The following is a 57,227-nucleotide window of genomic DNA, read 5'->3' as shown; positions in this document are numbered from 1 at the left end:
GAGCTCCACGCCAGCCCACTGAGCCAACCCACTGAGCCAACCCACTCAGTCTGTGCAGGTGTACTGACGCCTGGATAAACACACACACACACACACACACACACACACACACACGCTTGCATGCATAGCCACTAGACCAGGGGAGGCCCCCTGAGCAAGCAGATGTCCTAACGCTCCATTTCTCTGTGTTACCTTTCTTCTGGATTTCTCATGGTCATTTTCTTTTTATTCATTTTGATGTCCATTTTAATTCTTTAACTTTACTACATTCCTCTTCTACTTTCCTTTTACTTATTACTATTATAGATAGATTGATAGATAGATATACTTTATTGATCCCAGGCTCGGAAATTGCAGTGCAGCAGCAGCAATACACACAACAAGCTATACAAAAGTTGAAAATAACAATATAAAAAGTGGCAATATGAAATATATATACATGGCAATATAAAAAGTGTAAATACAACAAATAGACAGTGTAATGTTGCGCAAAAAAGTAGAAGTAGACTGTAAGGTGCCACTAGAATGTAAGGTGCAGTGAACCGACTGAGTAAAACATATAAAAAAAGTGCGTAACATATAAAGTGCGTATTGTAATTATTCTTGGTTTTCTACCAGACTTAAAATAGTGCAGATTGGTGAAGCCCAAAGAAACATGGCTAAATCACTTTTGTCACAGACCACAGAGTGCCACATTGTTATGTAATATTGTCTATTATATGATGTCAGATGCACATGAATAGAACATAAATAGAAGAATAAATGTATCTATCTAATCAGTACTTCATCCCTTACAACACTCTTCACCACTGTTCATTGCCGTAACATCCATGTAGCAGAATGCTAAGTGACCCTGCAGTACTTCTATGTCCTACTATTCAGTTGCCATCATTCACTGCAGGAATTCAGCAGTCTGTTAAAAAAAAAATCGAAGTCAAAATTACATTGAATAAATTCAAAGTCACAAAGGCATTGCATCATATGAGAAGCAGACCCTCGGAATGCGCTGCAGCACTGCAGAAAACACAGATATGAAAAAAGGATAAAAGGAAGGGGAACCAGAACATGTTTGGACTGTGTAACTTCATCAGGAAATACAAGATCAGGAGATCAGTTTATTATACTCAATCATAGTATACACTGTATATACAGTCCATTTCCTGTTAATTATGTCATGCAGACACTGAGTTATGAATTGATGAATTGGAATATGGAGATACATAAGAAAGTATAATAAAAACAAAAACATAAACAAAACAATACAAAAAAACAACAAAAAACAGGCACACACCATCTGATTTTAGTCTTTTTTCACTCCCTGATGAAGTTGAAGAAGACTTTGGCTTGTGCCAAAAAGACCTCCAGTCAAAAATGTGCTTTTCTTAATTTCACTTCATTTGATTGTTTGACCTTTACTCTGCAGAGCTTGAGAAGACATTCACTTACTGAAGGGGCAAAGTTTCTCTGTGTTGTCATAGAAGGAAAGCCATGACATGCACCGCGGCTCATCACGAGGGTTCGGGAATATTTCAAAAAAACGTTCGTTTGCAAATGTGAAGCTTGTGAAGCTCAGAGCAAGCGCTTCTCGTTTGTGTATGTGGCCCTATTGTGTTGGGCTCTGGGAACCATGTGGGACTGCAGGGGATAAAGAGTAGCTCCAGAGGTGAGCACTTTATTGTCTAGAAACCAGGGCTGTCTAACAGTATGAATTCTCCATCCTGCTTTCAAGGTTTCATCCTATTCTTGATTCTCAGTTTTCTCGCAGCCACATCACTTTTTGTATTTTATTGGTGTATTCACTTCTGTTCAGTTTTTCATTATTCCGTTCAAAATCCTTTGCAAAATACTTAAAAATCTGCTATAAATTATATTCTACAGTGAAGGAAAGGAAAGGCATACAATGTGAGTTTTTCATCTACTGATTACAGTGATGTCTGTATTGATTACAGTGATAACTCAACCAACAATAAAAGAGAATGCCATCCCCATCTCCCCACCTCCCACCCCCCATCCTGACTGTGCAGTAACAGGTTGTGTTTAGCTTCTCTGTTCCCTACTTCCTCGTCTGGCACGTTTGTTCTTTCAGTCCAGAGTCTAAAGTTCAGCCAGAGACAACAGGAAGGGAGCATCACATCGCTCATCGCCCTGCATTTCACAACATACACACACACACACACACACACACACACACAGACAAGATATTTTTCAGTACAGGCTTCCTTTCCACAGTAAGAATACTCGCCCCCTCAGTGTAGAAATTTTTTAGCGTGTGACTAAACGATGAATGGTGTTACAATAATTTGATGAGATTGGGTCAGATGATGCAAGGGAGAAATGTGTAATGATAATGCTCTTCTTGATGCCTTACAGCTTATTATGCCGTTTCACAAATGATCCCCCCAGACACCCACATCGTCTTTGAACTGCTCCCACCCTAGGGTGACACATTAGCAACCTATCTGGAGCTGGGGAGAGGTGCTCGTGTCTCAGGTGTTTAATAAGCATTACAGGGGGCATCAGGGAGAAGCTGGGAGCACTGACTCGAGCCCCTGACAACCTCCAGATAACTCCCATTCCATGTCTACTCCATCCCTCCTGTGATCCCTCCCCCCTATGTCCCTCACACCATCATCCTCATTCTTCCTCTTCTTCAAACTCTTATCTAACAGATCTCGGTAGCTTGCTCCAATCTTTTCCATCCACACTCCTCCCTCGATGCGCCTGTTTGTGCTCCACTCTGCCTGCCTTCCTTCGACACATGCCAGGACTCCTGGGGCACCAGTTACACAGCGAGGATTTCATTTGAAAGAGCTCCTCAGGACGTCATTATAAGGATCATCAACAGGCCTTATGGCCGATGTTACATTAGCGTTCCATCACACACAGAGCCTTCAAAGCACCTATTAACTAGTCAGCCCTCTCATCCCGCAAATCAGAATTTTTCTCTGAGATCAAGTAATGTCGTATTAATTTGTAAATGACCATTGTCATGTACAAATGTACTCAAGACCATGATGTTAATAATCATATGTCTGTAATTTGAAGTGTCTCTGGTTTTTATGACCTGCACTGCACAGATTCACTGACTGCTTGAAACAACAGGTAGTTGAATAGAAGGTTTGTCAGATTATGCTGAGATGAGACTGACAGTTTGATGGTATTTTGCAATCAGAACATGTTGCATTTGCTTTGCGTGCCACAGTGTGCACTTTATGTTATCACATAGCTTCTGCTTCAAGAATATGCACAATTGAGTTATTTTATACGTGCATCTTTTTCACCCCACGTTCATGGGATTTTCATTTTTGTTTCTTTATTCCTCAGACATCTGCTCATTTCCAAGAAAAATTCCACTTAGAGGTTCATCTGGTTGTGAAAAGATTTGTGTATTGACCATTCCAGTACTCAAAAAATGCAAAAACTGCAGTAAATATTTGGTTGTGTGTTCAACAGTTGTTCAGTTTTTTTAGAGCTGTTCTTATGGTGTGATTATTTGGTAGGTGGCTTAGTATTGTAGTAGGTGTCATGGTAACCACACACAAAAGGCTTTTGGAGCTTTACTGAGGATAGACATTGTGTAACACAGTCTTATTTCACCCCTATTCAACAAAAATTGGGGTGAAACTGATGTAAAACTCTCAATTACTGTATACTGGTGTGAGCTATGATAGGGCTTTTAAAATGTATTTGACGATATAATTTTTAGATAATCTATCAAAACGCATAAATATCATGTTTAAAGCAAGATTTAACCACCGTTCTGTAGCCAAATGGTTTTACAGTCTGCAATTATATCCCATTAGAATTTACACCATGGCCAGATCATCCCTCCACTCTATTATTCTATCCATCCATTTATTCAACCAACTCCTCTTCCCATTGGACACCTAGAGCCCCTCCTATCCAAGCAGCCACAAAATACACTTCTTAATTCACCCACATACATTCACCCAACCATCCCGCTATCCAGCCTATCCAACCTTATTAATCTCATCCTCCATCCCTTTCATTCCATCCTCTCGTCTCCACCCAACCATTTTATCCCCCATTCATTGCAAACAGAAGACATACAGTATCTGAGGTGAAACAGCATGAATATTAAGTGGGTAGCATTTGGATCAGTCTCACTGTACGACTGTCTTTTTCCCCTCTCTATCAGCTCTGGCTCTCTCAATCAAGCTTCTCCAGCAGCTTCATGATAAAGAGTGGTATGAGCTCCATCAGCCATGCAGATGAGTCCTGCTTCCTTTACCTTAATTAGAGCTCTCAGGGGACTGGCTGTGGGCGCTGAGCAGTATCAGCATCAGCCTCTCATACCACAGAGATCCCTTTCATCAAGTCGGAGAACACCAGGATGAAAATTGACATGGGCACAGTGGCTCAGGCACTATACAGAAGAGAATTTAAAAGCGGTTATTATCGGGACATGTTCCTGCCTGTTATTCAAGGCTGGTCACTTAAACAGCAGGCAGAAAAGTAGGATTTTATTGTAAGAATAGGAACTAAAAGCCAACCGTGAGGAGAGAAATAGTACGTCTATTATTCATACAAACTCATAAATATGAGCCAAGACAGCCTGTTAGACCTAAAAGTTGATTTATTGATTCAATCTGTAATTTCAATAATCAGCTGATAGCTTTGGATAGCTTTTTTGAAATCCTAAATACCCCAAATTAATTGATAACAGCATCTCAGCCATGAACATTTGCTGTTTTTTAGACTATAAAAGCAGATCGAATATCTTTGGGTTTTGACTACATCAAACTGAAAAAAAAACAGCGTTGATGCACAATTTTCTAACATATTAGAGAGATAATTATTAATCAGTTAATCGTAATAAAATAGTTTTTACTTATAATCAACTAACTACATTTTCTTGATGGATTATAAAAATTAGAATTGGTTGGCTTCCACCCAGTGTATTGATCAGTTAGTTACATATTGAAGATTTGTTACAGCTGCGACATTTGTTTGTAAACACAATACACACTGTAGTGACCAAAAGATTATATTTTTCATCTGCATTTATTTATTTATAACAGACATAATCAACATTTCAGTAAATGTGCCAGCTGACTAATTCTCTACTGCAGCTCTTTGGCAAGATGTTTCTAAACCTATAAAATGATAAAATTTACACAACAAAGATTGCAAGATGCCATCAATGTCTCATTTCACTGATTAATCCCTTGGTTCATTGAACACATCTCCTCCAATATTCAAAGAATGATCAAACATACACGTGTACACATATACAGTACATATGTATATTGATTAAGAAATAATCACATGTAAATGTATTCATAACTAACTAACTTAACAAGCTTCCATTATATCACTGTCAGTTGCGATAGTTTTTATTCACTGGATGATTATTATTTCGCAAAGTTATGCTAAATTCCTGTCAGAACATTAGCTGGTTAAATAGCATAAATTCAGTGCATTAACTTACAAAAGACCTCACTAGTGAATTTTCAAATCTTTTAGATTTAATAAAAATAAATTACAAGTTGAAATGTTTTTATTCAAATATCTTCAACCATATTTAAAGTCACCATCAAAATATTTTACATTCAAGTTTGATTATATGTGCAATCAGATTAATCATCATCAAAAAGAATAATAAGGATTTTTTTAAAAAAAAATCACTCGGCTAAAAAAAAAAGTGTTTAGTTGCAAACCGACCATAGTTGAAATAATTTGCCCGCACACTTTCCCTCTCTGTCCCCTTTAAACGGGGAGGTGCTCCGGTGCTCACCCCCAGCCCGGGGCTCTCCGCTGCGCTCCGGGAGGGGTAGAGAAGGAGTTCGGGCTGGCTGAGAGCGGACGCGTCGGAAATCTCCCCGGAGGGGCCCCGTGTAATTCGATGCATGCTGTTAAAGCTTAGAGTATATTGTCTTCCCTTTGCTTATGAAGCCTCCACCCACCGGCCCACCCTACATTTAGCGGATCATGTGACTCGGGGTAAGTCATTTGCAAGTACAACAGTTCTCTGTGCGCTCCCATTCATTTCCTGAGAACTGCCTGAGCTGAGCAGCTGAGAGGCAGAAGGGGAGGGAGCTGCTCACTCACATACACTCACACACATTATCACACACACACACACACACATACACTACACACTCACTCACACACACACACATACACACGTACAAACACGCAGAGTGAGAGGAGAGAAGAGGAGAGGAGAGGGAGAGGAGGAGAGGAGACAGAGAGGACTGTAGAAAGGAAAACAGTCTCCTAGTCTCCACGGCTCTGCAGCTTCTGACAAGGTCTGTGCATTTTTCTCGTCCTGTTCCTCCACTGGCTGCTGCTGTGTGTTTCATTTGTCACGTTGTTGGGCTTTGTGCTTGTGTTCAGTGCGTTCTCGTTCAGCTGTCATTTCTCTGTCAAGGCAGATGACAGCTCAGATCACCTATGGCATTGTGTTTGGTGTCTGTCAGTGGGGGGGTGGGGGGTGGACAAGAGGACCCTGCATGGTGCTGACTGGATATGAAACACCTAATTCCAATGTAAATTCATAATCTGTCATGACAAGTGAGAACAAAAGTGATTATACACTAACTGACCACAGGGCATGAGCAGCATCCTGACTTTACAGTGCCGGCACCAGTTGTGAAGTCTCTTATGTCTCACTTATTTACCTCTGAAGCAACTTCAAAGCGTATCAGTTTGTTGTAGAACAACACTGACTGAGTGTCTTGGTGGGGAATATAAGAGTGTGAAGTGAGACAGCACCGCACCAAACTCTCTCTCAACACTTCTCGCTGGAAAAAAAGTTTGCTGCTCGTCTGAGTTTTGTGCATGCCTTAAGACAGTTCTGTGTCTGTGTGCATTTGTGTGAACCTTTGTGGCATGTATGTGTGAGACAGACTCGTTTACCCACCATTTCCTCCTATACTAGCAGCTTAGAGACCGAAACGAGGCTGTTAGCAACGGGTTAAACATTAGGAGGCTCGGGTAGCGGAGGAAGGACACTGGGGTGTGCATTTGTGTGTGTGTGGGAGTGTTGCAGGGGTGGTGTCTTGGATGTCATCGGCAGCACTCTCACTACCAGGGTAATAGTCATTGGTATTGATGGGTGGCTGTCAGAGAGGCAGAGAGCCACCAGGTTGGAGAGAGTGGCCGGGGGCTGGCCCTTGGCTGTTATTTTCAATTACAGGGGACTGGGGCAGAGCTGACAGCAAAGGCATTTGTACATCCAGTAAGGGGGAGGAGGGTGTACGTTAGTGGGGGTGGGGGTGGGGGGTAGAGAGGACTGTGGTGTTACGGTGAGAAGAGGGGAGGGCGTGCAGCAAGAGAGAGCAGGAGGGAGGGAGAAGAGTGGGAGGGGGATGAGACTCTGGCCTCTGCTCTTGGGTTTGATGTGGAAACTGAGCACTGACCTCTGTGACTTTACCCCCGCGTTGTGGAGAGGCCCTGCCTTGGCTTTAACTGTGTGACAGCAGCATGGTGTTTGTATGTGTGTGTGTGTGTGTGTGTGTGTAAGTGGGGGTCTCATCCACAAAAAAAAGGATAGGGGGGAAGGTTGGGTCATGTGTATGTGGATGAGACCTCCTGCCGCTCACGGATGTTCAGCGAGTGAGATTAGTGCCCATTTAAACTCTCACTTAAATCCATTTACAAAGGGGCCTTCTCCCTGTGCATGAATAATCAGGCTGATATTACCACACTTGGAGAGAAGAATCATATTGGAAGAAGTATCTTATATTGGAGCTCTGAAACAGAAAAGATATCATCATAATTCTGCAGGTTGTTTTTATTGACAACAATATTCACAACAATATGATAAAATGCTGAATAGTTTAATTTAAATTGCTGCAACATTGGACCACAGTGCGTCAGCTAGTTTTCCACTGAACTGAACACTGCTTGATCCAGCAATGTACTGTACCTACCACTAAACTGAAGACAGTCTGAATCAGCGTTGAACATCAGGGCTACATCAACAGTGATGTCTGTTCACTTACCCATACTAAAATTAAGTTGGACAGTGATGCGATTGGTTAGTTTGGAAAAAACTGAATGATTTTTTCTTATTTTAAATTGTTTTAAGCCATCCTTTTGTAATGTTTTGATTGACATCTTCTAAACAAAACTTCATCATGAAGCGTTGTCATAGAGAGGAGGCCTGGTCAATAATTCAAACAAGTCCTCCAAATTAAACAACAAAACATATTGTTTGTCTATGCAGATTATATTGTTAGTCAGTGCCTAAACACTATGGTTAAGGTTTGTCTGGTTAGGTTTAGGGGAAGATCATGGTTTGGTTTAAAATGACAACTCAAGTTTAAAGTTAGTGGCCCTTCAACATCACAATTACCATAACAACCATTTGGTTGAGGTTAGGAAATGATTAAGGTCATGGTTAGATGATTGACTCTCCTCATACATGGACTGATTCTCCTCATACTCAAACAGGTGCTGCGGCTTGTATTTTTGCTGTATTGTCTTCTTTGATTGTTCATGCAGTACATACACTTAGCCATGTTGTTCAAATCCTGATTTTTCTATAACACAAACTATACAGGTATTACCATGAACAGTATGGTTAACACCCCTGGTTGTTTTACCCCACAGCTGCCTGATCAAACTGCTGCTGTCAGTCTAATTCCTTCAAGGGCTCAACCCCCCACCCAAGACACGGTCCAGGGGCTTATGATTGTGATCAGTGCAGGTCGGGGTGTGGGGGGAACTCAATTAAAAAGCCAGTCACCGTCGGATAGATTTTATCTGTCCATCAACACTGCTCTGCCCAGCGCATTTAATTGCTCGGCAGGATTCCCCCACTAAAGGCATCATCTGTCTGCCACAGATCACAACGCACAAATTGGGCGCGTGTTGACAGATTGAATCTTTCAGGAAGAAGTGACATGCTCTAGTATGTGCAGTCCAACAGGGTGTACACTCACTGTCTTATTCCAGGAGAAGTGAAATTCGCTGTATTACCCCTAATCAGTTGGGTTAACTGCTGACATATTGACTGGTGGCTGTATCATTGATCCAGGGGGGGGTGTTATGGAGTGTATCGCCATTGATTGCAGATAGACTGCAGTTCACTTTATGGCTGGATTCATTTGGGTCCTCGACAGTAAGCCAAGGCCAAAGAGAAATGAGGCAGATTATAGAGATGGGTTGTGCTCCAGGTGCATTGTGGGATATCCTGTGGCCCCTGATAATAGAGGTGGCATTGCGCAAAACCTGAATTATCAGTCACAGGAGACTTATGCCATACGCAAAGACCCTCAAACACATACACGATGACACACTCACCCACAGGATCCTACAATAGACTAGCATGTCAAGGACATACATATGCAATGTGAGAGACAGACTGCATCCAAATATATGGGTGACTTTGTATATTGATAGATATGGCTGTCCGCAAACTAAATCGACAGGACAAAAAGATCATCGATCAAGAGCCTAAAACATCCAAAACATCTGCTGTTTTGCTATTCTAATAGCATGACATGCATCAGTTGATGTGTCGAACTTCCTGTGTGTGAAATAAGACTAAAATTGATAGTGATAGCTGTGAGGTGAACTCCCCTTGCTGTCATTTCACCGTGTCAGAAGAAGACATGACAAAATGTTCTCCTGTTGCGATCTCTCTTGTGGATTCAACCTCTGACCCCAGTGTCCACCCCACGTTTGTTTACCAAAACTGAGTTAAGGGTGCACACAGAGTGCTAGAACATGTGTGTTTTGTGACTTTGTGTGTGTGTTTTAGAGAGAGAGAGAGAGAGCATGGAAAGTATTGTGCAACAGCCAGTGACTCTGGCTGATAGTTTGAATTGCAAACGCAAACTGAATGACCTACAATTTAACGTGTGGTTGCAGTTTGCCTCACCAGTGTAAGAGCTTATATTCTGATGCACAGAAAAACTATCATCAGACAACAAACACACTTAGTAGAGGTTGAATTTAAGACAAAGCCTAACCAGCACGTTGATCCAAGTTTTTTTTCTAGTAATGACACCACTGTCTCTAGAGCAGCACACTCGCTGCTTACTGGAAATGACTCATGTAGCAGAGCTTGCCCCCAGACTTAAGGTTACTTGACACGTTTCCATGGTTAAAATGGAAAGGTGTGTCACTGGAAGGCTTGTCTATATGTGCTAATGTTTCTCCTTTCAACCTAGTGTATATTTTACTTTTGCCAAATATGGTCAGTGAACATGGGGAAGGACAAAGGGAAGGAAGCCAAGAAAAGAGGATGGAAGAGCATTCAAAGTCAGCATTTTCTGAGTGTTTTGAAAACCCTTTTTTGAGCTGGTTTTACAGAAAGAGTTTCCCTGCAAAATCATCGGGGAGTTACATCTCTACATCCCCAATACAGATGGTTTCAGCAGACCTGTGTAAGGATGCTGCATAAACACTTTGAGTTTTGTTTCCATTTGTACTGTAGGTCAACTGTTAGGAAAGGAAATTATGCATACAACATGTGGAATCCATTTGGGGTGCCTGTGGCATTCCACAGCCTCTTTGCCTTCAACACAACCAAACGTAGGTTATACTATGGACCATAACTCCTCTCAATTAGCTGCTTCAACCAGGTATCAGCACGGCACAGCATCAATTGAGAAAGAGAGGAAAAATAATCGAAGTGAAGGTGTGAGTAGAGGAGTGATAGAGGTAAACACAGCTGGCTTTTATTGAGTGGTGCTGAAGAGCTGGCATTGGTCAAATCAAGAGGAAAAACTTGTAATCGTGTGCACATTTGATGTAACAAGTGTCAGTGTGCTGGAATGTTATGGTTGGTCTGTTGTTATGTGTTTGCATGTGCCATGCATCAGGGTGGATTTGGTTGCGTCAGCAGGAAGTGAGGTTAAATGGGGTAGGCACTTCGTAATGCTGCGTCAAGAGGGATCTGTGTGCTTCTGTGTTGTGTATGTGCCTGTGCCTATACACATATAGCTTTGTTTGTATTACGGTAGATAGCTAGTGAGAAAAAAAGGGCACAGTGAAAAAAATAAAAGAAAGTGTTGGAGCTGGTTATTATTTCTATGTGACTTGTTTACAGTAGATGCTGTAGATGAGTCAGTGTGTATTGTTACCTCTGCATACTTGCATTGTACAGTTATTGTAAAACATCTAGGTCGATCTTTGAGAGTGCATGTGAGTGCACATGTGCTGTGATGCATGCAGTAGACAAGCTATTGTGAGTAGTATGTACACAGTGCATATGTTGGGGGAAGGGGGATCGCTCATACACACATTAAGACATACATGTGTAACACAAGCGCTGACACACACACATACACGCCATCAGAGGAGCCTAGGGGGATATAAGGCAGTAGCCTAGTCTAAGAACACCCCCCCCATTTAGGGCAGGAGTGTACTGTACTGTCATCCCTTGGGGAGGGGAGGAAAAGCGAATGAGTGTGTGGGTGGTTGGTGGTGGTGGTAGTGATGGAAAGGATGCAGGTTACTGTGGGGATGCTAATCTAATGCAACCCCACCTTCCTGTTAGAAATTGGAGCATGGTTTTACTCTGACCTTTGGCTCCAGCACATAGAAAACTCGCATGATAGGAGCACTGATTGGCTGTCATGATCCACTTGCTTATACCTTCACATTATGTCCTCATGGGGTTTTGTTCTTAGCACAGACTGTCTACAATATTTGCTGTTTTCTATTTTGTAATGGTTTCCTTACTCTGCAGCTGACTAAGTATTGATAAGAAAATAATCACAAGGTTTTCCAGTAATTTATTTACTGTGAATTCTGTACAGGACTGTGTTCACGATGCATCTCTGTCATGTGAGATAATTAAGTGATGCAGTGTGGTCACCTCAACCTGGGACCTGTGAGCTTAGAGTAAATAAGAGACGAGAACAGTGTCACTGACTGCAATTTTTATTGATTCGCTGGAGCTAGCCTCTTTCTTTCGATCTGCCTCTCTCACGCGCACATACAGTATTACCAGTATTACCCTACAGTGTGTAAACTTCACCATTAGCATGCAAAGAATCTTCCTGAAAGGTTGTGCCAATTACTCCTCCTGGTTTGCTAGGCTCTACCTCCCCCTCCTTTGGTGCAACTGAGGTTTTTGTGTCAGGCTATTTTAGATGCACAGCCACTGACCCTACTGCATTTACTGAGGTGTGTTTGTGTGTGTGTGTGTGTGTGTGTGAGAAGGGTGTTCTAGAGAGGTCACCCGATTATGTTGAAGAACTAAATACGCATAGTGTATTGGCTCTTCAGGAGCTGTTTTGTGGCATCTGCTTGTGGTTTCTTGAACGCCAAACTCAATCCAGCCCTCACACAGAATATTTAACTTATTCTTTCTCATGATTACATCAAAATGATCTTCAATTGAACATAAACGGTCTGGAATGGTGTCACAAATTGCTTTGACTTCTAAGTGGAAGCTCGCTTGAGTAATGCCACCTCACTTTAGCACTGTCACGGTCACAGCTTATTTAGCTGGTTCTCTGCTGCATTTGAGGCACATGATGCAAGAGGATGTCAGACTCTTCTGTTTACCTCTCTGTGGAGCACTGTGGAGGAGTGTGTGTGTGTGTGTGTGTATTTGTGCGCGTGTTAGTTTGTGTGTGCACACTGTAGGTGTGAGTGGGTGGCTTGTTTGTGTTGAATGGGCATCTTTATTCTTCTTTCATGAGCACAGCAGCAATATTGAGAGACAGAGTTGTGTGTCTGTCTCTTAATCTAAGATAAATATGGTTCATTGTGGGTGCAGGCGGAGGTCACAAGGTTTGTGTGTGTGGCAACCAGATTGTATCAGAGCAGGGGCCCAGGAAGTCTGCTTTATAAGAAGTGCGTTTGACACACAGACAGAGACACAGACAACCCAGAAAGTGACCGACTCCTCTTTTCGCTTTGAGTGTTTCCTCTCAGAATAAGTCGCTTCTTCATTTCCCACAGTTTCACTGGTGGAGGTGGGGAGCTTTCACAAAGACAAAAAAGCTCCAAAAAAATGTTCAAATTCACAAAAGATTCCCCCTTCATTCTAACTGATATTTTAGACAGGTTGATTAAGAAATGCAAGGTATTGAATTTTTTTAAAGAGACATTATCTGGTTAAAGTATTATCACTGACACAACTTACATTTAACTGTCACCTGCTTGGTTTGCATAAGTATGTTTGGGCTGACTTTTTAATGACAACATGGGAGATTGGTTGTTCAGTGTGTTTAGTTGTGTTTCAGCATATTGTTTGAGCACCTTTTATTAAAACCTATATATATATATATATATATGTGTGTGTGTGTGTGTGTGTTTGTGCGTGCGTGTGTGTGTGTGTGTGTGTGCTAGTAAAGGCAGTGGACTTGAGATGCATCCGGCGACCTCATCCCCCTCATCCTGACAGGATTACTGACACAGGATCCCCCTGCCCCTGGCAGAAATAGCAAGGACCCAAGGGCAATCCACCAGAATATGGGAACTTCCATGGACCTCACTAGTGTGCAAATGTGTGTTGTTTGTGTGTTTTTTTGTGTGTGTGCATTTGTGTGTGTATCTGCATGGGTATAAATGGAGTTGTTTTCCTCCCAGGTGCTGAGCTCCTCGCTTAGCCAGGAACATACTCTCTCTCACAGACAGACAGACAGACTCACACAACCACACACACACACACACACACACACACACACACACAAGCAACCCCCCCCACCCCCACCCCCATATTACCTATCTGACTCATCAGTCACTGCTCCTGCTGTACAGAGAGAATTGACTGTATATTATATTGCATATTGTACATGAAGGAACATTTCTGTATGATTCTGTGTGAGACATGTGCAGGAACTTACATAATGAGGTCATTGTGCAGGGATAAAAAGTTGGCACTCCACATTGTTGCTGAGCCCATTTCCATGTACAAATACTGTATCCCCCCCCATAGCCAGACTCAGTTAACCTTTTGTTGAACCCATTCTTCTTTGTACAAAATGCGCTTATGATTAAATATCTTGCTGTTCCCCATAAAACAGATCTTTTAAAACTACAAAACCAAAGGTCTCTAATCTTTGAAGAGTCCCACAGTGTGTCTGTTTTCCTAAATTGGGTCAGAAATATACATTTTTGCACAGCAAGATTTTCTCAAAGTTGAGTTTCACCACAGTGGATCCTGATTTGTATTCAGATGCACATATCAGTCAGATCAATACTCACCCTTTGCCATCTCCGTTTAGCCTGTGCAAATTATTATCCATCTTTGTAGCAGTCTCAGCTTATTCTCTTTGTTTGTCTCATTTTTTTCCTGTACATGGCGTTTTTTGACAAGCATTTGGTTGATAATATTCTCCATCAGAGCCAGATTGAAGAGTGGTCATGCAAGGCATATTCCATTGAGTGATCAGTCTTAGAGTATTCTGTTGCTGATGGTAAGTTGATGAAATAAAATTATCCTTTGCTATGTGTTTATCATGTAGCCGAGTTTTGTGATGTCGAGAAACAGGACCTTCTGTGGATTTTGAATTATAGGCTTCATGTCTGAGTGCAATAGGAAGCCCACTCATTCATGTACGTCACATCAAATTCAACAAGAAGTGAAGGTTGTATAGTATCAGACAGATAGAGGATGACATTCAGTTAAAACTGATGGGACCTGATAAGCTCCCATGTTTTTCTTTATGTCCTACAGATGAAAACATCCAACATGTAAGAAGTGTATTCTTTCTAATAATAGCTGTGTTCATAAAGAATGCTAGGTTTTCCCTCTGTGGAACTGATTTAGTCCCAGAGGAAAAGGGCAGGGTGTTTTGAGGTGAAGTGCATCAGTTGAGTGCATCTCTAAGGGATTTTTAACCCTAAAGGGGAACTTTTTTTTTTCAAAGGGTAGTGCATATAAACTGTAATTTGATACCATTGTGCTTGTTGGGGTTTATTGAAGTCCACGCTTCTATGAGCAGCGAGGTAGCGGCACGCTGCTCTCTTGAGCCCCATTCAAAAATGTCCCAAAAGCATCCAAAAGACCTCACTTGCTGCTCCTGCCAAGGAAAATACGGCTTATGAAATGGAAATTCTGAGACCATTCACAGAGTGCCAGGAATGATTAAAAAAAAAAAAAAAGACTATGTCCATCTCAGTACATCTAGGAGTGAACACACATGCTCACTTTGCTCACACAGACACGCACACAAATCAAAAACATCAGTACTGTTTACCTGGTCTGTGCTGTTTGTAGTTAGAAAGTAACTAAAGGGGAACTCCACCAGTTTAATGCATGAACATCAGTTACCTCATCATGGCAAGTACTACTCAGCTTGTGAAAACAAGTGGTTTTGTGTCCTCTGGACCTCTGAAGGAAGCATTGTCAAGTCTGATAAAATAAACTTTGATGACAAATTTTTGACACAATATCTGAGGTACAGACAGAGACCATCAATGTGTCTGAACACAGAGAGAAAAACGCTATGGGAGCATTTTTGGAGTTTTTCCACTTCTTCCCTTTTAGAATATGTATATGTATACAAGCAGAAAAAATTTCACTTCATACTATTTGAAGATGATTATCACAACCTGATATTTAGACTATGTATGGATAACTGAATGTCTGAAGGGAATCTGTGCTAGTGTGTGGTATATATATATATATATATATATATATATATATATATATATATATATATATATATATATATATTTCATATATATATATATATATATAAATATATAAATATTATATAAACATATAAATATATATATATATATATATGAAAGTTTCTGAGTTTGTGGTGGGGGGGCAGCACTGAACTGTGTGGGTTGAAAGTTCTGTGAACCTTTGAACACACCAAGTGCTGTTATTTGCCTGGGTGCAGTTACTCTTTAAGCAGTAACTCTGCGGGGAACTGTTTGAATGGGCTTTCAAGACCAGAATGAGGCCAACAAGATGAAGTCATGAACATGACACAGCTTAACATGAAGCAGACTGAGGTTGAGATCTTAAAATCAGCTGCGACTCAGCTGTGGTTCTGTTGTGTCCACACTGCTAGCACCAAAGACGTAACGGGGCCTTTATTTTCCAAAGTCTGCAGTAGTATCACTCGGCCTTTACTACTAAAAGTTGCTCCTCTGTGTCTCAAAAGAGAGGAAGTGGAGGAGTGTGCTGGTGGTGAGCTAGCAGTTGTAGGCTGGTTATCAGGCCAACGTGCCACACTGGGGTGTCCAGGGGCACAGAGGGAAGTGAGTCGTGGTAGAGGCCAGCGGCACACAGCGCAGGAAAAACACAGGAAATGCTCTGCTCACATCACCTAAAGCTCTGTCCTTTTTGTGCATTTGCACATACAGCACAAGTTAATCATTTGTTTTTGATTTGCAACATTCTGAAATGTTTTTCCTTGCTGTCCCCCCTCTTTCTCTCCCTTCTTCTTTCTCTCTTCTTTTTGGTAGAGGACCGGGTGGGAGGGGGTCTGTTGGCATTCTTGCACCGTGTGCTTTGCGCTCAACCGGGCCTTGGCTCGGGTCCATATCCCCTCTCTACCCTCTCTCGCTTCTGTGACTCCCACCCCTCCTCCTCAGCACTAAACACCCTTCCCCCCTCCTCAACCTCTTCAACTCCCCTTGGTTGGTTCCCTAACCACTGCTCCTGCCAGCAACTCTGGGCTCTTCAACAAGCCCCCACCCTCACTCACTTCTCTTGCTATCACCTTCACGAACCTTCCCTCATGTACCTCCCATAATTCATAGCCGCTTTCCCCTCCCCTCACCCTTTTCCATCTCTCTTCCATCCCAGCCCGTGGCAGCAGGTCCAGCCTCTGTGACACAGATGCACCCAGTTGCTCTGGGCGCTCAACATGAGGACGAAGCATTGGCGAGGCCGTCTGTTGCACTGTGTTTCAGGGTGTGTGGTGTTCATGTGCATGTCTGCAACATGGGAAACAGAGTGAGAGAGAGAGAGAGAGAAAAGTGAGATTTTACACAAAGCCAGATGCGAAATCTAATTTCGAGAGTTGGTTTAAGCTTAAGTTTTACTTCAACATAAAGTGTGTTTCATTCCTGTGTGCTGGTAAACAGGGTCTGCCTTTGCACTCTCATGTGGAGAGAAGTCACAGCACGGCTGAGACGCATTTCATAAAGGATGCAGAGACCTGCTTTTGCTGACTGGTTTATAGGGTTGTTAGAATTTTTTACATTTTCCTTTTGAAATGCTTTGGGTTTATGTGGTGTGTGTGGGGCAGCACGGTGGTGCAGTGGTTAGCACTGTCATCTCACAGCAAGAGGGTTCCATGTTCGAATCCTGGGCCCTTCTGTGAAGAGTTTGCATGTTTCCCCTGTGCCTGTGTAGGTTTTCTCTGGGTACTCCGGCTTCCTCCCACAGTCCCAGAAACATGCACGTTAGGATAATTGGCCACTCTACATTGCCCCTACGTGTGAGTGTCAGCTGGGATAGGCTCCAGCCCCCCACGCCCCTGATGGATAAGTGGTATAGAAGATGGATGGATGGACAATGGCATGGATGATGTCCCTAGTGTTCAAGTTCAGAATTTGGTCTAAGAACCTCTGAGGCTTTCTAGGGAGGTTTGTCACCTTAAATTGATCCAGCTAGATTGTTCAGGGCTGGTTTGCCCGAGCTTTATCTTTCCACTCCAGCTAGTCGCTATCAGTCCCATCAGCACAGAGCTGATAGCCGTCAGTGAACCTGGAGACAGTGGACCTGAGGTCATAGATACGGCTATGTGGTGGGAGTTTCAGTCCATACAGTCCATACTTCGAAATGCATTAACAGAGACACAATTAAGCACAAAGAGAAAAGCAGAGAGGGCAGCAGACCGACACTGAAATATGTATATTTAGAATATTTTTCCTGCAAGCTCTGGCCTCAATCTTCACCTGCTCCCTTTATGTTTTTTTTTCTTTTTTTTTTATTCTAGAGATTTTGGTGGGGATGGGAGGGTGGGTAGCGGAGAGAAATGAGATGCCTCAACACTCCAGTGCCCTCCTCTCTCCATCCAACTCCCCCACACACCTGGGATGGCCATTTCATTTCAGAGTGCAGCAAATGGAAAGGTGATCTTAATCTACCCTGTTTCCCTCTAACCCCCTCCCGCTCTCCATCTCCCACACACAGAGAGCCTCATACCACTGATGGACAGCGCACTGCTGGTTGCTTAAGCCTGCCACCAGCAGACCAAATTTAGTGGTAGAGAATGCTGGATGCACACTGGTTTATTAACTTGTACAAATTCTCATAATTTCAAACTCAACCTTTGTTTATATTGTTACATTTGTGGTTATTGTAGTCCTGAAATACTGAGTTGCAGACACAATTCTTTCATGGGAGCAAAAGCAGATGACAGTTGACTTCGGTCGAAGTATTTCGACATGACCTCTTCAATACACAGCGCTGCTCTGTTAGCTCATTACTCAGTGTTAGGTCTCTCTCACTGCTGTTAGCTCTTTAATCATTACGGTCACAAGCAGAGGTATGCAATGGCTATTGATTTCCGATGAATAGCCTGCTGCAAGCCAGTTCATTAGAAAGGTGATCACAAACCGCTGGATTAACTGGACTCTCAGCACACTGGGAAAGGAAGGAATGCTCTGACTGCTATGAAACACTGAAAGGTGTTTTTATTTTTGTTTTTCGAGTAACAGGAAAGCACACATTTAGCATACAGCTCCAATAAGTTTATGTGTTGTAAACTTTTTATGAAGCTCACAACAGAACCTTCTGAAAATGTGATTATATCTGAAATAATATTCATGCTGGAGAAAATGCCAATATGATGGTCATCTTGAGGAAAACAAACCTCACTTTCTGCCTCTCTTGGTGCACTCCTCTCTCTTCTTCTCTTTAACACATGGCTTGAGGCTGGACTGAGGCTGCAACTCCACCCGCCCAGTCGTTACTATGGCAACGCTATCTGGGCCTACCAAGACCTGAAGCCGAAGGACATCCTGGACAACAATACAATAGCAGCACAGCCAGGGTACCTGAGGGACTTAGACCTGAGAGGCGAGATCTGGGGGGTTGCAGTTTGAGAGAGTAAATCCTCCCTCTTTCTCTACATCCCTCACACACAAACACAGTCAGGATTAGCTTTTTGCTTGAGAGTCCAAGAGGTAGTGGAACAATACGTGGCATTAAATGATTTTCCTGTTGCAGTTTTTATTGAAATTTGAAAAAAATTCGAGATGTTTTTGATAACTATCTTGAGTGGATTTTCTGGTGAGTAAAAAAATAAGTCTTGTTTATTGGACGGGGCACATGAAAATAGTGCTAGAATTGAGATGGTTAGTATAAATTACATGTGCATATGCCATATATGTCATTTGTGATCGGATGAGCTTTTTGTCTCTGCACCAGAGTGGTCATGATGGTTGCCGCGTTGCTTACTGCAAGGATTGGGCCACATATCCTGCTGCTGGTGCCAGCAGTGGAGAGTAATAGAGATGTTTAGAGTCTATTTGCCGTGCTTGCATTCCTCCATGTACTGCTGCTAAAATAATAAGAGGGAGGGTTACCTCAGGTCGGCCCCTGCTGAGGGATACGGAACATGCATTGTTGTCATTGGCTCCATCTGAGTATCCCTCTTAAAGCCACAGCACGGAGCTGAGGAGCTGGGCACTGCTGCCCACTTTGACACAGTGTTCAGCAGAAGGGTGAACGCATAGATGTACTAAGAATTGTGTTTGTGTGTGAAAGTGTCATTTTGTGGCATTAATAATCCATATATTATCATGAGTATAAAATAATATCTTTGTCAAATATGTCAAATTTTCACATTTCCTTCTTCAAGCATTAATTATTGCTTTATTGTATCAGTGGATAGACAAGAAACATTGCCTGGTTGTGCTGCTATTAAGTAACTGTATATCAAAGCAAGTATTTGTATCCCATTGAAGTGTTAAGAGGATTTTATTCAGCATCATGAAGTGTTATTAGGCCTGCAGCAGCCCACCAGGCAATTGAAAATCTTTATTATGGAGAAGAGGGAGTCATGCTGTGTACTGACTGAGTTTACGCAGTTTGTGTGCATCTTTTATCTGTCAGCTTCTGATGGTTTTGAAACATGATTCTGGTCTATTTAAAAAGTGTTTATTTCTCAGTGGGTGCACAACATTGTAGATGTCCATGTGTGAATAACTGAGTGTGGGACCTGCTTAGTCATTCTAAAACACCCGTCTTACACCTCCTCTGTATCCCTTCACAGGCAGCCTAAGAAACAGGATGTTAATGCTTGACGGAATGCCTGCAGTCCGAGTCAAAGCTGAGCCCCTGGAATCGGAACAAGGGGTAAGAGAGCAGTTGTTTTCCAGACAATTCCCTTTTTTTTCCTGCTTTCCTTTCCGTCTTTCCTCCTCCCAGCAATGGGCTGATAATCACTCCCAGGCCTAAGCAAGTGAGCGAGCGTGCGCGGGGGCTAAGAGGAGTGGTCGGAGAGCATGGTGGTAAGCAGGAAGAGGAGAACCGAGAAGAGGAGGAGAGCCACAGCTGGAGCAGGAATGCATTGGGGTGTTTTCGGGGAGGTGACCGGGGCCAGTAGAGAGCCTGTGCTGGCTGAGGGTGATTGGGCTGTTGTAGTCGCTGCTCTTGGGAGGAGGGTCACATGGGAAACTTTAAATCTTGTCCATCTTTATCTGTTCCTGCCCATTTACGTCTCTCATTTTCTTCCCATCCTCCCGTACCATTCTTTCTCACTAACACACAAGTAATCTCTCTGTCTTGCACACATACACAAATACACACAGATAAACTCAACGTCCTGCATTATACTCTACCTCTTTAAACACTGTCACAGCTCAGAAGAAGGTGTTTTAATCAAAAGGCCACATTACACCGTTCAGTCTCACTTTTGTTCAGTCAGACCAGACCAGACCAGACCAGGCATCCTTTCACATTTTTAGCAGCCTACCATAGGGGAGGGTGAGATGAGGGGTGTTTAGTTGGTTGTAGTCTGCAACCATGCAGCTAGGTGCCGCTAAATCATACACATTACACCTGTTTGTTTTTCCTGATGAAAGACCTTTGAATATATGACGAGAAATAATAAATTCTGGCTTTCAGTTTTGACTTTTTATGTTCTACTGTTTCTCCGGGTCCTCCAGCTTTCTCTCACAGTGTCTCTAGGTGTGAGTGTGTGTGATTGTCTATCTTTGTGTCAGCCCTGACCATGTTAGGAATAATGGAGTTATCTTGTGCAAGTTTTCAAGGCCCACACACTGTATCAGTGGTCTCTGGACCGACATACCTAGAAATGAAGTGGTCTTGTTATGGAGAAGCTGTTGCTAGGTTACAAGGGCTTTGTGTCGCTGCCACAGCTGTGTGTGCAGTGAGTGCAGACCACTTAATATTTGTAATCATGATGAATTAGTGTTCAGTTATTATTGATTTCCATTCATAATATGTTAATAATATCTCACCCCCTAATCTATCAGTAAGAGCACTATGGGAGAAGAGCGGAATCATTTCTGTTTACCTGAGAGCATTAGTCCACCAAGGATGAGAGAAATACTAGGTGCTGATAACCCATAAGGTTACCTTAAGTCTTGTTAAGAATTGTTGGGTGTGTAGATGCTTTGTATTGAGAAGAACTGATCCATCCATAGCAGATGGTTACTTTCTGGGTGTCCTGCTCTCAGCTGTGGTTCAAGGGTTTGAGAGCTGTGCTCCTGTGCTTTTACCTAAAACCTGGGGTTTGAAGTCATTCTTCATAAGTGTAGTGATGTCAGTCACAGACAGGATGTGAGCACCACAACCCACTTTGCTTTGAAGTGCATCGAGATCCAATCTCTCCCTAACAGACTGTGCTTCCTTTTCGACGGCAGACACAGACAGACAGTTTAGGCTGCTGCAGAAATGTGGTCTTCATTTGGGTGGCGGGGGGCCAACTGCTTGCTGGAAATGGTGTGCCTCGTTAGACGATTCGCCCACAAGGGGCTGGAAAATCTGCCCCGCTAACCAGTATCCCCTAATAAAGACAATGGCATGTGGACAGAGGCAGGCAGGTGGGTCGAACTTATCTTCATACGTTTTTCACTGGGTGAGTACGTGTAGGTTTTAGCTCATACTTGTGTTTGTATCTGTCAAAATGAAAGAGTGGGTGGCTAGAGTTTCCATTTGTGCTGGTTTAGATGTGTCTCAGAGTTCAACCCCAAGATGCAAATAACTTTCTGTTTTCACTTTTGTGAATATAACACTAAACACTCTGTTGTTTTGACCTTTTCACGCAAGTGTTACACTTTTTACACTGGAGCCACACGGGATTGGCCAATTTCTACCAGGCTGTCACTAACTGACTTTGTTAAATGTCATGATCATGATCACTCCTCCAACAAACAGAGAGGTTACTGTGGAAAAAAAAGAAAAGAAAAAAGAAATTTCAAATCAGCGCATAATATGTTTAAATGGATTTGAACTCATGTTGTTGATGGTTTGGACAGCCCCCATCACTTCACTTGATTGATAAACTAACTGTAAGTCAGTTGTATGTAACAGTTGTAGACAGCTGTACCGCTGGCATCGAGTCCAAAATGCTTCCGTGTCTTGTTTTGCCATCCGCTTTATCAAATGAGCCAGTTGAAGAATGTTATGTGTTTTTTTTTGTTTTTCCTTATACAAACACAGTTAATGTCTGTCCTTTGTAGTTAAGAGCCTCAGTATAATCATGTGTTGGTATTTGACTGCTAACCAAATAAAGACTATAACTGAAAGTCACATGGACAGAATAATACATGCAAATACATACATATATATATTTAACATCCAAATCTGGTTCCATTGTCTGGCTGGGGTAAGCAGGGATAGGTTGGTGGCAGCATGAGTTGCTGTATCTGTATGTACATTTTAGCATTGACATATGGCATGGTGCACCTGTATATGCCCCCATACCATCCATGGGTATGGGGGCATATACTGGTGGTATGGCGGAGGGGAGCCAAGTCATATTGGTGGTGATGGTAATGGTAGTATCCTTTGTCCAACCATATTGGTTTTAATGCTGTGCCACCATAGGGATAGAAAATGGCATTCAGTGTTGCTCCTTACATACAGAGATTTGTGAGGATTCTCTCAATATTTCAATGATATTACAGACTGCAGATAGTGAAATCCCTGAATTCCTTGCAGTTGTGCACTGAGAGACAATGTTGTTAAACTGTTGGACTATTTGCTGTTGCCATTTGTAAGTTTAATTTTAAGCAGTGAATCTTGCCCCATCCTTGCTTGTGAATGACTGAACCTTTTGTAGATGTCCCTATCATACCCAGCAATGAACCTGTCTACCTGTGGAATGTACCAAACATGTTTTTTGGGAAGTACACAGTTTTCCCATGCTTTTCCCCAATTAGTTTGAAACTTGATGCCGGCATGACATTAAGAATGAGTGTACATTTATAAAAAGCAATAAAGTTTATCATTTTGAACATTAAACATTTTGTCTTTGCACTATATTCAACTGAATATAGTTTGAAAAGCCTTTGCAAATCATTGCATTCTGCTATATGTAGGCTTTATAACAATATCCCAGTTTTTTCAGCCTCTAATTCAGAATTCGATTGCATGTACATATATGTGTATATTTACCAGAGTTTGGGACTAGAACAACATATCTGTTTTCTTAACCATTAAATATTACTGAACAGCACCCAGGCTACACTTGTGGTTGGCACATATATATTTTCCTCGGCTTCATCTTTTAATTCTTTCTTCTTTCAGTGGCAATTCTGCAGAACTTTAGTATCCAAGTAGACAGACTCTAAGAGCCCTTACTGAGAAAGACAAGATTTCTAAAACACTGAGATCAGCCTGAATGGGTCTAATGACTTCAAAGCCTCCAGGCAGTATAGCTCCAGGCACTCCGTGACACTCACGTACCATACAGAATATGCAAACACAGAGAGCCCACGTGCAAAAGCAGCTTGATGATTGCCTGAGGGTCTGTCAAGATAGACTACATGGAACTGATGAAGGAGTTGATGCAAGAGAAGCACAGAGGCCATTTGGCATCACAAAATTACATATAATCAATTAAGAGAGTTTTTTTTAAAAAAATGTTTCTCAAGGTAAAGTTGTGGAGCAACAATGAGCAGACATACAGCCATGAACAAAACCAAATAAGAAAACTTATCCCATAGCCCAGACAGGGATCTTTTGGTTGAGTGAGCTTTAAGACTCTGAGGCAGCACTTGATTTTATTAAATAAACATTTCAAGTTTATGTTTGTTCACAGCTGTAACTCCTATGGGTGTTCGCAAGATAATGTACGACACTGTAGTATTGGATAAAATGTCCTCATAGCTGCGTGCAACTGTATTACAAAGCATAAATTAAATGTTCGTTCACTTTTTACAGGTACCAAATGTAACAGACGCAGGGTCAGTGGTGACTGTGATTAACTGGATATTGTAAGAATAACAGTGAACATAATTAATTCTTTCTCTGCAAATTCAGTGTCAAATAATTGTGTTTTTATGAGTCTCCACCCATCAGAGTCATAACTTAGCAATCACTGCATGGACTTGACTCATAGCTTGTCCACATGACAACTCTACAACCGACGTTTGAAACATAAAAATTAAATATTGTGTTAATTTCGGAAGAGATTGCATCAGTAGATTGGTATCAGCTGCTCCATTCATTCTTTAGCATCAGTGGCCCATTCATTAGCTTTTTGGCTACCTGCTAACAATTCAAATCCATTCATCTTCTTACAGGTGTACAGAATAGTCATTACACCCTGATGACTTCCACTGCTGCTAAGACCCCAGCCTCCTCCTGTTGTGTTCAAGTTTTGACTTTGCTGTCTAATAATTTTCTGTGTCTTTATTAAAGGGAGTTAAGTTTTCCCAGCAAAACTCTCAGCACCTCTTAATATATATGTAACCTCTTAATATATATATAATATAACTTATTATTTTATATATATATATACTTATTATTTTATATATATAAATATATTATATTTTCTATATAATATTATAAATTATTATTTGCAATAAATGGTCAGTTCCTTGGCCTTGAGGGAAGTTCCACTGCGCTAGTGTACTATAAAGAAACTAAAGAAGTTCCATGAAAAAGGCGTGATGATATCCAAGATATCTATGTAAAATAAATGTCAAATGTCTTAAATGTTCAATAATCAATACCACCCCCCACCCCCCCACAAATGCATGATTACATACATAAAGTTGTGTAAAAACCCATTAAAAATGCTTGGTGGGTTGTTTGATGAATTGGACCATGGTGTGACCTGGCACCACTGACCCTGAGCTGAACCCCACCAAGGTTCAGAGGTCATCAGGGGGCATATTTCATGGGATAGGGTTTGTTTTCCAACTGAGGAGGAGTTACACAGGGAGAAGCACATTTTGATTCATGAGGTCATAACATTTCCTGTAGGCCAAAAACGAATATACAAGTCTGGGGTAAAAATAGTAGGCTACTACATACACATACAGAGGGCTCAGAAAAATTCATAAATCACCACAGACCCACTCTCAGCCAGCATTACATAAGGGGAAAGAAATGTGAGTCTCAAAAACAAAAGCAAGGATGAAAATTCACGGTGCAAAACATTTTTCATATTTGCTGCAGCTGTGATTGGAGCGCAGGCTGGCGTTTTCCCCTTCACTTTTCCTGTACGATTAGCAAAAATCCTGGATGTGCTCACTCCCCGATGGCCTTAACTGTGACTCAGCCTCTGAAAGGCTCCACTGTGAGGATCAACACTGCTTACCACACACTCTAGCACTCCTCCCACATCTAACATAGTCAGTCTAGATCTGCTACATAACATGTAACATGGCTCACTTGACATTATAACAAAAACTGTGATATCAAAGAAGGTCCAAAGCATGGGAGTTCGGAGAAACAAATAGCTAGTAGCAGGGTGAGTGTCGTTTTTCAACTGTGCATGTTCTTCATTATCTTTTCTGAGTAAACAGGTTCATGAAACTTGTGGAGACAGATGGAGCGGTTGTGTTACAGTCTGCTTGGTGTTAAGTGAAAGATGTGTTGAAGGATATTCTGAGCCACCAGCGTTGGCCTTAGGAGGCCCATCGCTGAGAGACAGAGGGAGACGGTCAGGAAATTGAGCCCATATGATGTTTTTCCACCGTCACAAAGGAGATTTAGGAGTGATATGGGGGGGGCAGCCAAGAGAGCTACAATTCTGTGGGAGTGATGGAAAACAGGAGGAAAAGAGTGAGCGAGCAACCCACGCCTTAGAGAAAAGAAAGAGAGAACGTATACGGTGAAAGCAGGCGAGTGTCTGTCTGTCTATCTTTACTCCTCTGTGTTTCATGTGTGAGTGACATCATGAAAACCAAGAGGACCTCACGGGAGGAGTTAAATGCTTGAATGAACATGAGGAAATGAACTGCTCCTTTCTCAATAAATGTCATTGCATATACTTATCTGACATATCACTTTCATGCAGCATCATTGTTCCCTGAGCTGAAAGCACACAAACAATCATCCTTGTCCATTAACAATCAATTACCATAAATAGATTAATTGTACACTGAGTATTTCTCTTGTTTTTTTCTTTTCTTGTTATGTGAGTGTTGCAGTCTCATTGTCTCTATATTTTAATGTATTAAAATGGCAAAAATGAATCAGTGGTGAAATGATCTAACATCAGCTCTTCTTTCATTCCCACAGTCACCCAAAGTGCGCCCTTATTCTGCGATGGACAGTGTTCCCTTCTTCCTTAGCAGAGTTAAAGCGGAACCTCCAGAAGACCTTCTCGCTCACGACCTGCACTTCCACACGCAGACCGAGCCCGTTGACCTGTCAATCAACAAACCCCGCCCCTCCTCTTCATCCACCACCCCAACCACCACCTCATCATCCTCCCCTCTCAGATCCGCCTTCTCCCCGTCTTCTTTATCGTCGTCATCCTCGTCCTCTTCTTCTTCCTCCTCTCCATCGGTTATCACCTCAGCCTCATCGGTGCTCACGCCAGGCCCTCTGGTTGCTCCCGGAGCCGGGGTAAGAGGTCAGCCGTATTTGCACATCCTGCACTCTGTGCCACCGCCTCCATCCAGCCCCCTGAGCCTGCAGGGAGCAGGGAAGCTGGCCAGCCATGTTCACCGCATCCCAGTTGTGGTACAGTCGCTGCCGCTCATGTACACCACTGCCGTTCGATCACCCTCCAGCCTCAACAATGCCATCATGCTACCTCTGCTGGACGAGGTCAAAAGCCATGGCAAAGGTGAGACCATGCTCCCTAAATTCACTCCGCATTCATATGGCTGACGTGAGCATTTTGGGACTTCTGTTAAAGCTCTTTTATCAACTCCATGAGAAGCGCCAAGAATGATCACAGCCGAGAGAGCTCAACGTACTGCAGCTTAACACACGCAAATGGACAAACTTAACATTTTCATCAGTTTGACACCACATGTGTTTTGTGTGTATTTGCAGTGCATTTCTGCATTTCTTTTCTAAATGCTGCTTGTGTGTTTTCAGACTGTTGAAAATGTTTTCTTAATCTGCTTGGGTGTATATATATTTATGTTGCCGTGTGTTGAGCTCTCTCAGCCCCCATAGCAATTTCAGATGTGCTACAACAGTTATTTAAGCACTGATTGAACTGTAAAGGAAATGGTGGTGAAAGTGCTGCTCCGTCATAATTATATTAGTTTCACAAAGCATCATAAGCTGAATATATTCAAATATCAACTGTCAACCATCACAATGCACCAACAATATTCTCACTAAGGAATGCTTAAAAGCCTCCCAAAACAATGAGCAACTCATAGACATTAATAGGAAGCATATCCAGAAATGGAATAAAAAATGATCCATGTCTCATTAAGTTGTTTCTGGGTCAGAAAACAAGCAATGCCAAAGACAGGTCCATGCTGCCATCAGGCTATTAAGGAGCAACTGCAACATCTGTGTGATGTGGCTTGAGATATCTCAATGACAAGCTGTCTGCCCAGATGCCCTACCGTCTACAGTCAAAGAACTTGCAGACACAACACTGTGAAAGCTGACGGTGTGTGTATGTTCTTTCAGAGACGGCCCCTCAGGCGGTAATGCTCCCCCTTCAAAGGGAGGATGAGGTTTACAGGTTCAAAGGCTCTTCCATCTTTAACTGACAGAGATTTTGCTTTGCTGTCTTGAATAGCCTCTGGAGCAGGTAACCAGGGCCACACCTGTTGTTACCTTTCTTTCTATCGAGAAGCAAATATCTGGGGCAGTTTGGGCATTAGACCTCGCTGGCCAGGACTAGACTGTGTTATTGGTTTTCTGTCTGGGTGTGGTTTTACAGCCAACCACGGGGCGTGAGCCTACAGTAGGTGCTTCTGTCCAACTGTGAGCCTCACACAGGGCAACTGTTGGTTGTAAAAGAGGTTGCTTCTTGTCACTCCCTCCAGGATGAACAGACACACTGAACTCACACCCATGCATGTCCTGTACGTGCAAACAAACACACAGAGATGTGTAATTAGAGCATGTCCTCAGACAGACACTTGGCCAGCTGGGTGGGGTGGTCCCCTTAGAGATGGGCGTTTTAGAGGAGAGGAAAGAAGGACGGACAGGAAAAACAACACTTGCATAAGAGGGTGTGGATGGATACTGAAGATGGGTGGCACACAAACACACATGTGCACGCACACACACATCAGTTCAACATCAGCTCTGCCCAGGCACCAAAGGAAATGGGGTGAATGAGTGTTTAATAGTGGGTGTAGTGCATACAGTCTCTTTTAATGAGACAGCAACCAGTAGATATTTAGATATTTATTGCCCTTAATGTGACTTAATGAGAAGAGTTGCATAGAAATTCCCATGGTCAAATTCAAATGAAAAAAGTGCTACAAGATATATTTTTGTTTGGAGTTTTACATTGGTTGAGGGCTGGAAAAATAAATTGTTTACATCAGGGAGTCACTTCCTGTCATTTGAAGTTTGATGTGAGAGTCAAGAGCCCACATGTACCTAGTTTGACTTGATCCAAACCCAACACCCATGTGCAATGATGCAAGTCTCAGTCATACTGAAGCTCTCAACATTGATACAAATACACACACACACACACTCTTCCACCACTCACCCTTGTGTACACACACAAACACACACAGGTTGGCCATCCTCTTTAAGAGAGGGCGGGTACCCTTCCTTTCACTGCTGTCTCCCTGTCTCTGGCAGGAGGTTGCCATGGAAACAGGGCTTGACTGGAAACAACAGGAGAGAAAGAAAGAAATCCGGTGCTCTGCCCACCTCTCCACCACTCCTCCTTTGTGTCCCTTGCTCAAAATACCCCTTTTCAACACGCAATGCATTTTGAACTAATTACACGTTTTCCATAGGGTAGGCGAGCTGGTGACCACTCTGTATGTCCTCATCTACATCAGCAGTTAGAAACCTTTAAAAGCAAAAGCTCCAACAGACTTTACAGTGTTATTTCTGCCCCACCACCACCACCTCCCCCCAGCCTCCAGTAATAACACCATGTCGGCTCCTAACTCTAGACCCTTATTATGGGCCATTATGACCACAGTCTCAGCTGAGAGGGCAGAGGGGGTGAAGTCCTGATAGCTCGTAAAAGCACCAGGCTTACTTTAACTGTTGCTGAACTTAGTGGAAAATGTATCACAAAATATTGTGTTTGTGATGATTATATTTCAAAAACTAGAGAGTTATTAATTATTGTAACATCTTAGCCATGTTTTCTTCTGTATTGTTTTCTACACTCCTATATAAATTAATTAGTGCTTCACCTTATTTGCAGCAACTTCTCTCTGACAAGTTGTCTTTGGGAGGTTTTAATTTTATTTTTTACATTCATCTTTTGAGTCATCCAGGGTGTATGCAGCCTGTGTCCGTGGAGACAGAGATGACAGAATGGCTGCAAGCTCTGGCAATATATCCAATGAGTAGTTCAGGGGAGAAGTTGTCACAACTTGTGGAGTAGATGTAACTTTGTCATGCGGCTCAGGAGACAGAGATCTCTGTACTCATTGGCTCAGAGGTTTATGGATAATATCATGCTGGCCAGTCAAATGTTGGACATGCTTTTCCTTGGTTACTGTGCAAAAAAAAAAAAAAAGAATCAGAGAAGACCCAAAGCCAGCTTGCTAATAATGAGGATGTTCTGTGAAAAGGATCCAGCAGCCAGTGGATGGACTTAAACTTTTGCGTTGTCTTCAGGCCTTTCATGTTTTGTCATTATCATGAATATGATTCTCTGTCAGTTGCACATGTAGGGGAACAGAGTGCTCAGCAGAGTCACACTCTTGCCCTCACATATACTTTTAACTTGGACATAGGCACACAGTCAAAAGCAAGTACACAAATGTTCTCCCGCTGACTGACTGACTGTGTCCCGTCCTCACAGCACACACAGACCCCAACGGCCTGTCACCAAGGCAGATCAAAAGTGACAGCGATGACGACGACCTGCCAAACGTGACCTTGGATAGTGTTAATGAGACTGGCTCCACTGCGCTGTCTATAGCCCGCGCCGTACAAGAGTGAGTATCATAATGTGCATGTATGTGGGAAATGTTGAATCTGTATTCTCCTCTATTGACCCCTACAGCTCTAAAATAATGTTTGGGAGATATGGTTTTGATACTTGCTGTTGGCTGCTGTTAAATTTAATGACAATTGCAGAAAAGATTTTTTCTTAAACTAACTTTTCTTCACTCACCTAAATAGTAAATAGTGACATAAACAATGCAGCTACTAATTCAAGTAAATGGTTGACCATGTAGTTAGTCAACAATCAAATATTTTATACTCCACCTAAGAAAACATAGGTGGAGTATAATAAGATACCTAAGATACCTAAGAATACATTTAAATGCAGATGTCTGTTTGGGGGCTTTAATCTTGAAGATGCATCTGTACCTACACTGTGTAGACAAAAGTACTGGGACACCTGATCATTACACCAACAGGGACTTTAATGACATTGCGTTCAAAACACATAGACAGCTTTGCAGTTAAAACAGCTTCCACTCTTCTGGGAAGGCTGTTTTTGTGGGAATATTTTCCCATTCATGCAGTAGTAGAGCATTTGTGAGGTCAGACACTGATGTTGGACCAAAAGGCCTGGCTCCCAATCTCCATTCCAGTTGATCCCAAAGGTGTGGGATGGGGTTGAGGTCAGAGGTCTGTGTGGGCCAGTCAGGTTCTTCCATGGCAAACTCCAGCTATGTATTTAGGACTTTGTTTTGTGCACTGGGGCACAGTCATGCTGGAATAGAAAAGGACCTTCCCCAAAGTGTTGCCACAAAGTTGGAAGACAGCATTGTCCAAAATGTCTTGGTATGCCGAAGCATTAAGTTTTCCGTTCACTGGAAGAAAAGTTCCCAGCCCAACTCCTGAAAAACAGTCCCCTTAAAGTGTCTGGATACTTTTGTCCAGATAGTATAGTTCCAGTCTGGGCTGCCAATAGTCACTTTTTCCCTTACAATTAGTCATTGTTTATGAAGCTGGTGAAGTTTGAATATGAAGGAAATGTCAAATTTTAAGGAAGGATGTCTGTTTAAGAAGGGACTATAAAAGTCAACAACATGAAAGTACTAAAACTTTTGTATAAATGATAAAAACTGCAAAAGTATAATTAAGTTAAGTAGAAAAATCAGAGTGCCGACATGCCATTACAGAGTCCGGAGTGCAGGGGGTTTGTGTGTTTTCCCTGGCATTGTTCACTGTTAGTCACAACAGATTAGTGCGTCATTTACATATAAACCCATCGTGAAACAGAGCACTGTGCATATTTGTGTGCTTTTGTAAGCGCTCTTGGACATTCGGATGTATCAGCGTGGGTGTGACTATATGTCTGGCTTCATACGCCTCGGACATACTTTATGCCCTGTTCGGCCTACAGACAACTTGTGCAGTGCCAGTCCATCTGTGTTGACTGAAAAAGCCTCCCTCTCCACTGGATGACAACTTACAGTATTCTGATCAGAAACGGCAAATCAGATGCAGGGAAACATTTGACCCTCCCCCCTGCCACCCATAAACCCAGAACAGTCATAACCAGCCGCCTGGCCAGACTCAAGTTAATGCCCGTAGGACTTTTATTTAGACTAACTGTGAGGAAAATATTCCAGGGCTCTGTGAGAATCCTGCTAATGATGGAGCGACATTAACAAGGCCAAGGCCAACAGTAACCCAGCCCCAATCCGTTGTGTGCTTGTGGTAACTGTTCAGCTTACGGTGCTGACATTGCGTCCAAGACATGACATTGTTTGCTTGTGCACTGACAATATCTAACTAAATAAGATATTGTAGTGATACTGAAAGAACTTCTTTGGGTGTGTTTAGTGGCCGAGGGTAAAGAAGACACAGACTCTCTCTCTCTGTTTTGCACACACACGCGCGCACACACACACACTGGAGGACTCAGGTTTCGATGCAGGTTATTGAAAGGGACAGGCGTGCCCCTGAGTGCCACACGTGGGCAATGGGTGGTCAGAGGAGAACAGGGGTTGGCAGGACCCAACCTTTCACTGCCCAAGCTTTCACTATGGAGAGAAATCACCAGCCAGGCTTAGCAATGCCCTGCCAGGGCCTGCCCACACACTCACTTCTCTGTGTGCAAAGTGGAGAGTGTGCTGCGTGGAAACTGTGCTCCTGTGTGCGCTCTGTGTATGTGACTGTGTGTGTGCAAAAAGTGTGTGTGCACGTCTCTAAGTATTAATCCTCTGGTGTTTGTGTGTGTGTGTTTGTACTGTATGCATGCACGTGTTTCTGCACAGTGGACAGAACAGCTGGTTCCAGAAGGAGGTCAGCCATTGTCAACAGGAACACAGACTTGCATGTTTGTCTGTGAAAAACAAAGCAGTCTGCAGTCTTCTTGAGTTACACGCCGGTTTGGCCACATAGAGGAAGAATGTGCATTCTGTATTGACACAACACATGCGCTCTGTGGACATCTGCACTGCAACAGAAGCCGACAGCACTTCTTTGAAATATATCAGCCCATTGTGTTGCTGTATTCCTTTTCAGTTCATTTAAACGCACGCACTGTGAGTGTGGAAAGAACTGCTTTACGTAATTTAGTAGCCACATTTACACAAGCAGCCATCCAGAGAGCATCAGAGAAGAGAAGTGTAAGGGCGGAGGATGGGAGTGCCTGCAGCCTCCAATCCAGGTATCCATATATGAATAAATGAGTGAAAGGAGAGTGTGAGCAGGAGTGTGTGTGTGTGTGTCATGTGCTTCTTGGGCAGCCTCCTCCATATTCATGCGTTTCCCTGGGGACGGGTGGATAGGCTATTGTGGGAGAGCACGAGTGAAAGAGAGGAAGACAGTTGGGGTGGGAAGGGAAAGTGTGTGTGTGTTTGTGTGTGTGTGTGTGTTGGGGTTTAAGGGCTTGTGTTGGAAGGGTTGTTTTTGCTGAAGTCTGGCTGGTCCCCAAGGACCTGGGGGCCACGGAGCAGAGCAGGTGGAGGGCGGGAAGGCGGGTGAGGCACAGGGTAGTATCCTCGGACAGGTACAGGAATGCCCAGTGGGCAGTCTTCCATTATGCACACACACACACACACACACACACACACACTGCTTTTCCTGTTTTCTTTATAAATCCACTATTACTGCAGGTCTGCTTGAGAACCTTAGCTCTTTTGCTGAGTTGAAATGCCTTGTTATGATCCTGCTTCCTATGAGAAGTTAGAAAAATTTGTATTGTATTTGCTTTGTGGGAAACACCTGTAACAGGTGACACACATACACACACTCCCTCAATATTTCTCTTCATCTCTTGTGTCGCTGTCATACTGGCATAGTGCAGCGGATGGGGGGGGGGGGGGGTTATAAAGAGGAAACAAAGGAACCAAAACAGAGGTCAGCCCTGTTTGAAATCATTCTCAGCTGTACTTCCTATTTCTGTCTGCTGCTTTGGGAGACACAAACAGACACATTCACACAGACATGATGCTGTGGTGACACAGAGTTCAAGGCAGTGCGAGTTTGTCCCCGGGCTCACATGAGAAAATACAACAAACTGACTCTCGCAAAACAGCCAGGATACATATTACTAGAAACATGTGGTTAAAGGCTTAAATATATTTTTTGTTTGTGCAAATAAATACACCCCAGTCACATCTTTGTGTTTATTGTTTTTTACTGATTTAACCACAGTTTTGTGCCATTAGTTGAATGAAATGGACGTTGCTGATTATGCTGCTTTAAACTCACCAGTTGAATAAGCACAGTGATCTGTTACTGAGGATTTACACATACGGTAAGCCTGCTGATAAAAATAGCAATTTAACGCTGATAGTAGAAGCAAAGCAGAATAGACTAGCAGTGGTGAAATCTTCTTGACCCACAGCTAAGCATGAAAACCCTTCACCTGTGGTGGTGGAGTTAGGCTGAACTTATTGTTTTTTTCCTTTGGACATGAGCACCAGCAACATTTTTAAAGCGACACTTGCATTTATGGTTGCAATAAACCATTACTTTCATGGCCAATTAAATTTCTTAATTATTAATTCTTATGTCAAAACTTAAACAAAACAAAAAGCAGCCCTTCTCAATCACAAAATTAAAAGTTAAATGCTTTATACTACCAAAATTTACCAAATTCACACGTTGGTAAAGCTGAAACCAGCAACTGTTTTTACCAATGTCTTAAATATAACTAGATTATCAAAGTTGGTGGTTAGTTTTCTGTTAAACAACCAGCTGTTGTTCAGAAATACTTACCCTATTTAATAATAAGACTTACTAACATTATTACGTGTTAATAAGTCTATATAAGTCTTAACAGCATCATAAACACTTTTATTGTTAGATTGTAAGAGTTTAGTTAGTTTACAGTTTATAGACGGTCTAAGAATGTTAGTAAGAGTTCTTTCTCACAAGGATCGCTAGCATGGGTTTTGAATTTATTAACTGTTAATCTTTGCTTCATTGGCGAGCGCTTATCTTTGTCACTCATATGCTAATTAAAGAGGTTGAGGACCCCCAGGGCGGCTGCTTGGATAAATGAATAAACACACAAACAAATAAATAAATAAAATTGCATCTTAAAGAATGCATCTGTTTATTTACTCGTTATTGTTATTGGTGAACATGTTATCTGGAAATCGCATTATCAAGTTTTTTTTTGTTGTACTGAGATCTTAAGCGAATGCATACAGCTTAGTGTTAGACACAGGAGTGTTGTTGTGTTGTGACCGGTGTGTATGTAAATACTGACGCTCAGTACTGTGCTGGTGTGCTGTAGCCTGTTCTGATTTGTAGCAGAGCAGTGTCACCTTTGGTGAAGTAGTACTAAAACAAGCTCAATAAAAGTGATTTTGTGAGGTGCCAGAGGTACGGACAAGTATGGAAGATCACTAATCACCAGCATGGTGAAATTTCCTTGAGGTCCCAAAAGAAAGAAATCTGTGGCTGAGCTGTTGAAACCAGCTGCGGAGGAACAGTTGTACCACATTAAATGTATTAATTTATTGTGAGTAATGAGTTGTCATTTGCTCTTTGTTTTAGAAGCTGTTGTACTCAGACCTTCCTAAATTATATCATAATCATGGAGTCACTTCATGGATGAAGTCAGAATGTAAACATCCGCCTCATCTGCTAGATGTCTGAGCTCAGAGTGTTTCCACTGTTCATCCTGCCTCTCCTCTTCACTTACCCTTCACCAACACACACACACACACACACACACACACACACACACACACACACACACACACACACCGACCGACAGTTAGAATTTTAAACGGCTCAGTAATCATTTTGAATGAAGACTTATTGCTTTCCTTCAGCTTTATGAACACACTTCCTCGTCTCAGTGTTCAGTTTTGAGATCACATTTCAGTGCAATTTTAGGTGAACTTATACAGAGAGAAGTTGGAGTCCATTTCATATCTGACCCATGTGCTCATTTCCTGTACAGCTTCAGATTGGCAGTAAGCCAAGAGCAACAGGTGATCTGTATGTACGCGTGTTTTTCTCTGTTTCTGTGTACTTGTGCCCTCAGTGTATGCGTGTGTCTTGATTGTGTGAGTATCTCTGAGTCTGCATTAGACAAATCTTAAAAACACAGGGAGACAGGAAGTAGGTTGCGTGTGGTGGGGACGGCTCATTGGAGGACCCGTCTAGCAGCCCCTGCTCCTCTTTCAAATCCACCTAACATGACAGAAGCCGTTCCTTTTCGCACTCTCACACCCCCCCAACTCACCCTCTCTTACCTGCTTCTTAATATCCACAACAGAGACTCTGAGACCTGAAAGAAAAGCAACTGCACTCTACCACTGCTGACAGCTAAATATATCCCACAGATCGTACTCCTCCCCTCTAGTAAACAGAGATGTTCTTGTTTTCTGTCTCTACTGTATTCTTTTCTTTCTTGCCCATTTGCTGTGTGTGTGCAGCAGTCATGTGTTTAGCGCTGTGTGAGAGGTGCTTGCTGTTTCACACTCGATAGTCACTTGTGAGACGTGTACTACTGACCATTTTCCACAAGCCTGCCCTCTTTTTGCTCCTTCCTGGATTTCTGTCTGGGCCGGTGTAAAGTGTTACGTTCAGAGAAGTAAAGCCTGAGAACGTTTAGATTGACCATAAATGGGATACTACACCGCACTCTGGATATTCACTCAAACATTTAATCTCCTTGCATGCAAAAGCACACACACACTTTGCTACAGGGCTTTGCTGTTGGAAGTGACAAATTATATCGATGGCAGAAATAACTCAGGAGTAATTAAACTCATTGTACAACATCGAAAAATTAAACTCTTCTCTTCCTCCACCTTTGCTTGATGTTAGTTTTACAGCAATAAGAATACCAGCCTTCTTACCTCATCTACTTCCTCACTTACTGGACTGTAGCGTTGCACTGCCACCTGCTGGCAGACCTACTGCTCTGCAGATCTCTAGATTAGATTAGATTATACATTAATCTATGTTTTATACTGTTTATGCAGTCAGTACGCATTTCATACAGGTTAACATACTTAACCAGCAAGCATAATGATGCAATAATTCTTGCACTATCAACAGTTTTCACATGCCAGTATGGATTTACCTTCCTAAACGGCAGTAACAGCACCTTCAAAGTGATCCTGTCAACTAGACTTCGCAAAGAGACAATAAATGTTTTTTCCAAAAACGCAACTGTAATTAGTTTTTTTTCCCGACATGTTTCTACAATATCTTATATGTTCTGCAGCTTTGTGCGGCTCCTTTATCTGTTGTGTGTGAGTGTAGTGTCCATCAATTGCACATTCAAAATACGCATACTGACTGTTTTCACTATACTTCATTTTGTCACATTTTAATTCTGATCACACTACATACTCAAAATCTGCTTCCTGTGCCTCACATTGTTGTGCAAAGTCATTGGTCAGAATCTAACAGTGCTTTTATGTCAAATCTTATTCTCCTGTTGCAGTTCCATGTCCCCTTTCAGTATTGACAGCATACGGCGCCCCCGGAGGTCAGAGTCACCAGATTCCAAAAAGCGAAGAATCCACAGATGTGACTTTCAGGGCTGCAATAAGGTGTACACCAAAAGTTCCCATTTAAAAGCACACCGGAGGACGCATACAGGTCAGTAGGTCTGAGCGTGTGTGTTTTCCTGCTGTGAGTAAATGCTGAGGCCCAGTAATGACATTTTACATGCTCACAAAAAGTCACAGTCTTATTTGCATTACTCAGCCTCATTCAAATATCCAACCCAGGTAGTAATGCGCTAATGTTGTATTGTAGAACAACAAAAAGTCACTTTGGAGTAACTGATCTGAAACAGGTCAGAGATTAATGCCAAATCTAGACTGAGGCGTAGCAATTTGTGTGACAACCCACAAAACAAGAAAGATGGTGAATGGACTGCTTTTCTAGTGTACGGATGCCCAGGTGCTTTACAACACACACACACACACACACACACACACACACACACACACACACACAGAGGCAAGCTGGGGTTCAGCATTTTGCCTGGGAGCACGGAGACATGTAGATGGAGGAGCTGATATGGGACAACCAAGCTGATTGGTAGGCAACCCGCTTAACCTCCCGAGCCACATATATAGTGTTTATTTACCTGCAGTTCATAACACATTAAAACACATGTATGCTTTATAAAAGCTGCTGAAAATATTTAATAGTCTGTAATGACTTTGACCAGTAATCATAAGGCATAATGTATTATTGTGATATGTTTGAAAAGCAAACCTGAAAATCATGTGACTTTGAGAGAATGTGGTTACGACTGTGAGGTTTTCTTGATGGCTCATTGTCTGTCTTATGAAACAGGTAACATCAGACCACGCACACACTGATGCATCACACTTCATACAGTCAAATAGGATACACATTCATGATTACGTGTTGATGTGTCACATCATGGTGATGATATAACTGTGGACCTCTTAGCACAAGCAGCACTGTACAGAGAAGCAAAACGAATGTGATTAAGTTTTCCTTGTCAAATATGAACTTCTTCTCGTGTTGTAGCTGACAGGATGCATTGTTGCATTTGGCTTAATTTAGGAACCTGCATACATGCCTACCCTCGTCTATAGTGAACTGACACATTGGCACAAAAATTATGTGCTTCTTTACATTATAAATTATTGTTTGTGTTGTTCTATTTTTTGGGAGGTGAAAAGCTCTTTAAATATGTGTGATATAATACAAAAAGTGTTTTTTGGTGCTTTTGTCATTAAATTTCAGTAGGGTCCCTCCGAGGGAAAACATTTGGGGACCCCTGGGCTAGCATCATCCACTGTTCAACAGAATGCAGTTGCAAAATTGGACATTTCTTCCCTGTTACTAGAGTGCCAGAGCACACAGTTATTTTGCCTTAAAGAACTACACCAGTGATATGGTGCAGGCCATTTACTCCAAATCATGTAGACTGCACAGTTCAGCCAATCATTTGGCAGACAATGCTGCTTTTTGAAATTTTCATTATATATACATGCATTCAAGCAGTGTGTGCTTGCAACTTGTAATAAGTGCAGACATTTCAAATCAGTCTGCACCTTAATGTCATTAATATGCAACAATAATGTAACACTGGCAAACATTAGTTCAGACTTGAAGTTTGCCCTGATGGATTACACAACTCAAGCAAGTTTCAAGAAGCTGCTAACTGGTTTTCATACTGTCTGTAAATGATTAATAAGCACTGGATGCCTTCAAAATATTCAGCAACAAAGAAAATCTGCAGTATGTTAAATGGCCAGCCTAAATGTGTGAGTGAAAAATTTCACACTAACTGGCAAACTGGTGCGGTCTTTAAGCAATGAACTCTGAAAGCTGGAATGCATATATACATTATATATCTCTAATATTGTTTTAATAAGATATTATAATATGCTATTAATCAGAGGAAGTTGCTGGCCTTTTGGGAAGCATATCATTTATAAATCATCGAGGCCAAAGTATGACCACCAGCTACAAAACCCTGAATATGTAAAGTATCCAGTGAGAACACTGAACAGGTAATATACTGACTGTGCACTGTGTTTTCTGTCTTCGTCTCCAGGGGAAAAGCCATACAAATGCACCTGGGACGGCTGCACGTGGAAGTTCGCCCGCTCTGATGAGCTGACGAGGCATTTCAGAAAGCACACAGGGGTGAAGCCCTTCAAGTGCGCAGACTGTGACCGCAGCTTCTCCAGATCTGACCACTTGGCCCTGCACCGACGGAGACACATGCTGGTGTGAATCAGATGGAGAGTGATAAAGAAAAAGAGAGAGAGAGAGAGAGAGAGAGGGAGAGAGAGAGAGCGAGAGAGAGAGAGAGAGAGAGAGAGAGAGAGAGAGAGAGAGAGAGATCAGAGGAACACACACACATACACACGCACGCACCCACACACACCCACAGGCAGCCAGGGGAGCGGGATCTCCTTATGAATGTTTTTCAGCTGGCCTGGACACACACACACACACACACACACACACACACACACACACACACACACACTCATCCATCGTATAGAGGGAAGATGGAGAGGTGCACAGAGCTTGTGGAGCACAAAACAGGGTCACTTCTGGATCCTCTTTGGGTTGGAAGGAATAGACGGCAGGATCTGTTATTGTCATTGTTTGGAGTATAATAGGGAACTGTCTTTTACAGCACTGTTTGTAAATGTTTCACTTTGATTTTTAAGATGAACTCGCACTCTTTGTTTGGACAAAAAGATATATAATGCAATCGCAGCTGTCTCTTTTCGGTATCTTTCTTTTCATTATTGTTCGAATGGCTGCTTTTCCAGCATTCATAATGTGAACGACCCATTGTGTGGAATGGATTTCCTGTGTGAGCAGAAAGAACTTGGACTGGATCACAGGAGAAGGACTTAGGAGTTACAAGCAGTGTTGTTGCGCTGTGCCTCCCTGTGAGTTTGATTTGTGACCAGCAGAGGGCGCTATTTCACCACAGATGCTCTCCCTTTGCCTGCTGGAGCCTGCTGTTCTATCTGAGGCATGCCATATAGAAGCTGAAATGGGGCTGGACTTTCAACTTTGTCACAGCCAAGCAAACAATAAATGACATTAACTAAAATAGCCACAACCTGAATGGATCAACCTCATCAACACAACACATTTGTTGTTTCAGATATTCATTGCTTTATTCAAAACAATGAAACCCGGACATCATATCATCACACCAGCAAAGGAACACACCGCTTGTGACCTGTTCACAGGGCTGGACAACCGCAAATTTCATCAGTGCTACTCTTTATGTTGAGCCTCTTGAAAGCATTTTCTTAAAAAAAAAAATCTTTGGTGGATTTTGTGCTGTGATTAGCAATCAGTAAAGTGCAATCTTAAAGGATAAATATACTTTCAGTATGACAACATTTTGTTTTATTGAATCTTGCTTTTTTTTTTTTTTAAATGCCTGCTTTTTGCTTATGTTTGAGTCAGAAAAATACAACCCCTCATGTACAGTGAACTTTGAAACAATCAGAGGAGATATCCAGTATGTGAAAAAGATTAGAGGCACCTTACAGACTCTGCTTTCATTCTGTCCTGATCCATTTGTTTTTATTATTCGGCTCTGTTTTCTCAGCTGGTTTTGGCAGTGGAAGGAACTTGCATTGTCGTTTTGCACAGCAGCACTTGACCATAAGCTGAAACTGACATTGGCTGCAGTGTTACAGGGATAGTGTGATGTACAATACAGATACTGAAGAGCAATACATTCTGAACAAAGCGATGAGAAGGACCGTCACCCTCCCCTTTGTTCTGTTTGCTGATGTCAATATCGAGGGGGAGAAGTTTCTAACGGGGCCAACTCCTCACTCTGTACCACGACTCCCTCTGTTGATTGGTTTGTAGCTCCAGCACAAGGCTCGAATCTGATGTGTCTCAGTTAGTGAGTTAGTCCGAGCCATTTTATTTAATTTTATGTGTCTCAAATACAGACAGCCACTTGAAATGTTCTCACCCTGCCCACACCACATATATGTATAAGATTATTCTCTGATGTACCTGAGGTTTGGCTACATAACATGCTGACAAATGGAGGAATCATAGGCGGCATACATTTATAGCTCATATAAAAATACATACATGTGTACACACATTATGTATGTACAGAAATACTGCGTTTCACATGCAGTTACTGACAGAAATAAGTTGTAAGTTCTTAGAGAGCAACACTTAACCTTAATCAGGAAAGTAACTTGCATTGAGCATGCGCCCTTTCAGTGAAGTAGCCAAATCCAGGAAGTCATTTCCACACATGCACCCCAATGTATGTGGCCCCCACCCCCTCCCCCACCCTCCCAATGTAATGGATAACGGTATTGTATGTCATCATTATTTATGTATATTGTTTGCGCACATGTCATTATGCCCAGTTGTATTATCATTTTGGCAAAAGCATATCAGCACCTTGTTTGTTTGTTGGTTTGATTTTCAAATGATTTTATTTCAGATGTCAGTTTATAAACAAATAATCATCTTCATATTTTATCATCCATATAATGTATGAGAACATTTTATTATTGAGGGGCACTTCATCATTTGCATATAACTTTTTTGCTTCTGTAAAAAGGATCTTTTGAAATGTTGTAATATATGTGATAGTGAAGATAAAACTTATTACAAAGTTCTACAGCCTGTATATACATTGGAAAAATAGGGCTTTTGATTAGTAGATGCAGGAAATACATTTATACATGTAAAGTCTTTTTAAGAGACTGTAATTTATCTAATTTGATATACAGTGAAATGGGGCTAATGGTATTCATCATGTAAATTATCATATGTGATGTTATGTAACAGTTTTTGGTTTGTGGTTTAATAAGTTCATGATCAAATCATTTTTATTCCCAAGGCTGAACCAGTGTTTGCTATAATCAACAAAATTATTTATATACATTGACCACATTAAGGTACTCAATTCCCTGTGTTGCTATTTTGCTATACCCGGACAAGAAATTATATCGATCAAGCACATATCAACAACACGTGTACTCTCGTATTCAGTGTAAGACATTGCATGCCTTAATACACCGGTTTTTGCTAAATTCAATTTGACTTGAATATGGTGTCTCCACAGGACAGGGTGTATTATACTTCCCTTCCACATCTCGTTCCTCATTTTAAAGCATAATTTTGTAACGGTAACCAGGGTCAAAGTTATGCAATAATAATGAATAGTGCCTCATATTGCAAACTTGTAATATCAACTGCTCTTGTTCAGAGTTTAGATTTCAATATGTGTGTTCAAATTAATAAATTTCAAATGGGAAACCATGAATTTTGGAGGGAAAAAAAAAAAAAAAGCACAGACAACATTATGCAAGGCGGACCTCTAATGTTTCACTTTCTTTTCGCACTGAGCCTTATGCCATTGTGTCAAACGCAGCATCCTCCCATAACACTTCACACAGGCTGTTTATAGCTCGCGTTATTACTTTGCTTGCAATAAGTCACTTCCTCTAAGGGGAACAGAGCTGAGTTACAAAGGGTCTCTGTGTTCCAGCTTCATCACATGAATACATCGTAGTGGCTCCGTGAAAGGCAACGAGGACTCGGACTCACAGGGAAATGTCCTGTGTCTGGGATTCTGGCTATAGAGTGACACCTTTGCTGATGAATACTGATCTTACACTTCTCTATCAGTTCAATATCTATTTTACTTTCTGTGTAACATCTGTTTTTGAGTTCCTGGTTTTGAAAATTTAAATAGTGAAGCCAATGCCTTCGTTTCAAGTTTGCTGATAATTACGTACAGTAATCGTTGTTCCTGTATTTATGTAAAGTGAGTGTAGTGTAAATATATTCAGATCTTTTCATTCTTACCGTAAAAAAAAAAAAAAGAAAAGAAAAGGAAAAAAAAATTGTGATATTGCTCAGCATCGCTTCAAAAGGGAGATTCTGCTCATGGAATTCCACGTCTGTAAAAGAAATTTTTAATTCTGATATTTTTCAAAACTTCAAGAACAGGTGTCCTTTTTTTTTCTGTTCCACTTTTCTTTTCTCCAAGAGTTGTTTAAGTATCCAGTCAGTGTTTTGCCTTTTTCTCTGTATTTTTCATATGGATGGAGCTGTGAAATTAAAATAAGTTCAAACATATACATGTATATCAATATGAATGGAGGCATGAAGGTTAATAAAGTTGCATTTTGTATGTAACACACTGCTATGGAGCTATGTACGACTGAGATGGATGGCATGTGGCATCGAAGTCACTTAGTCATCTGAGTACTGCACTCACATTCCCTGGCATTCAGAAACCTAACCTTGGTGTTACTGAAGGCGTCTGAGACTGTAGTTGATGTACATTACAGTTTCTCGTACACAGAGAACGTGATCACCACGAGAGGAAAATCATAGATTCATCTGCTTACTTCAGTTTACAGTGTGTGGATAGAAAAACTTGTTGATACCTGAAAATCCTTGCTCACATGTTTACACATCCAAGTAAAACACTGTATACCTCTGTGTAATACTGTGCCGCTTTGTTACCAGCGCACAGTGGTATGTTTTAAAATAACACGTAGTGAACACAGTTTCTGAGAACAGGTTGTGCTCAAAAGAAAGACACACAGTACATCCTGTGCTCAATTATAGCTGGATCTGGATGAATGTTTCTGTCAGCCAGCAAAGGATTCACATGATTACAATAGCAAGGTTTCAATTCCCACTCCACAGAGCATTTCGGTGTGCAGTATATCACATGCGTGATTTATTACTCACAGGAGCCTATGCTGTGTAGGCTTTCCTGCAGAAGCAAAGTCCAGTCAAAAGAAGCTGAAAGCACATAAGAGCGATATTATAACCGTCGTCACAGCGGAGTGCCACTGCACTCAGGACAAGCTCAGGCAGCTTCTCTGGTTTCTGCAGCTTCTCCTGGCATCTTTTGTCAAAGCCTCTGCGTTGACTCACGTCGAGGACACTTTCCAAGAACCTAAAAACAAAAGGACTCATCTTGTTCTGGTTTCATGACACAGAGCTGTTAACAAGAACAAGCGTGTTAAGGGTGTGCTCCTGAATAATTACTAAATACTGAAGCCAAATCAAGAACCAGAAAGAAACCTGAGCAGCAAAGACGAAGAGACGCTGCAGCTGTGAAGGAAGAATAACACTTGTGGTTTGGAATTTCAAATAGCAAAATCTGCATCTGTTAGATTGTGCAAAAGTTCAACATAAGTATCCATTTTGTTTTTGGTTCTTCCTTTTAAGTGATTTTAAGTATTCATTCTTAACCAGCTAGTATATTCAGCACATACTTTCGAATGAATCTGTTCACAACATTTTCAACTATGCAGTCAGCAAAGCTGAAAAAAATGCATGACACTGCAAAATCCGGTAACGCTAATGCACATCAAATACCATCCGGGATGACCTTTAACAAATGTTAAGTAATAGTGTAAAACAAAATATCTGTGCTACTGTTCTGAAAAGTATTTTGCAAACTGAAGATTAACAATACTGTAGTTCCAAACAATCCAGGAGCTTAATGCTCGTCAAAAAATGAAGGAATTTAATATGGAAACACACAGGATAATGAGAAGAGAAAAAGAGAAAAACTTCAAAAATATAATTATCTATCAATATTTTTTAAAAAATCAGGCTTTCATGAAGAGATATTGAACAGAAAACTTTTATTTATTCGCACTGTGTGGGACACTGAGCAGTTTACATTATAGCTTTGTAACATCTCTTCATGTCACAAAGCTATGACACGAAATACTGAAGCCTTTCATGTCAAAATATTATGTGTCTGTGTGTGTGTGTGTGTATATATATATATATATATATATATATATATATATATATATATATATATATACTGCAATAATAATTCACTGGCACAAACTCCATTGAGCTGTTGTCTTGGCTGGAGAAAGTGATGACAGTGTCGACTGTAACAATATTCTACGTGATTTGATCCTTCTTAGACTTTGCCAAAAAAATTTAAATAAAATAAACAGTTTCTGCAAAAAATCTTTATAAACCCCAAAATAAAGGACCGTATCATTTAACAGCAGATACAAAATATATACATCTTAAAAAATTATAGTGGCCTCAAAAATCAATTTTATTCAACCTGCCCAACTCAAATTCACTCAGACTTGGTCATAAATAATTTTCGGAGAATAAAGTATCAGATAAAAGAACATTGTCCCAACAGGGCAGATTTGTTTTTCATTCACTCAAAAGAAAAGAAAAGAAAAAAAAAGCAGTTGAAGGCACTTTCAAAAGGTGTTCACATACCTGGACAGTAGTCAAAGAGACAAAAGGCTTACACAGATGTTCAGACTAGCATCTCCTCAGTCTAAATCTTAAAAAAACATCTGAAGCTCACACACATCACTTTGAAACCACGTACAGATCATCAGTAACACGATGCTGTAATCCTGTCAGAAGATACCTAATGCTTAGACACAAAATGTGCTATCAAAACAAAGTCGGGATGAACAAGTCTCGATTTGTCCCCTGTAACAACTTCCAGAAGAAGGAAAATAAGTCTGACCTGCTGCTGAAATGTCTCATAGTCAAAGCTGCTGTAAATTTTCTTGGAGCACTTCTCTTAAACCACCCTCAGCGTGAAATGAGATATCGCAGTGTGACTGAAGTTAACGCAGGACGAAATAAGTTTATAACCTTTTTCTGTAATTAAATAAAAATGACACATCATGACAAGTCACTGAACACATTCTGTAATGACCACATCTACGTTACAATACAGCAGAGTAAAGAAAGAACATTCATAATGCTGTCCGAATGACTCCCATAGCCACTGTCTTCCTTTTATTTCAGTGTTATGAGCAAATAGAGGTTTTTTAATGAGTAAAGATATCCTCATTGGCAGAAATCTGGCAGTGCTGAAGTCATGCTGTAAACACTGCGCTCACCACATGGTTTAGTGCTCATCCTGATATTTCTTCCTCTTACTGGGTCTTTCAGTAGATCCACCGCTTGTTACTTTCTATATTACGTGCAGACACACACAAACACACTATGAGTCCTTTGACCATCAGGCTAAAACAACTTCCTAAAACAACTTTCTGACCTTCCACTTCCACTTACAGTATGGCAGTTTATTTAATTAAATAAATGACTTAACATTGTTGAAGTGATATGTACACTGAAAAACTTGAAAGTGAAAATATTGTTAAGCCTCTTTCAAGGCCCATTTTGTTGGACTTTGTAGTACAACAATATATAATAAAAGATTAAATACAATTTAATTATTACATTTAGCAAATTATTTTCGACTGACAACTTTGAAAATGTCCCTTAATATTGGGACGTACATGTGGAAATAAAATAAGGCAACAGTACTATTTGATCTTTTTACATTACAGAAAAATTTACTTGTGGGCCAGCACTGCTAAGAATGTCTCCATTGGAGAGTGAGCGGAATAATCCACAGTTTTCAGTTTGTTTACTCGCTGATATGTAAGTCCGTGTTTACTGGAAAATAAAAGGACTGACTTGACTTGCGGGAGCGGGGTTCTAGCTCTGGTGTCTCTTCATGTGTAGGGCCAAGTGATCAGAGCGGGAGAAACAGCGGTTGCACACACCACAGTGGAAAGGCTTCACCCCAGTGTGTTTCCTGAAATGGCGAGTCAGCTCATCAGAACGGGCGAAGCGCCACTCACATCCCTCCCAGGAGCACTGGTACGGCTTCTCTCCTTCAGCAGACCAAAGAAACAAATCAAACAAACAAACAAACAAACAAAAAAAAGTCAAATAAGCCTATGGCATACGACAGACAACACTGGAACTGGACGCATTTGCCTCAATAAATCACATTATTTATAATTATATTCCTCAAATTCCTGATGAAAGCTGTTACTTCTTCATGCGAGCACCTATGCTGGGAGCCATAAATCACAGGGTGTCCTGTCTTTCTCCCAGCCCTCTTTGGGAGAGCAGCAGGGTTTATGTGATTTACCAGCAGTGAGATGTGGACCAGGTCTGTCAGCAGACAGAACGCATCTGCATGCCAAGTAAAATAAGATGAGCAACTCAAAACATTTTACCTGTGTGGGTCCGTAGATGGGCTTTTAAATGAGAAGACTTGGTGTACACTTTCTTGCAACCTAAAGAAAAAGACAGCTGATTAACATCAAAATACTGTTGTCTCACTTGTATGTGGCCTGAGCACAGACACAAGGCTCACCTGGAACATCACAGTGGTGAATCCGTCGTCTCTCCAGATCAGGATTATTCCTTCTGTTGTTCTTAAATGGGGCAGACTGGGCCAGCACTGGGGACAGCGGGCCAACACGCGGTGTTGTCTGAACTGGCGTCAGGGTTGGACACTGGACCGGCACAGGACCTGGGCTTTGGACCAATCCTACGTTGGAATTCTGGTCTGAACTTTGGGTTGGAACTACACTAGAGGCCTGTCCCGGATCAACAGTATTGTGGGTCTGAAAATTTAACTTAGAGGCGATGCTGGCTTCGTAGGAGGGAGGTGGGGACAGATTGTGAAGGAGCTCCTTCACCCTGTCTGGACTTGAGGGCATGGAGTTCGGCGGAGAAGGTGGCAAATAGGTTGGCCTCTGCTGCAGGCCTACGTGTGGAAGACATTCATTTTGAGGACTGTTGGTTAGTTTGGCAGAATTCTGCGCCGGGCCAACATGGACGTTTCCTACTGGAAGACTTAGCGGGGCCATGGTAATGGAGTTCAACTGCGACCCATGAACGAGCTGCTCCAAGTCAGAGTTCAAAAGCTGAAACAGGGGAACATCCTGGAAATCTGGCACTTCTTGCTTGATGAAAAAGTTACCGTTCGAGGTATCGGCTGCACTGAAAACACCTGGATATTCTGGGAGTGTCGGTGGCACCGCGTTGGCCTGACAGGTGGTGTGCATCAGAGAGTGTGATGGCTCTGTTTTGATCTGTCTCACAGCCCTGCAGAGGCCGGGGTGCAGGTATGTGACGTCAGGAAGGAGCAGGCTCATGTTGACGCTGTAAGGCGAGGCAAAGTCTTCGGTGAAAGGCGGCTCTAGCATCAGAGCGCCGTCCCTGCACAACATTTTGGAATTTACTATTTCCTGTGGAGACAGGTAGCTGTCCATCTCTGATTTTCCCTGAGAGACACGTGAGAAGGAAATGATCAGGTCAGACAAGGTGAAGTTGTATCAGACAATGCAAGTGAAAAGGTATCAGAAATACACAAGCGTCAACTTGGTGATTCGGGCTCCCACATGATGGGTTATTGGAATAGAACTGTTGATGTTGCAAAAGCATCAAGATAGATGCACACGCAGCACTGAATATATCCCAGTAGGTTTCTACTGTTGTTGCTCTAATAAACTAATTCCAATGGCTGCTGCCAGATGAAAACCATGACCGGGACTACCAAACATTCTCCCCTGATACTTAAGCACCACACGACTGACAAAATAACTAAGACTACACTATTTTTTTTGTGGGGATGCATTTGTGGCCTGCATTTGTGTACACACCGCCACATCTAAGACTCCGCCACCCCCCCTCCCTCCTTTTACACGCAGCAGACGCCCTTCTGAAACGCTCCAGCCCGAGCTGTTTGGAAATACACGGCTGAAATTAGAACATCCAGTTGCTCTGCAGCGCTATGCATCTCTTCCTCGCAAGTTTCGGGAGCGGCTGCGACGTTTCACATCACAGCAGTGCCCTGCTTGTGATTCAGTGAATGCCAGCATCAGCACAGACGGATGTCAGTCACGTGTTGGGACAGTAGCTGTTAATATTATAGCAAACAAACATACAGGCCTACCTCCAAAATCAGGCTTCCATTTTTTTTTTTTACATGAGAACAGCCCGTTTTGCTCTGATCAGCAACATAAAGTCTTTCTACGTCAAACCAGCAGGTATAAGTAAGCAATGTGATGCTCTGAGGCAGATGCAAAAGGCAAATAAAGCAATCTCCTACCGAATTATAATCATTAAAAGAGGAAGTTCCCGGGATGGCATCCCTCGTGCTACAGAGCACTTGTCCATGATCTTCACCTCTCAGACCGTCGGCTGTCAGTGGTGCGGGGGGTCTACAGAGAAACTGCGCGTCCTGCCCCGGAGCAACCCAAACATTATTCCTCACGGCAGCGGCCATAAAAGCGGAGGTACTGTCTAACTATCCGAAATCTTTAACAAATAAATTCAGCATAGGGATTCTTTTGTTTCGAAACAATCTGCACGAGCAAAGAGGCAGCTGTCAAGCGTTCATTCTCCCTGTTTTTGCGCTGGCTTGTCAAATTACGCAACTGCGTGGAGATCAGCGCGTCTGCAGGGCGGGGCGGAACATTCACAAAATAAACAGGACAAGCGGCCGATCAGGATACGCCTAATGTAATGAATACTGTGTGGTGTGTGTGTGATGAGGTGAAATGGCTGAGGGTAGAAATAACACTACACACGTGGGGACAAAGGGGTAATTGAGGAAGGTGAACGTGTCAGGTTAACGAGCAGCACATTTCAAAGTAAAGTGAGTCAGTAAGAGACCGGTTCAATCAGTGCAGCTTTCCCCTCATGTTAAACAGGCTGCGCGCCTTCTTTGGACTGTCATGTGACATTTGAGGGGTTTATAAGAGTAAAACCAGAATTAAATGCGTTTTGTAAACTTTTTTTTTTTTCTAAAATGTAATTTTTTGACCTCTTGGAGCAAATTCAAACCGATGATTCATCTGTATCTCCCCACTCCCCACAGTCAATCAAATGAACAAACATTTTCCTATCATTTTCTCTTTTTGTAATGCTGCCCTTTCTGATTTTCTTCAGCGCCTCCAGCACGCTTGGGTCCTGGTGTGGCATGTTAAAAACGCCACTGCAGTGCAGCTGTCTGTCAGGACTGCATACTTGATGCCAACATTCCTGAGCCAGCAGTGAAGCCTGCACACATATACTGACAGTGGATGTTTCCATCAAAATAGCTCAGCATTTCGTCTCATACTGCGACATTGCGTCTCATACTGACATTCAGCAGTGATGATCTGTGCTGTACCTGCCTGCAGTTTTTGGAACTTTGTCCTGTAGTAGGGGAGAGTAGGGACAGATGTAACAGGTTATGTTCCCACTAAATCAAAAACTTTACACTAGAATAGCCAATTGGCCATATTTTAAATGTCAGAATGTCAGCTGTTGAAAAAATGTATTTAAGTGGCTTTTAAAAATACTTACAGCTTGCAGAATTGATTGAAATACAACCACCTCAGTATACGGGGACAGTTGTAACATGTCTAACATACACAACAATATCCAGTTCACAAAATGAAATCATGATCATTCACATTATTGTTACCATTCATTTCTTAAAATACTTTTTTCCACACTGCATGGCAAGAAGGGGGGATATGTTCAAATTATAATGCAAGCACTTAAAGAACACACATCCTTAAAAAAAAGTTTAAACAGGAAATCAAAATAAACGAGTACTTCTGTTTTTGTTTCATCTGAGGCCGTCTTCAGTTAAAGAAGTGGGACTCCTCCGTCTGTCTGATGTTTTACATGTCGTGAGCAAACGCATTTCCATTGAATCGCAGCCTTAAACTGATTAAATGCACACTGTGCAGGAATTTCTCAAGTCTCATTTTTGATTACTAACAACAATTAGCTAATATCTATCTTCTTTTTCAGAATTGGCCAGAATCACACAAAATATGCAGAAATAAAAGGAAAAACAGAGGGCAGAGTCGCCGCAGATACACACACTTCAAGTGGGTGATAAGTGACGACTGACAGGGATTGCTTTTCTGTGAGTCTATGTGTTGTTTTTTAAAGAAAATCCTGAACAGTACACTGTTTGCTTAGCATGTCATCAAGTTCTTGTAGGTTCATAGGTTTTAAAAAGTAAAAATGACATGAATGTGTCTACTTCAGTTCAATGCATTGTTTGACAGGACTTGATTGAAGTCATGTTCTCACCTCATGTGAACCAGCCTGACTGTTATTTGACATGTTGGTTATTTCTAGTTTTAGCTTCCAAAACTGCTATTCCAATAATATTTGTACAGTTTCCTTGTCATTTGATTTCTGGAGAGTAACCCCCCCCTCAAAAAAACCCCCAAAAAACAAAACTAACTAAAAAAAGAAATAAATGTTGCTCATTTTGTGTCCTATGTCACAACTCTCCCTGGTGTCCCCTGCATATGTTTACTCTTTACGTACCTGTATCTCCTGACGTTGTAGGAACTTTGTCAAATGAAGTTTTTATTTATTTATTTTTTTGTTGGTTCTTTACATCCTTGGGTAAACTCCAAATTTCTGGCCAAGCAATGACAAAGAATCAGTTATCCAACCTCCAGGCGTCTTGAGATCACAATGACAGCAGTTTTATAGCTCAGATTAAGAAGACAGAACTCACTTGACAGGGTTGTGTTTTTTTCCCACACAGGTGTATGAAGTCAGTGATACTGCCTGTGCAACATGCTGGAACTGGAAACACAGGTACGCCACAACTTTGGCATGGATGGGATCAAGGCTAAGCAGCATAAGAAGAAAAAAAAAGAAAACGTGTAAAAGAATTTTTTTTTTATGTGACATTTACTGCCACACCCATCCATGTTTTTCTCCAGGCAGTTTCTGTCCTCTTATTAAAATGTTGTAACTACACCCACTGCAGGCTTGACTGAACACGTTCTAAATGTGAGGTCTGAGGTTAGAAAGGATCATAAGTGAACTATGAAATACATTTTTATTTTACCATTCATACAAGTGTTTTTCCTCTCATAAACTCTTCCTCATCTGCTCACTCACCACAACTTTTTGTATGTGTTTTAATTTAATTTAATTACTCATTTTTACTTATAGGTTTAAGTTCGCTTAGTTTTTTTTTTAACCTTCTGTGTCTGAGTATAACTCAGGTACTTTTAACATGTTATCAATAAAAGTCACTATCATTATTACTGTTATTAGATATTGTTTGTTTTCTACTTAATTCATTTTGATGGTGAAGTTGTTAAAGACACCACGCAAAGTGCTAATGTAATCACAATGAGTGCTTGCCAAGAAAAACGCTCATATGTTCATATTTTTCACGATGCAGTAAAAAAAATTTGAAACATATTCAAAGGGACTGCTGATCATCCAATTAGGAGCTGACTGATTGCCTGTCATGTGCTGACCTTTTAAAGTGCAATCCAAATCCATGGATGTCTCAGCTCCAAGAGGAGCAACTGTCATTCTTGGCTGTGGCTCTTCCTGTACAGCGAATGTGAGCCGAGCCCTCCTCCATATCCCCTGTATTAAAACCTCACAATATGCCCAACAACTGCAGAGCAGAGGAGAGAGAATGCACGGTATGTGCTTACAGCATCACAACTCCTCTCTCCTCTCACATGGACTAATATGGCCAAGCCAAGAGTGGATAGGACAATAAACACATATAGCGCATTGCTGATGTAAACACAGTAGGTTTGTTTCTTTTTTCTATTTTGAAACGGTACAATAACTTTCAGTAGGCAGGTTGAATTTTTTTTAGTAGGCTTTGTATGGAAAGTTGATAAGACTAATAGCGTGTGTGTTTCTGAGTAGCTATCGTTGTCTATCTGCCGGTAGTCTAAAATATTATGACACCGAGCGCAACAGAAGGAATACAAACAAACCTTAGGCTCTATATTTAGGCTGTCTTCAAGCAGGTGCTTGGCACTCCCACCAGAGGGCAATGGTCAGCTGCAGTGGAACTTCTCATGCGCATTTACGTGCTGTAGATTTGTACTGCTGAACCATCAAAGTAACACTTCATGCATTCCAGTTATATATTGTGTATAATTACCCCCTATAGCCAGCGATCAGAAAAAAGAAAAATGTGATTCTTTTTTATGCAGTCAATTTGCACTTTCATTTAGTCCTAGTAAGATTTTTTTGTCTTTGAATGTGTTTTTTTTTATTTTAAAACATTGATTAGATCCATTATAAATGAAAAGCTTTTCATCAGTATTGATACAAGAACAATTATTTTAAATAGTTTCCTTATATGTACTTTGTTTGGCTTTCTATATTCTTTTTAAAACCTCCAGTGTGGGCACTCGGGATTATAATTTATTTGATGTCAGCTTTACAAAGCCTGCCCTTCAAAAAATAGAATCAATAATTTCTTCTTTGGCTTTATTATTTCGTCTCCGGTTTGGCCGTGTTACAAGCCTGGCTTGTTGACTCTGTGCAGCATTTATCTGATCTGACACAGTTTCATTAGGCATTAGTAATCATTTCCATAGCACACAACATTAGAGTACTCCTGTTTGTAAAACAGCAGATGAGGCTAATGCCGTCCTCTGGGGAGAAATTCAATATAATTCGTTAATTAAATGGAATAATTTAATTACAGTAACTTAGAAAGCATTCATCAATATAATTGTTTCTGGAGCCACCATTATAATTGAGGTTTAAGTGAAAACAAGTCCGTTTCTAATGTTGGTAATGTGCTGACATAGTTTTCCCACCCTCCATTTGTTCCTCTCTGTGATCTTCCAGCATGCCGTTTCTCCACAGTGTTTTCGTTTGATAGCCAGCCATACCACATCAGCAAGACCAAAACATTTATTACAGCCATTTAATTTAACCTCTCTACAGGCACGGACAAGAAGACAGAGATGATAGCACAGCCGCACTGAAAGACTCTCGCTGTTCAGCTTCTAATCTGATCCTCTCTGTTGCCCTTTCATAAAGACACCAGAGTATTACCCTGACTCCAAACATACCTCTGCCATTTAAACTGTCTTGGATTTCACCACAAATAGAGTCCAATTCATTCTTCAGGGCCGAAATAATAAAACATAATTTTACTCTAATCTGCTTAAAGAATGTCCTCTGTTTGAAGTTGACAGTGCTCTATCTTCTCCGAGGAATAATTGCCTTTTGAGTACAGCAGGAGAGGCCACTGAGGTAAGCCTGTCGAGGGTCTGCACCTTACAGGTGTGCCCTTGGACAGACAATCTACTCGTTGTTCTAAACAGACAGACAGAGAAAGCGAGAGAGAGAGAGAGAGAGAGAGACAGGGGTGAAAGCCAGACTGAAAGAATTCATCTGCCAGTTGAGACTTTACAAGGCACCGGCAGAGCAGCGGCACTCTGCTTTCTCAAATCACTGTGTGGCCGAAGTGAAGTGAACAAAGACACACTGATCTCCAGTAATTCCTCCTGTCTGACGCAGCTGACAAATTCTTGTAGTTAAAGTTTTATCATTTTGCTGGACAGGTTTTGTCAAATTGACCTGGTTGTAATCTGCTCAATTTGGACAACCGCATTCGTGACAAAGTTACTGACAGTCCGTGTCTAGAAATGTAAACGACACTCCTCATATAGGGCAGGCTTTGTGTGCATGCAGCAGTACATTTTAATACATCAGCCCAGTTTGCCTACATGGCCAAAGAAATCCTGTGTGGCCATTGATTATCAAGTTAAACATTAATTTCCCAATCATTTCAGTTAAAGTGTATCTATGTATCAGTGATATGAGGTAGTTATTTTTGAAGCCTTCTCGCTAAGACAAACTCAATCTATGCTTCATTTGTCAAACTTCTCCCTGCTTTTTAATGGGGCCTATTAATTGAGCAGAGAAATCTGCCCCTTTCTGAACATGGCACTGAAAGCTGCTGAACAGCTGTCCCAGCTCTGGAGAATCATATGGAAGAATGCATTATCGGCCTTGTTTGAATATTCCCTGAGATTTGGAATAATCAGGCAGCTATTCAGCAGTGAGATGGCCACGCACAGATGCCAAAGCACAGCTGAGGAGAGCACAACGGTGTAAAGCCGCTCAAACACAAAACCGACGGCATGAAAAACGTGAATAATGCAGGTGTGCTTTTTGCCTGTATAGTGTGCTTATCATACAGAATAGCTAAGATGCTTTCTTTCATTCATTTTACCTCCCTTTTCTTCCTTCTTGTCTTGTTCAAGGTGATCCTAGTTTTGCATATGGCTGATTAATCTTATTGCACAGTAGCTAACATTGATCACAGAAATGATTAGAAATGCATTAGTCAGCAAACTGTTTGGAGTGGTTGGGTTTAAGTGCTAGTGCCAAGCCATTTTCCATAGGTGTCCATGTTTTTAATTTTGTTATATAGAATTTTGCAAATGGATGCATGCATGCCGCCCAAATACAGCATCAAAGCTTTAATGCTCACAGACATAATTTAATCTCCTAGATGGCAGGCCTGATGGACTGTGTAGAGAAGGCATCCCTGCTAAATTCATTATGCTAAAAGTTGCTAGATCTCACTGGCTGATGAGAGAGAGACGGAGTAGCATAACCTGTTTTTTATTTTGTGCTGTATAAGATATCCTGCATTGCAATGTTGATGAAAGCAGACTGTCCTCAGTCAGTGTTTGCACTTTTTTTTTTTTTTTTGAACAGAGCTGAAACCAAGTTACGCAAGTACGTGGTATCAATTTCCACATACAGCCATGACCATAATAATAATAATGATAATAATAATAATTTGATATTGAGTTCATATTTCAATGTGTTTCCATACTCACAAAAAACTAAGTATGACAATCCAGTGCTCAGTCACTAGTTGACCACATGTTGTCTGTCATGGGGCCATGTTTTTAAAAAGTGACACTGCCACCTAGTGAATCCACTTCAGATGATGTGTTGAAATATAACATTCAGAAGTACAAGAAGCAAGGATGTCAATTTAATTCTTTCAGACTAAAAGTCAAATGCAGAAAATCCTGCCATCATTCCAACACACTTTTAGGAGGCATTCTTCACTTTCCCATGACCTGACTGACCACAGCCCCTCCTCTTCAGACAGATGTCTCCTTTAATCATTAAACAAAGTCTTTCTTTATTCACAGGATTTCTTTTTTTTCTTCTGAATTCAGAGGTATGTTCAATTCACTGTAAATGCTTTTATATTTAGTGTAATTGGTAAATAAAAACATCCATATCAAAGCTACACTAAGCTGAGTTCGTTATAATGACATACTTTGCAGACATCATAAGCTTTGGGGAATGTGAGCAGAAAATTAATTATCCATACTGTTATTTTACAAACAGAAAACTGTGGTCACTTCACAGCAAAAAGAGGGAAACTGACATAACATGGTGCTTTAAAAAGGGACAAAATGATAATTTTTAAAATAAATCTCCAGTCACCCAGCTTAAGTAAATAGCTTTGTACATTTTTCAAAACAACAAAATGATTACTTAGCAAAGGGACGCCTTTACAATTAAAAAGCACGGCATCCTTTCAACAGCAGAGGTGCAGCTCATGAGGGTCCCGCCAAGACAACTCTTGCCACATGTTCGACACTCCCTATTAAAAACCTGGGGAAATTAATGAGCTTCCATTGGCACCCTCACAACAAAGGGATCCATAAAGCAGCCTTAATGTTCTCAGGGAAACTTTACTCTTCAGTAGTTCCCAATCAACCGGTAGCAGCAGATTTTGTTTTATTTCCCTTGTAACCTACAACTGGAGCTAAAAATGCTACTCACTGCATCTTTACATAAATGTTATCCATGATTGAAATTGCTTTAAGCTCATTCTTAATCAAAGATTTGTCAATAATTAACCATGTCAGGGTGTCAGAATTTAATTATACATAACCATAGTGCATATCTTAAAATAATAGCTGAGCAGTGTGTTTTCAAAAATCTATAAATGTGTAAAATACTTCTAAACATCCTTCATTTGTTGTTTATTCACAGTTCTACTAAAAGAGTTATAAAAGCAAACACAAATGACGTACATGGAGAACAAAACCCTCACATGTTGTGAGCATTGATTTGTACTTTCTACCTGCTTGTACACAATTAAGAACACTTAGGAATCAAAGAGCGCAGAGGTTTGCAGAAAGGTATTAATTAGAACTTTATTTATGCAGATGCTTTGTAAATTTGCATAAAAAGCAATTCCACAGATGGGTTTATGGCAGTAATGACTGTTCCAGTCTGCAATAAAACATCTGCTTAA

General features: G+C 41.4%; 2 protein-coding genes across 9 annotated transcripts; one reads left to right on the top strand and one right to left on the bottom strand.

Moving 5' to 3' along the window:
• Positions 1 to 5,791: 5,791 nt before the first annotated feature.
• Positions 5,792 to 43,495, top strand: klf12b (Kruppel-like factor 12b). Of its 5 annotated transcripts, none has more exons than XM_046403501.1 (6): positions 5,792 to 5,964; positions 20,124 to 20,206; positions 26,573 to 27,125; positions 30,261 to 30,396; positions 37,284 to 37,441; positions 39,387 to 43,495. In XM_046403501.1, the coding sequence occupies exons 1-6, from the start codon at positions 5,871 to 5,873 to the stop codon at positions 39,566 to 39,568; spliced, it is 1,206 nt and encodes a 401-aa protein (XP_046259457.1). In that variant the 5' UTR covers positions 5,792 to 5,870; the 3' UTR covers positions 39,569 to 43,495. The 5 variants fall into 5 exon arrangements, with proteins under 5 accessions (XP_046259457.1, XP_046259460.1, XP_046259458.1 ...); XM_046403502.1 differs by lacking the exon at positions 5,792 to 5,964 and adding an exon at positions 5,984 to 6,272; XM_046403503.1 differs by lacking the exon at positions 5,792 to 5,964 and adding an exon at positions 17,882 to 18,955.
• A 1,885-nt stretch (positions 43,496 to 45,380) lies between these two features.
• On the bottom strand, positions 45,381 to 51,624 carry klf5b (Kruppel-like factor 5b). Of its 4 annotated transcripts, none has more exons than XM_046404672.1 (5): positions 49,239 to 50,194; positions 47,496 to 48,411; positions 47,356 to 47,415; positions 46,894 to 47,004; positions 45,381 to 46,295 (listed from the first exon to the last, which is right to left on the bottom strand). In XM_046404672.1, exons 1-5 carry the CDS (start codon positions 49,413 to 49,415, stop codon positions 46,270 to 46,272), a joined length of 1,290 nt encoding a protein of 429 aa, XP_046260628.1. In that variant the 5' UTR covers positions 49,416 to 50,194; the 3' UTR covers positions 45,381 to 46,269. The 4 variants fall into 4 exon arrangements, with proteins under 4 accessions (XP_046260628.1, XP_046260626.1, XP_046260629.1 ...); XM_046404670.1 differs by having other exon boundaries at positions 46,805 to 47,004; positions 49,239 to 50,180; XM_046404673.1 differs by lacking the exon at positions 49,239 to 50,194 and adding an exon at positions 51,467 to 51,624 and having other exon boundaries at positions 45,381 to 47,004.
• Positions 51,625 to 57,227: the final 5,603 nt, after the last annotated feature.

The sequence above is a fragment of the Scatophagus argus genome, chromosome 11, assembly GCF_020382885.2.
Source record: "Scatophagus argus isolate fScaArg1 chromosome 11, fScaArg1.pri, whole genome shotgun sequence".
NCBI lineage: Eukaryota > Metazoa > Chordata > Actinopteri > Scatophagidae > Scatophagus > Scatophagus argus.
Note: the sequence above shows the minus strand (reverse complement) of the source record. Positions and strands in the feature narration are given on the sequence as shown.

Coding starts and splice junctions, on each gene's coding strand:
- klf12b (XM_046403501.1), top strand. CDS start 5,871: ATGCTGTTAAAGCTTAGAGTATATTGTCTTCCCTTTGCTTATGAAGCC. Junction 27,126..30,260: donor GGTCAAAAGCCATGGCAAAG/GTGAGACCATGC, acceptor CCGTCCTCACAG/CACACACAGACCCCAACGGC. Junction 37,442..39,386: donor ACACCGGAGGACGCATACAG/GTCAGTAGGTCT, acceptor CTTCGTCTCCAG/GGGAAAAGCCATACAAATGC.
- klf5b (XM_046404669.1), bottom strand. CDS start 49,415: ATGGCCGCTGCCGTGAGGAATAATGTTTGGGTTGCTCCGGGGCAGGAC. Junction 48,412..49,238: donor CTTTTAATGATTATAATTCG/GTAGGAGATTGC, acceptor CGTGTCTCTCAG/GGAAAATCAGAGATGGACAG. Junction 47,416..47,495: donor TCACCACTGTGATGTTCCAG/GTGAGCCTTGTG, acceptor CTTTTTCTTTAG/GTTGCAAGAAAGTGTACACC.